This window comes from Chenopodium quinoa, unplaced genomic scaffold (assembly GCF_001683475.1).
Source record: "Chenopodium quinoa cultivar QQ74 unplaced genomic scaffold, ASM168347v1, whole genome shotgun sequence".
Taxonomy (NCBI): Eukaryota; Viridiplantae; Streptophyta; class Magnoliopsida; order Caryophyllales; family Amaranthaceae; genus Chenopodium; species Chenopodium quinoa.
In genome coordinates, this window is record NW_018743593.1 from 3,462,246 (window position 1) to 3,534,334 (window position 72,089).

General features: G+C 34.4%; 3 protein-coding genes and 1 long non-coding RNA gene across 4 annotated transcripts; all 4 read left to right on the plus strand.

Annotated features, from left to right (window-relative positions):
• The first annotated feature begins 12,425 nt into the window (after positions 1 to 12,425).
• LOC110682728 lies at positions 12,426 to 12,782 on the plus strand. Its single transcript, XR_002503455.1, has 3 exons — positions 12,426 to 12,485; positions 12,566 to 12,637; positions 12,766 to 12,782. It is a non-coding gene; the product is annotated as an uncharacterized LOC110682728 (long non-coding RNA).
• Positions 12,783 to 13,287: 505 nt separating this feature from the next.
• On the plus strand, positions 13,288 to 27,355 carry LOC110682735. The gene is made up of 4 exons (XM_021859060.1): positions 13,288 to 13,480; positions 26,282 to 26,550; positions 26,673 to 26,763; positions 27,159 to 27,355. The coding sequence occupies exons 1-4, from the start codon at positions 13,288 to 13,290 to the stop codon at positions 27,269 to 27,271; spliced, it is 666 nt and encodes a 221-aa protein (XP_021714752.1). The 3' UTR covers positions 27,272 to 27,355.
• A 1,405-nt stretch (positions 27,356 to 28,760) lies between these two features.
• Positions 28,761 to 38,073, plus strand: LOC110682809 (aminotransferase ALD1-like). The gene is made up of 10 exons (XM_021859154.1): positions 28,761 to 28,929; positions 29,735 to 29,793; positions 29,900 to 29,979; positions 30,686 to 30,802; positions 34,180 to 34,242; positions 34,365 to 34,469; positions 34,757 to 34,807; positions 36,225 to 36,545; positions 37,182 to 37,388; positions 37,574 to 38,073. The coding sequence occupies exons 1-10, from the start codon at positions 28,844 to 28,846 to the stop codon at positions 37,895 to 37,897; spliced, it is 1,413 nt and encodes a 470-aa protein (XP_021714846.1). The 5' UTR covers positions 28,761 to 28,843; the 3' UTR covers positions 37,898 to 38,073.
• A 14,007-nt stretch (positions 38,074 to 52,080) lies between these two features.
• On the plus strand, positions 52,081 to 56,211 carry LOC110682736 (auxin efflux carrier component 1-like; the record flags this gene model as incomplete). The annotated part of the gene is made up of 6 exons (XM_021859061.1): positions 52,081 to 52,732; positions 54,356 to 54,563; positions 54,732 to 54,817; positions 55,329 to 55,486; positions 55,598 to 55,674; positions 55,799 to 56,211. Coding segments are annotated over 6 exons (1,257 nt in total), but the record flags the coding sequence as incomplete, so codon positions are not given.
• Positions 56,212 to 72,089: the final 15,878 nt, after the last annotated feature.

The following is a 72,089-nucleotide window of genomic DNA, read 5'->3' on the forward strand; positions in this document are numbered from 1 at the left end:
TGCCTCGTACCTCTTTCTAATAACAAAATGCACACGTCAGTAACTTCAAGGAAAATAATAAACAAACAATTAAATTAAATAATTGAAAGAGAGATTTGGGACCAAACCCTCATAAATTAAACCTTTCACGTCTACGGCGAAGGCAACTTCAAATATGGCTAGGTGTATCTAAGTCTAATGAATGCGGAATTTTGTATTTGAGAAAAACTAGTTTAGAAAAGAGAGAGACAAATCAAGAGAATCTTGATGAGAGTTGGTGAAAACTGATGAAAATTGATGAGAATTGATGAAAACTAATGATGAAAACGGAGTTTTTAGGAGACTATTTATAAAGAAAATCAGCCAAAAAGATAAAACATTAAAACAGAGTTCTGACACGGATTAAAATTGATTAGCGCCAACGCCGGCCATTGGCGCCAGACGCCAACACTAGCGCCAGGCGCTAACGCTAGCGCCAGGCGCTAATGTCTGGCGTTAGGCGCTAATCCGTTTTTTGACGCGTTTTCTAAAATCAGATAGAAAATGCCGTACAGGAGGATAAAATCCTATTTTCCTCAAAATTGTTCTCTGATTTTAATTAAAACTCTGAAAAGTCAACAAAAGTCAATTTATCAATGCTAATTCAATTAGGAATGAAAACAATTTTCTAGAAGAATCTAGAAGACTAATATCATTCCTAATTGCATTAGGAATGCTAAATCTATATTAGGCCCTCCTCTAGATCATTGGGCCGCATATAAGGCTCAAACCGGGCCCAGTTTAGTAATTTGGCCATAACTTCCTCAATATTCATCGGAATTGGGCTTATAATATATCGTTGGAATGTTCTTTTCAAGCCCTATCCAACTAAACTATTATTGGACCCATATAATGGACCAACCAAACTGGATTGGATGTTTTTTTAAAACAGGTTTTCAAAAACAGAGAGAAGAGAAAATAAATTAAAACTTTCCGCAACACTAAACTTTCCACACTTTCACTTCATTTGATTATGATTCGACGTGAAAGGACTCATCACTGGTTTTGGTTTTGGGGAGACACAAATGGGTGTCTACAGAAGCCCCCACTTTAACTGAGTTTGGAGAAACGTAAGTTTCGAAAACAAAAGTCAAAGTAGCGTAAGGGACGGAGAATGATTCAGAACGTTCTGCGATCCTAAATCACTCTTGTAATGCCAATACCTGCAAAACTAGTGTTAATTAAACAGATAAAAGAGTTAAGAAACGCGTATCTTGCACCGTCGAGCACACGTCTCTGAAAGTAACCGATTTGCTCCCGTATCCTTGTTTTGATGACCTCCTGCCAAGAGAATGCCATCCCGCTTGAAAACCGCTACGCTTGTAACTGCTTTCAATATTGAAGATTGCTTCGATTGAAACGATCCTCTTCCGCTTTGATAATATTCCACGTCCAAGGGAATACTATCGAAGATTGCTTCGCTTGAAACAATCCTCTTCCGCTTTGATTATATTCCGCGTCTAAGGGAACATGATCGAAGACAAATTCACTTGAAATCACCTTCAGTTGTTTGTGACATCTCTCCACAATCTAGGGAACGTCATCCTGCTGTTTTGATGTTCACCCGTCTCTGAACAAAGAGCTTCTTTTGGATATGTTCACGCGCCTCTGAACAAAGAGCTTTGATTGATATACCCACGTGTCTCTGAGCAAAAGAGCTTGATGATATGTCCACGCGTCTCTGAACAAAGAGCTTTTGATTGATATGCCCACACGTCTCTGGAGCAAAAGAGCTTGAATAATATGTCCACGCGTCTCTGAACAATAGAGCTTGAATAATATGTCCACGCGTCTCTGAACAATAGAGCTTGAATAATATGTCCACGCGTCTCAGAACAATAGACCTTGAATAATATGTCCACGCGTCTCTTAACAAAGAGCTTTGATGATATGTCCATGCGTCTCTGAACAAAAGAGATTCGATAATATGTCCACGCGTCTCTGAACAATAGAGCTTGAATAATATGTCCACGCGTCTCTGGACAATAGAGCTTGAATAATATGTTCACGGGTCTCTGAACAATAGAGCTTGAATAATATGTCCACGTGTCTCTGAACAATAGAGCTTGAATAATATGTTCACGCGTCTCTGAACAATAGAGCTTGAATAATATGTCCACGCGTCTCTGAACAAAAGAGCTTCAATACTTTAACGTTTTTTGCGATAATATTCTGAATAAAAATTTCCGAAGACCAACGCTTGTCAATCTCTAAAGCTCGCTTGAACTTTGCTTCCGGTATGCCAATTCGTCGACGGTTTGCTGCTTGTGAACCATTATTTCCGTGATAATCCAACTCTTAGGCGCTTTAAGCTAAGTGAGACGATCTTTCATCAGGTCGATCACTTATTGTGACTGTAATCAAACCGACTACTTAATCATGTCAAATTGCTTATAGGGGCTAACTGGCGTACCAAGGAACCCAAAATTTGCCGTATGAGGTCGAAATCACCTTTTTGAGAGGCTTCGAGCTCTGTCGCTGCTAAAACATCTCTGGCGCCAAGAATTGACTATGTCGCCAGGCGCTGAACTTTGTTGCCAGATGCCAGATGTTTCCGTCTGGCGCTGTAGTAGGGTCTTCCCACTAGTAGAAAAATTGAAAATGCCACCGCTTAAAGGCCACCGGTTTTTATAAACCGGTGGTTTAAAAAATGGGCGGGCAAAGGGCAACAATTATTGCCACCGGTTCAAAACGAACCCGTGGTAAAAATGCTTAAGGCCACCGGTTTTGAACCGGTGGCAATATTTGAATAAAAAAAAAGCGCCTCTTCTACTACTTCTTCTCTTTCGCCCAGATTCTCTATTTCACTCTAAAATAAAAACCCTCTTTCAATCGAGCAAAACGCCAGGCACGACTCCTCTTCATCTCCCTTGCACCACACACTCCACCAGTGACGCCACAGCAGCCACCGCACCACCATCCACCACCTCCGCACTCCGTCCACCACATCCGCTCACCTCCAAACTCCCTCCAACACCGAGCACAAGCAGCGTAGCACGCAAGTTAAGGAAACCGTGCGTGGTCCTCCACCACCTGTCACCACAGCCACCGCACCACCATCCCACAGCCATTAGGTGAGATTTTGGGTTTTAGCCCTAATTTACGAATTTTGAATCAATTTTTTGGTTTATTTTTCGGAATTTTCTGGCTTTTTTTTCGTTGTTGGTAGGGTTTAAATTTGAGTGATTTTATTGTGTGTTGACTAGGGTAGAGCAGATTCATGATAATAATCTTCAAGGATGAACCTGAAGGAGATTATTGATGGTTTGGTTGCATGGTATTGGTGATAGCTACTCTATCAGAAACTTCTCCATGATGCTTGAAGGGCTGTTTGATTCTTGATAACTCTGACTTCCATTTGGGGCCATATAAATGTTTAATAGGATTTTAAAATATAATACCTTTTTACTTTGTATTTCCCTTCAATTTTATTGCCTGGGGTGGAATTTCTACATTTTGGACTCATAGCAGCCTTGAACTTTATTGCTCTGGTTCACACCTCAGACCATTTTAGGGAGGTGTGGCATCTGAAGCTCCTAATTTTTTGCACGCATCTCAATCAGGTATAATGACTCTAATATGTTTTGAGTAAAAAGAATCAATTCATGACCTCATACACACTTCTGTGTACTTGATCTTAGTCTGTCTGGCAGTTTTTGTTTTTGTTGTTTTTATTTTTTTAAGACATGTTAGGGTTTGGTTGATTTAGCTTGGTAGGGTTAAAGATGTGTTACCGCTAATGCAAAAGAGTAATTAGAGAGCAGTTTTGAAATTTTAAATCATGGTGTAACTAGGAATTCTGCACCTAGTGAGAGCATAATTATTGTTACAAAAGAATTGCTGTTTGGGCATGTGAGACTTTAACCTGAGGAAGGGTTGGGAAATGAGTTTTCAAAAGAAGTCTGAGGAAACCAAAGATGACTTGAATTAAGGGAGTTAAAGATATGATGGAATTGGGTTTGTGAAAGAATGAAGCATTGGATAGAATTGATTGGAGGAAGTGAATCTTTGTGGATGACCAAATGAGATAGTTTTTCATGTAACCAACCCATACAAGGCTTTGTTTTTTTGTTGTTGCTTACTTTTGTATTTCCTTTGAACCTAGATTTTTTATGGTTGATGAGATACTCGGGTTTATCAGAAGCTTTAGTAGGGATTCAGAGTTATATAACCTCAGAATTTGGTTGGCTTAGTACCTTTAAAATACATAAATATAGCAAGCGTTGATGTAATTTTAGGTTGTTTTATAGTTCTTGACAAAATTACTAACTTTTATTTTTTGTTATATTTTTTATTTTTGTAGATTCATATTATGTAGTGAAGCACAAGCTTATAAGCTATTCAAGTGGGAAGTTCGAGACATTACATCCATTATACTTGCTATATTGGTATGAACTATAAACTTTATGGAGCTATATTTCTTTCTATTTATCCATTTGATAAAAGTTTGTTCATGATATTACAAGTTGTGTCTTGTTTAATTATAAATAATTACAATAATATGTTGAATGTTTGCATCATCATATGCCTAGATACCCGTTCAAGGCTTTCTCATTAGGACAAAGTCTTGAATAGTCCCCGGTTGGGACTGTTCTTGAATGTTTACTCTCACTTAGGTGGTGAATGTATGTCTTTTTTTTTATTTTAAGGAACATCTTGGCTCTCCATTTCTTCTCCATGTTCTCTGGGTACATATGTGGGTAAGTAATTATCTACATCTTGTACTTGGAGAACTGGGGGGAAGTGCTGCCGGATTTTCCTTAAAATTGGAAAGTTGACATACATTCACTAGTGAGAGTAGACATTCAAGGATGGGTTAGGTTGGAGTGATAAGGACACTTTGGAAACATGCATTTTTTCACTATATGAATGGTATATTCACGGTGTGTACTTGAAGTTGATTTACACAAGATATGTAGCAATTGTACATTATTGATAATATGTTGCTATATATGTTTAGAGACACTTTATTAAATGGGGAAGGATCGTGGTTGGATGTATGGTAGACGTGATACAATGGATTTTTGGAATGGGGTTCAAGAGTTTTGCGAGACGGCTTTATCTTATCAGCGCAAAATTGGTGAGGAAGGCCTATACTGTCCTTGTGTTTATTGTAATAATGTGAAGGTGGTCAATAGTGTTGAAATCATTAGAGATCATGTACTTTGTCGTGGGTTTAGACTTAAATACCATGTGTGGATTTGGCATGGTGAAAGTGGAGAGTATATTGAGGATCTTGATGGGAATGATGTGCATGATAAAAGCAATGAGATTCATGTGGACGAGGAATGCGAGAATGATGAATATGTTATTGATAGTGGTGAGGATGGAGCTGAGGATCATCCAGTGGATGAGGTCGAGGATAAGGACGTGGATAAGATGTTGCATAATGTCGAAGGTGATGTGTTTGAATTACTATCGGAGGCTTCCAAAAAGCCTTTGTACCCTGGGTGCAAAAAATACTCCAAACTTTCTTTCGTGCTAACACTTTTTAACATTAAGTCGAAGCATGGGTGAACGGGCGTTAGTTTTACTTCTTTGTTGACCGCATTAAGTGAGATGTTGCCTGATGGGAATGAAATTCCTACGTCTTACTATTATGCAAAGAAGCTTATGTGTCCATTTGGTTTAGAGTATAAGAAGATACATGTCTGTCCTAATGATTGTATTTTGTATCGTAATGAGAATGAACAATAGGAGGAGTGTCCACGATGCAAGCAATCGCGCTACAAGCGCATGAGTTGCAATCCTGGTGCGAAGGGACCTCCTGCTAAGGTGTTGTGGTATCTTCCTATTATTCCAAGGTTTAAGCGTCTATTCTCAACACCAAAATACGCTAAAAACTTGAGGTGGCATGCCGAGGGAAGGAAGAAAAACAGAATGCTGAAGCATCCGGCTGACTCCCCGCAATGGAAGAACATTGATTTGAAGTTTCTGGAGTTTGGTAATGAAGTCAGAAATTTAAGACTTGGGTTGTGCACAGACGGGATGAATCCATTTGGCACTCTTAGTACCCAACACAGCACTTGGTCGGTTCTTTTAGTGATCTAAAAGTTGCCTCCTTGGTTATGTATGAAACGGAAGTATATAATGCTTTCATTGCTAATAATGGGGCCTAGGCAACCTGGAAATAACATAGATGTTTACCTTGCGCCACTAATTGACGATTTGAGAAAGATGTGGGACAAAGGGGTTTCTTGTTTTGATACTCATAAGAACGAGGTGTTCACATTGCGTGCAGCCCTTATGTGGACCATGAATGACTTCCCTGCATATGGCAACCTGTGTGGGTACAAGGTTAAAGGGAAAAAAGCATGCCCCATATGTGTTGATGAAACATCAAGCATATACCTTAAGAATTCTCACAAAGATGTGTATATAAGGACTCGATGTTTCCTTAGGCGTGATGTAGACACCCATTTGTGTCTCCCCAAAACCAAACCCAGTGATGAGTGCCTTTCACGTCGAATCATAATCGAATGAAACGAAAGTGTGGAAAGGTCTAGTGTTGCGGAAAGTTTTATTTCTTTTCTCTTCTTCCTGTTTTTGAAAACTTAATTTTAAGAAAACAGTCAATCCAGTTTGGTTGGTCCATGATATAGGTCCAATAGTGGTGTAGTTGGATGGGGCCTGCAAAGACCTTTCCAACGATATATTATAAGCCCAATTCCGATGAATATTGAGGAAATTATGGCCAATTTACTAAACTGGGCCCGGTTTGAGTTTTAAGTACGGCCCAATGATCTAGGGGAGGGCCTAATATGATTTATCATTCCTAATGCAATTAGGAATGGTTTTAGTCTTCTAGAACATTCTAGAAGGTTCTTTTCATTCCTAATTCAATTAGGATTCTTCAGACTTTTAATCAAGATCAAATAGCATTTTCGACTGAAATTATATTATTTTATCTTCCAGTACGGGATATTTATCAGATTTTCGAAAACGCGTGGAAAACCACTTTGGCGTCCAACCCCAGGCCTTGGCGCCTGGAACCAGGATTGGCGCCAGACGCCAGCATTGGCGCCTGGCGCTAGCCACTAGTCCTGGTGCCAATGAGCCAGGGCTGGCGCCAATGTGTTTTTGTGGTCTTCAGACTCTGTTTTGTTAAATTATCTTTTTTGGATGATTTTCTCTATAAAAATCGTATCAAAAACTCCGTTTTCAATCATCATCTACATCTATCATTCACCAATTCTCTTTATTCTTAAGTCTTCATCAACTCTCAATCATTCATCAAATTCTTTGAATTCATTCATCTCTTTTCATCAACTTTCATTAACATTCATTCTTTCTTTTTTTTAAACTTTGCTTTTTCACACAAAATTCCGCATTCGCAAGATCTAGAAACACCTAGCCATATTCGAAGTTGCCTTCGCCCTAGACGTGAAAGGCTTTAATTTCAGAGGGTTTGGTCCCAAATCTCTCTTTCAATTATTTAATTTAATTGTTTGATTATTATTTTCCTTGAAGTTACTAACGCGTGTAATTTGTTATTAGAAAGAGGTACGAGGCATCCAAGTAAGTACTTTAATGGTTTAATTGATATTATGATATAGAAATCATGCTTAGATTGTTATTTTCTATTCCTAGTATCATGTTAGGATGTTTTCCTTAATTTGATGTTTAGGGTGACAACAATAAATTCCTAGTATCATGTTTAGGGTAACTTTAATATTAAGTATGATTAAAAGTACGATGCTTCCTATATTCTTCCTAATTCTAATTCATGTTAGTATCATGTTAGGGCTAAAGATTTGATTTTTATTGCTTAGTGACATGTTAGGGTTTGTTATTAATCTTGTTAGTATCATGCCTAGGATCTTGCTATGCTTTAACATGATTATCATGATTATGATTATTATTATTATTCATGATGTTGATTATTTATTATGTTGCTTGATATGCATATTATTTTATTTGTTATTGCTTGATCACCTTTTATGCATGTTTAAAGGGAATTTGGTACTTGCAATCACGCTTAATAAGATAATTAATAATCTTGTTTAGGGTTAATTGTGATTATAATTCAAGTGATTGCCAATAATAGATTTATTTGTGCATTATATTCAACCAACATAGATTAAACAGGTTTAGGGTTAATCCTAATGATTGCATGTTAGTCAGAAAGCGCACATGAATACGAGCAGAATAAAGTAGAGGCCTATTATTAGGGCAGATTCAATCTCTTTTAGTTTGGATTTGTACCTTCATCCCCGAACCCTTATTTGGTTCATGACCTTATGGAGTTGGCGATCTCTTGGATCGTTAAGGGGTGTAACCTTCATCCTCGTGAACGGTTTACAAGTTCCTTAAAAACTTATTGGCGACTCTTTTGCTCTATCTTCTTCCCTTTTGGACGCCACCGTACTTTAGTGTATGATCACAGTGGGGTTCAAGCTAGTGGGATTTTAAAGGCTTGAAATTATTCCCTACACGCGATCACTCGTACCGCAGGCAAAAAAAGGATTTTGATGCAAGTGGAAGAGGAGACTGCGCCTAGGCCATTGACCGGTGTTGAGGTTTATGCTCGAGTTAAGGGTGTACGAACAATGTTTGGAAAATATGAAAAAGCTCCGGTCTCAACAGCTCTTTTAAAAAAAGAATCAATTTTGTGGAAGCTTCCGTACTGGAAAGAACATGATGTTAGGCACTGTCTTGATGTGATGCATATATAGAAGAATGTGTGTGATGCTCTTGTGGGAACACTTTTTAATATTTCAGGCAAAACAAAGGATGGAAAAGGTGTACGGTTAGATTTGCAAGAGATCGGGATTCGTCCAGAATTGTGGCCTCAAGACAAGGTTACAAAGGGGAAGGACAGAAAGGGAAAGGAACCGGAACAAGAAACTGTAAATGTTTCGAAAAAAGGAAAGGGGAAGAGCAAGGGAAAGGGAAAGGCCGCGGATGCTTCAAAGAGTAGAGATGAGGGTAAAGGCAAGGTTGAGAAGAAGTATTTACCATCGGCTTGCTACACATTGTCAAGGGTAGAAAAGCGGATGTTTTGTGCATGTCTTTACGGCATTAAGGTTCCATCTGGGTACGCATCTAACATGAAAAGATTTGTATCCTTAAGTGGAGAATTGAAGCTGACAAGTATGAAATCCCATGATTGTCACATGTTGATGCAAGTATTTCTACCAATTGCAATACGTGGTATTTTACCGAAGCACGTGAAGGAAGCTATTACAAGCCTATGTTCGTTTTTCAATACAATATGCAGCAAAGTGCTTGATCCTTGTACACTTGATGCTTTGCAAACGGATGTGGTTGTGACTTTGTGCAAATTTTAGATGTATTTCCCACCCTCATTTTTTGACATAATGGTGCATCTCATTCTTCATTTGGTGAGTGAGATTAATTTGTGTGGTCCAGTTTTCTTGAGGTGTTTCTATCCTTTTGAAAGACACATGGGCACATTGCAAGATAAAGTAAGGAATCCGGCTCATCCGGAAGGAAGCATGATTCAAGGGACCGTGAGTGAGGAGATTGGTAATTTTATGGCCGACTATTTAGTCGTTGCTGAACCTATTGGTCTTCCTGCTTCTCGACATGAAAGGAGACTGGATGGTCATGGCACAATTGGGTCAAAACGAATGTCACCGGATCGAGATCAGTTCTTACAAGCACACCTTTATGTGTTGCACCATGTTGCAGATGCTCACCCATATTTAGATGAGCACATAGCTAGTTTGCGTGATGAATTTCCATCGAAAGGTGAAAGGGCACTAATGCAGTTGCATAATAAGAGGTTTGTGAGTTGGTTTAGTGAACGAGTGATGAGTCGCTTGGATGATAGTGTCACCGATACAGTAAGGTGGCTTGCTTATGGTCCTAGGGATGATGTTCGCTCATTTGAGGGATATGACATCAATGGGTACACTTTTTGGACAGAGGGTCGGGATTTGAAATCTTCGTCGACCCAAAACAGTGGAGTAATGCTTGTGGCATAGTCAAGGGAGTTTGCAAGTGCTAAGGATAAATCACCTGTCGATGCAAAATTGTCATACTACGGTCGAATTCAAGAAATATGGGAGCTTGATTATTGTAACTTCACGGTTGCTCTTTTCAAATGTAAGTGGGTTGATAATAATAGGCGTAATGTCAAGTATGATGACTTTACTATTGTAGATCTTGGGCACTTGAATGATAGTGCGGAACCGTTCATCCTAGCTTCTCAAGCTAAGAAAGTGTTCTATGTAACTGACCTAGTCGATTCAAAATGGTCTATTGTGCTAGTTGGGAAAAGAAGAATCCTAGGCATTGGAGATGTTGAAGATGAGGAAGAATACGATGCGTTTGATGATTCAGCACCTTTCACTGTTCCTAGACCTATTGCATCAAATGACATAGACGACCAGACATGTTATATGCAGTCAGACCACAACGAAGGAATATTAGAATGAGGTACTATAACAGTTAATTTGAAATTGTAAGCAATTAAAAGTATTATTAAATTTAATCAGAAGTTAGGTAATTTTATGAATAGTTTGAGGGAAAATGTATGATATTGTTATCTTAGTTGCTAAATTTTCACAAATTCTTGTTAATGAATGAAGTATATCTCAAAATTGACATATTATGATAGAATTTAATTTTTTTTAGTGTTAACGGTACTAGAAAATAACAAGTTACATCAAAATGCATCAAAAATGATAGAATTTAATATTTTATATGCTAACATGTATTATGACCTATATGTCAACATCTTTATCTCTGATGGACCTAATATCGTGTTATGTTTGTAATGACAGGTGTTTATAACTCATGGAGGACGATTACGACCCACTAGTAGAGGATTTAGAGGATGATGATGATGGCTATGAGGATGAGGATGAGGACAAGGACGAGCCATATGAATCAATAAGGAGACTGATTTGGGTGAGCCAGAAGATCAGGAACAAGATGCTTTTGAGCGCAGGCTTGATGAATTTGAAATTTCAGCTGAATGTGCACCTCCTATTGATTCTACAATTGTTGAGATTGTAGGTGAGAACACTTCTCCTCAAACTCAAAGCCAAGGACAGGAGCAATTGAACACAGGTGGTGGATTGGGGGTAAAGGCACCAGCTTAGAGAAAGGGTAGGGGTCCGACAACAAGTTTTAAGAAGCCAATCGGTCCCATGGTGTTGGAGTATGACAAAAGAGGCCGCCCTACTGGCCAATGGATTCGGAAATATGCAAACCAAGTTGGCATATGTTCGCGCAAAATCCCCATTACACTTTGTTGGAAGCAAGTTCCTCCAGGCTTGATTCAAACATTTTGGGATGATACCAGGGCAAATGTTTTGTTCAAATGCACATTTACACAATTACAAATAATTTCACCTAATGGTTGTTTGTAAATGGAAAATAATAATTGCTTGTATTTGTGATTGCATAAGTTGTTTAATATTCCTAATGATCCCCAAAAGAGAAGGGTGTTTGATTCTTTACTAGTGGAGAGATTCAGAGGCTTCAAGACCCACTTGACTAGTGGATGGATCTATAAGAAAAAGAAACACAAGAAGAAAGCTTCCAAGGGAAATGATGGTGAAGGTGGAAATGAGGAAGATTTTGAGGAACAAGACCCACCGTGGAAAAAATGGCCAAGCGTGACGGAGGACGAGTGGAAAGACTTTGTTATTCAAAAAACTCGACCTAAAGCAATTGTAAGAACTACTAAATCTAATGAGAATTGTATAATATATTGACTCTTTTTGCAATAATGATGCTAACATTACTATTTATGTAGGAAATTCGAGAGCAAAACAAGGCAAATGCATTGTAGAAGGAGTACCGCCATCGTACGGGGGCCAAGACATTTGGTGAATGGAGGCAAACTTGGAAGAAGGAGGGTATATACCCCACTTTGACTCAAGGGTCATCCGAAGAACCCTCCAACTCCACAATCACTACGTTGGTTAGTCGTGATGGCGATTTCATTTGTTCTCTACATTCCTTTGATAAGGACACCGGAAAATGGGTCATCAAGGAACCGGAAAAAAAAGTGGCTGATAAACTTGTAAGCTATTTGAAACTTTAGCATAACTTTACCATAAAAAACATTATATGTATTCATGTTAACATTTTTTCTTATGCTACAGCTTGAATACACTACAGAAGTTGTTGAAGGCAAGCTGGTCCCGACTATAGAGAAAGACCCTTTCACCTTGGCTTTGGGAAAGCTCTACCATCCAGACCGGGTAGTAGGTATGGGAGGGACGTTTCTAGGATGGGAGTAGGTGATGGGTTCAGAATACACAAAAATGGGAAGATCTCGAGCAAGTGTTAACTCACCAGAAAAATTGGATGCCAAGGTGGCATCCATCAAGGAACTAGTTCGTAATGAGTTAATAGGTGAATTCAATGCTTCGGCGAAGCAAATGAACTTACCCTTGTCGTTCCCCCCGACTACATCGGTCGACTCAAGTAGTCACCCAAAAGGACAAGGAGAAGATGAGAGACATGGAGAAGAGGAGATACATGAGGTAGTTTTCTATATATTAGTTTTGGCCTACCTAGTGAGTTACGTGAGATCTAATGTGGCATTATTGATTAATTATTGCAGGTTGTTACTCCCACACATGCGGACTCGAGGGAGGTTGATAATCCAACACCCCATGAATTTCCAGATTTAGAGGTGAATTTAGGATTCGAGGGAGCGTGTTTGGTTTTAACATAGTGAATTTCGTTACATGATCAATTGTGTAGGAAAAGACCCTTTTCGATAATTTCAATTTTTACAAGTGAATTTCGTTACTGGTGTAGGTAGAGACCGAGTGTACACTTATAGCCCCGGGGCTATCAAATGGAGGAGAGTTGCAGTTGGTGGCGTATGGTAGTGCACAAGCGACGACTGGTGATACGGTCCATTTCCAATCGCTTAGGCCACAACATTACTCGGTCGGGATCAATTCTTACATTGCTGGGTTCGAAAACATCCCACTACCGGTGCCTATAGTGGATGATGGGATTACTCTTCTTTAGGAAGCAAAGGGTAGCTATGTGCAATGGCCACGTGCTTGGGTGAGGTTGATCAACGAGGTAATATTTATTTTGATGTTGTGCAAAATAACAAATCTGCATGCGTACTTACTAGCTTAACCCCCGGCCAAAAATTTTTGAACTCTAATTATCTTTGTTTGATCAGATTTAGAAAAAAAAGTCAACCATCAAAGAGAAGGAAGGTGGAGAAGCCTAAAAGCGTTGATCAACCTACAAAGAAGATGAGTGAACAAGGGTCGAAGAGTGAACAAGTGTCGAAAAAGAATTCTTCGAAAGGGTTCAGCCATGCAACCTACTCCACTTGTTGGAGACAATGCCCTTCAATCGCTCACTAAGGATTTAACTTTTCTACACAATCGTTTTAGTCATTTTCCTAGTGACGATCCCATTGAAATTGCACTTCCTAAGGCAATGTTCCATTATGATGAGGATGCAAGTGCATGGTTAAACAAACAAGATGTGAAGGAATTTTTAAGAGGTTTAATGCTTAACATTTCTCTCATTCAAATATTCATGAGGTACGGGCACATGCCACTTAAATTAATTATGTTATTCATATTAGTGTTGTTTATCCTTCATATATATGTCAATTAATTTTTCATTGTACATGCACGCAGAGCACTACGGGAGCACTTAAGTGACACTGATTCCCCTAGTAAAGTTGGGTTGTTATGCCCTGAACAGACATCCGAGACTAGAATCTTACACAACTTCCCCGAGGTGATGTATTATGTTAATAATAGTATTAGGGAATCAATGCGTGCGGGAGACAAGTTCATATTCGCCCCATGTTATGAGGAGTACGTTTAACCAAGTGTAATTCAATTCTTTCTACATTTGAATTATATGTTGTACCCTAATTATTGATTTTTTTGTGTATTGTGAATTTATGTAGGTTTCATTGGTTCCTCATGGTGATTTGTCCTGCTAATAACACAATCTTTCACCTTGATTCAGCTCGATCAACAAAGAAGTACCCGTGATGTCTGTACTACAAAAAGTAAATATAGCTACCTAGTGTTGATTATCTTAACCTAACTCATTTAGTAGTCAAACTAATCAAATTTGAATTTACTTTCCTATAGTATTATGAAGAAGATACATGGTCGTGCTCCACGGGGTCCTACATGGAAATCACCTATGGTAATGCCACATCATATTGTGATTATCTTAATAAACATTGCTAAAACAATTGTGGATTTTATGTGACGTTTGATTCATTTGATTTTTTCCTATGCTAGTGCCCACAATAAGATAATGGAGTTGATTGTGGATTATACGTGATGAGATTCATGCTTGACATAGCGACTCATTGTACCAACACCATACATCTTGATGAGGTACGACCTTAAACTTAGAAAAATGCTCTTTTTACGTGATTCCAATGCTTAGCCACATATAACTAAGTATAATTGACATGTTATGAGAAAGAACATGGTCATTAGTTAAAAAATGTAGAAAATGAGCAAGTAGAAGTCATTTAGGCCTTATTTAGGCTATTTAAGATGAAAATGCGACCTTAAACTTAGAAAAATGCTCTTTTTACGTGATTCCAAGGCTTAGCCACCTATAACTAAGTATAATTGACATGTTATGAGAAAGAACATGGTCATTAATTAAAAATTGTAGAAAATGGGCAAGTAGAAGTCATTTAGGCCTTATTTAGGCTATATTTAGGATGAAAATGCGACCTTAAACTTAGAAAAATGCTCTTTTTACGTGATTTCAAGGCTTAGCCACCTATAACTAAGTATAATTGACATTTTGAGAAATAACATGGTCATTAGTTTAAAAATGTAGAAAATGGGCAAGTAGAAGTCATTTAGGCCTTATTAGGCTATTTAGGATGAAAATGCGACCTTAAACTTAGAAAAATGCTCTTTTTCGTGATTCCAAGGCTTTTCCACCTATAAATAAGTATAATTGATATTTTATGAGAAACAACATGGTCATTAGTTAAAAATGTAGAAAATGGGCAAGTAGAAGTCATTTAGGCTTTATTTAGGCTATTTAGGTTGAAAATGCGACCTTAAACTTAGAAAAATGCTCTTTTTCTGTGATTTCAAGGCTTAGTCACCTATAACTAAGTATAATTGAAATTACCTAAGGATGTAGTGCATCATAAACAACAGAGTTTAAATGATCAATGATTGGTATACATTTATTAATTAATCAGTAAGGGCTTATCACAAACAAATTTATTATCCCATCAAAACACTTTACATATATACCCTCCCTTGTAATTTTATGAGTATAAATTAGTTTTTTTTTTTTAGTTTTTTTTTTTTTTTTTTTTTTTTTTTTTTTTTTTTTTTTGTGGAAGGCATACATAAGGTATGTCAAAATTTAGATTATTTACGGTAAGAAATTATTGACGGTAAATAGGTACCACATGTAGGGAATATTTCAAGCATCACACATTTGAGCCCCACTGTGATCATACACTTAAGCATGGTGGCGTCCAAAGGGAAGGAAGCTAGAGTAAAAGAGACACCAACAAGTTTTAGGAACTTGTAAACCGTTCACAGGGTGAAGGTTACACCCCTTCACGATCCATGAGATCGCTAACTCCATAGTGGTCTGGAATCATGACTGGATATTCGGGGATGAAGGTACAAATCCAACCTAAAAGAGATTGAATCTGCCCTAAAAATAGGTCTCCACTTTATTCTTCTCATATTCATGTGCGCTTTCTGACTAACATACAATAAATAGGTTAACCCTAAAGTCCTCAACCTGTTTAATCTATGTTGGTTGAATATTAATGCACAAACAAAACTATTATTGGCGATCATTTGAATTATAATCATATTAGCCTAAACAAGATTATTAATTATCTTATTAAGCGTGATTACAGATACAAATTCCCTTTAAATATGCATAAAAGGCGTGATCAAGCAATAACAATAATATCAAGTAACATAATAACAATCATTATAATAATAATAATCATATTCTCAATAAAGCATGATAATGTTAGGAAGATCCTAGACATGATACTATATTAATAACAAATCCTAGCATGTCACTAAGCATTAAAGATCAAAACTTTTAACCCTAACATGATACTTACATGATAGAACAAATAGGAAGAATCCTAAACATGATACTAGAAACACACATGATATTAGAAATCTTAGTTAATACCCTAAACATGATACTAGGAATCAAAAAGACATCATAACATGATACTAGGAATCAAAATAATCAAAGCATGATATTTATAACAATTAAATTACTTACTTGGATGTCTCGTATCTCTTTCTAATAACAAAATACACGCTTTAGTAACTTCAAGCAAAATAATAAATCAAACAATTAAATTAAATAATTGAAATAGGGATTTAGGACCAAACCCTAAAAAATTATCAACCTTTCACGTCTAGGGCGAAGGTAACTTCGAACTTGGATAGGTGTGTCTAGAACTAATGTATGCGAAATTTTGTAAAAGGGAAAGATTTAGAAAAAGAATAGAGAGAGAATAAGCTTCTAGATTTAGAGAGAGAATAAAGAGATTAGATGATTGTGAATGATTAAAAACGGGGAGATACGACCCCTATTTATAGAAAAAATAGTCCAAAACGATATAAAAGTGTTAGAATTTGAATCGGAATAAAATTGGTTATGTCGCACACTTTGTCGCCGTGCGACAAACCTGTCATTTGGCGCTGGGACAGTTTTTGCGAATTTTGTTTTTATCATATCTTTTGATCCAAAAGTCCAAATAATTCATATAATATGTCGTTGGAAAGATATTGAAGTCTAATTTCCAACCTAATTAAAATAAGATTAAAATATTTTGTATAATAAAAAATATGGCCGAAATAGTGGGACGGTGTCAGTTTTGGATAGAGTTTCGTATTCCTTTCATATCTTTTTCGTTATAGCTTGGAATTAATATTATAATATATCATTGGAAAGATAATCTCAAGATCTATCCAACCATATAAGATTTGGATAAAGATTATCTGGCACGAAAATAACATCTGAACATATTCCATTTCACACAGAACAAGGACTCTCAAAAAGAGAAGTTTTATTCAATTTCGAATTCTTTGATCTTATCTTTTCAAAATAGGATAAATAAGATCTTTTAGAAACTTGTAGAAGCTTCTAATAAATCCTAATTAGTTTAGGAATAGGATTAAACCTTTGGACCCTCCACATGATCATTGGGTCGTAGGTAAAATCCGTTTGGGCCCAATTTAGTATTTTGGTCATAACTTCCTCATTATTTATCGGAATTGGGCTTATAATATATCGTTGAAAAGGTATTTTTAAGCCCCATCCAACTGCACCATTATTGAACCCTTATCATGGACCAAAAAAAACTAGATTGGATGTTTTTCATAAATAGAGTAGGAAAAGAAATATTTAAATAAAAACAATCGCATCACAAGACTTTTCACATTTTCACCTCATTCGATAATCAAGCGACGTGAAAAGTATTCATTACTGGATTTAGTTTTTGGGGAGACACATTTGGGTGTCTACACCACCGTAGTTAATTTGTTATCCAATACCCACGTTCACATTCGGAGAAAGTTCCATAACAAATATTTGGAGTATGCAAGATCGAATACTTCAACAACTCTTACATTCCCAAACTTTATTGGTACCCTTATTCATGTAATTGGTAGCCTTAAGTATTAAAAATAATGTTCCACTTGCAACATTTACATTAACTAGGGTACTTGTAACTAATGTAGGGTTACCGTCACAGAGTATGATATGGATGATCTAAACATTTTAGTTGTACCCTGAAACGTGTTAATGGTACCCTAACACGTATAAGTATTACTCTTATCTTATTTAGTGATACCTTTAATTCTACCAACACAGACTGATATGGATGACGTAAACACATTAGTGGTACCCTGAAACGGGTTACTGGTACAAATAAACTTTTCATTGGTACCCTAACCATTAAGCTAGTGTCCTACATTTAATACAAGTTTAGAGGGTATGGACCAAACGTATTGGACCGATCCCTTAGTCTACCAATCCTACGTTTGTGATTCGGAATGGACATCGTCAGCCTTGTAAGGAGGTGTTTGTGCTCTTCACAATTAGCCAATCGCAGTACCATGATTTCAAATTGTTGTCATATTTCTTTGAAATGAACATCTTATTTGGAATCATACTTTCCCATGCTAGTCTCCCATGCTAGAGGTCTAAGTCTGTCTGTAGTTTTATTTCTTATGTCGAATCTGTTGGGAGCTAGTCTTCTTTTTTACCCGCTGTCAAAAAAAATACTTTCCCATGCTGGCCCTAGGGATGCCTTAACCTCTCGGCCTAAAGTGTATGTGTTTTGGCCCGGACTATTTGTGTTGTTGAATACATCGGCAATCTCATTCACCACAATGAATGCAATGTTGTAAGTACTTGCTATATGTTTCATCTTTCTCGTCGCGAACACGAACAACTAACCGATTTCTCTTCGTAAAACCGATCTTTGGGTGTGTTGTCATGGGCATGTCTGAATAAATAGGCAATAGAATCAAGAACCACTTCCCTCGTGTTTTTGCCTCCTTCATGGGAGCTGAGTACAAGTTGCTCAACTTGGTTCAAAACCAAGACAATTTGATATGGGTTGTCAATTTTTTAACATGAACCAAGCTAAACTGGATTTTCATCAACTAATTGCCCACACAAATTACTACATAGCTCTTTTAAGTGCTCGGCTGGAAACACTAGACATGCTTAAATATAAATTGATGATCCAAATAGCGCATCATCTCGTTTGCTTGATTAAAGACACTAGAGAATGGGATCCACTCAACCAATGAAATTAGGCAAATTGGGAGTAAAATAGACAAGAGATAGCAAAGACTATATGTAAGATCAATCTCATGCAATTAGGAAACAACTCACAACTATACAAATTAAAATAATAAGAATTAAACATCAAAATAACATGAACTTTATAAACCTGGAGTACCTTGTGCATGGTACTCCAAGAGTAAGATAGAAATTGCGGGTTTACTTGGGGTTCAGGGTTTTTTTTTTTTGTTAATTTCTCTTTTTATTTATTATTTTTTAAAACAAATAAGTTATTAATACGTTTACGTGGTGAGCTTCACTAACGGATTCCATCCAAAAATCCGTTAAGTGGTGGTGAAATTCAATTTTTGGGTTTTTTTTTTAAAAAAAAAAATAAAATTTAATGGTGTTATAATAAAAGTTTTAAATTTTTTATTGTTTTAATCAATTTTTTTAACTATTTTGTGGTGTTATAAATCATAAAATTGATAAATTAATTATTTATATTGAAAATAACTATGTGTGTCTCAGGTTCTAAACTAGTTTTAATATTTTACCTTTCTCCTCTCATTTTCCCCACCTAAGTTAATTACTATATATTTTTTTATTACTTATTTTTTCTCTCATTCATTAATTTTCAATAAAGTATTAACTCCACTATTTTTTTTACAACTTTGGAGGGTTTTTCTAGCCTCTATTACTAGATTTATTCCTTTTTTTAAAAAAGTTTTTTCCCTCTCTCTTCACCCTTTTCTCTCCTTTGCTTTCATCTTTTTTGTTCTGGTATTATTAGCAAATCTTTGTAGGGGATTCCACTGGTGTTCTTATTAGTTGTAATAATCCCATAGGAATAGGTCAGACAATAATTGAGTTAAGTCTTAAATAAGTTGGGTTTATCGAGTAGTGGATAAGAACGAGTCATATCAAAATTCAGAGTCGGGTTGGGTATAGATTGGATAATTAGTTGTGTGTTGTTGACGATTACGGTACAACGGGTTATTATTAGTTATATAATCCAAATTAAACAAGTTGTGGGTTGTAAACGATTCAAACATAATAGGTTACGAGCTATAAACGGTTGGTTTTACCGTGTTACGGGTTGTAGACGGTTTGATTACAGGTTGTAGACGGTTTGATTACAATGGGTTACGGGTTGAAAATAGTTTGGTCTCAACGGATTACGATTTAAAACGGTTTGGGCACAACGATTTACAGGTTGGACGTACGACCATTAGAATGGTTCGGGTTTATCGGACTATTGTCAGGTTTAAATGGTTTTTGTTTAAAATGTGTCGAGTTACTATCAAGTTCGGACGTAATCAGTTTGGGTTGCTCTTGGTTTCAGGATGTAACGGTCGGCTTGATAACGTGTCATTAACGATTCGCACAAATTGGGTTGGGTTTAATTTCAGGTTGGAAAGAAATTGGATTGAGTGACTTGTTGGATTTAGTTTGTGGACTTCTTTATCTCATTTCTCCTCCATTTGTTATAACAATATAGTTTCTCAAATATGTGTACTAAAACTTTGAAGGGAAAAAATAAGTGTTTGTGATCAATATTAAAAGAGTACTTGCTCTATTTTTTAATAATCACGTGTTATTTTCCCTTAAGACTTCATTATGGACCAAGAAAATTAGCCAATTGAAGCATAAACAAAAAAGAAAGCTGCACCAATTGAGACCTTGAGACTAATAATAATAGTGACCACATAATAATGGTCAAGATTATGAAATGAAAAATATAGTGACCACATAATGGTCAAGAATATGAAATGGAAATTTTGCAATTGAATAAAGACCAAAAACATGCTAGAATAAGAATATTGATATACGTGTATGAATCAGAGAAATTTGCAACAAAGAAATTCTAATGGAACACCTTTTACAAGTTTTCTAGAGCTCTAGCTAAACTCATTGGTCCCCGTATAGGTTCAATGAACATGCATGCATGTCGTGATACGAAGATCGAATCATACCAACAATAATTATTGATGATGGTCTGTTTTGTAAATTAATGACCAAAATAGAATATGTATTCGGTAAACATTAACTTCATTATTGTGTGAATAGTATTATGTACATTTTCTATAGGATGTCAATATATAGGTCTAGTGGCGGCAAACCGAAACGGTGTTTTTTCTATGTGGCTGATGACACCGTACGGTCGAAGTTACTTATTTGAAATTAGAAATAATTTATTTTGGGGTTATTTAGTCGATCTAGGATTATTTGTTATGGGGTTACTCAGTCGATTAGTGCATTTTTAATAGGGTTATTTTATTTTTTTTTGAAACAAAATAATAGGGTTACTTATTCAAGGGTTACTTATTTAGGGATTACTCGGTCAGGGATTACTTATTCTGAGGTTACTCAGTCGGTTACTGTGTTGAGAGTAACCCCAGATCGACCAAGTAACCCCTGACCAAGTAGCCCATGATTGATTGAATAAGTAACCCCTGACCAAGTAGCCCATGACCGACTGAATAAGTAACCTCTGACCGATTGAGTAACCCCTGAATAAGTAGCCCCAGAATAAATAATTCAAATAATCCCCGAATAAATAACCCCGACCACACAGTGTGACCAGTCATTTATAAATATTTTGTGTAGCCTCAATTTTAAAAATTAATAATATACTTTTTACCCAAAAAAATAAAAAAAAAATAAAAAATAAAAAAAAACTTCTTATGCTCTATAATAATTGACATATGATGACTTTTTTCAACTATCCATGTGTTATTTTTTACTATACCATTTGCATTAATTTAGTATAAGAAAAGCAAATTATTATTTAAAATGTTGATAAATGTATATTAAATGTATGACTTTTTTTGTAATTTTTACTAACATTTACTCCATTCAATTCTTTTTTTTTTCCTTTCCATCATATGAAATTGAGAAGGAAAATTAAGAAAAGAAAATCAATGAGATCGTAGAAACCATTAAAGTAATTAAATTTATACTTTACATAACATATTCTAACTTTGGTCACAAAACACGTACAACGAAAATGAAAAAAAGAAAAAAGGTAATTAATGTGCTATTCAGGAAGAGAGAATAATATTTAAAAATTAAAATCATACATGAAAAAATTCAATCAATGAGAAAAAAATTGTACGAGTAATAAAGTTTGGCACATTGACCATATATATAAAGAAAATTTGAATGAAAATATTTACCTTGCTACCATATATGAAAAGATTAATTTTTTTTGAATAAATATATGAAAATGTTTTAAATGGGAAGAACTTTTTGAACTTTTTTAAATGAAAAACGGAAAGAATATAAAAGATTGAAAGGAAAAATTATTTCAAATTAAGCTCAAAATAATGCATTATAAGAAGTATGCTATCGTGTTAGTTATTATGAAGCGAAGGTAATATATAATTATATTGCAAAACACAATAGTATCCATTAAGATATTGATTACTTGAATAAGATAGTATCTACGTGCGGTTAGGTGTATGTAGTCCATTTTAGAAAATTAACAAGAAATGAAATTCCTTACTACATTATCTGTCTTTACTACATATGTTTGAAACTTTCCTTTTTACGTGAAAATAACTTTCTACAAATAGTAGTCATGAATCTCATATTCTCATGATAAAGATTTTATATGTTACTATCTATAATTAATGGATATTTAAGATAAATAATGTTTTCTATATGAAATAATTGAGTGTGAAAGGTGAATAATACATGTACATTAATTTAGTCTTGTGAATTGAACTTGGAAGCATGATGTAAATAGTCATTTACATTAATTTTAATATTTTGACCGAATTTTAAATTTATTTTTACATTAATCCGTAAATATCAAAAATTATTAAATGAGATGTTATAAGATTCATATTAATATGCACTTCTAAAGGTAAAAGTTTTACAAAAATAAAAATTCAATGATTAATAAAAGTAACTAAAAAAAAAATTGTTTTTGCCCCAAAAAAGGACAAAAAAATATTAAAAAATAAAATTGTTTTGATATGATAATACTCCATCCGATCCGTTTATATCTATTACTCCCTCCATTTTTAAATACTTGCTCCAATTTCCTTTTTCGGACGTTTTTAAATACTTGCTCAATTTCCTTATTTGGAAAGTTTTTACAATATTTAATTCATTTCTACCACCTAGTGGACCCAACAAATATCATATTTTATTCATTTCATATTCTCTCACCTCCGATTTTTCCACTACTTTTGCTTTTTACAATTTTTTATTCTTCCAACAACCCCACTACCTCCGTATTTTATTACTTTCTCCAAATTCTCCTAAAACTCCGCATATGGAGAAATGGAGCAAGTATTTAAAAACAGAGGGAGTAGTGAAATAAGCAAATAATACTCTATATGTTTCACTAAATTCTACTCACTTTAATCACAAATTCTTATATGTGGCTTGTCACACGGTATGACCAGTCAATCAGTCATCATAGGGATTACTTAGTAAATGTAATAGGGGTTACTTGGTCAGTGTTAAAGGGGTTATTCTGTCTGTGGTAAAGGGATTACTCTAGTGTTATATGAGATACCCAGTTAGTATTACAGGGTTACTGGTCAATATTATAGAGGTTACTTTCTTATGTTATAATTGGCCAACTGACCACGCGGTATGGTCAGCCACACACAAGACGTGCAACACTTTTTTTTTATTTTTCTTTTTAAATTTATTCCCTTTTTTTTAATAAGTTTTTACTCACTTTTATTTAATTCCAATTAGGAAAATTTGTCAAAATCAAAAATATTTTAAAACCACCATTTTATAAAATAATAATAATAAAAAAAAACCTTTTTTAAAAATTTTTTGGTTAAAAAAACCACCACTTCATTTTTTTTTTTTTTTTTTTGTAATAAGGAGAAACCTGTTTACCTAATTGAATTGCTATCTAATTTACTTAATTAGTGTATAATTTCCTTTCCTTTCCTTTCTTCCAATTACTCTCTAACTCACCTATTTATTTAATAATTAAATCTATTTAATTAAAAAAACTACCATCTCCCCTATCGAACCTGCTGCCCAAATCCCACCACCTCAACAACCTACTTCCACTGTCGACCGACCCTCCTTTTCCTCCTTATCCCTGCCAGCGACCACTTTAAGTAAGCAATTTTCAATTTTTGGCTTTAATTAATTAGCTCAAACACGCTCAAATCAAGCCCAAATCAATTGTAATTTGCTTCTAATACAAATTACCCTAGCATCACATACATACATAATCAAAGCCAAAGCAAATATCAATTGCAAGCAAGATGCACAAAATTTAAAAATCCCACATTGATTTTTATTTTTAGGGTTTTCGAACAAAATAATCGCAAATTTGCAAACTATAAGATAAAATCAAAGTAAAAATACATTGATTGTGTGGGAAAACTTGATTTGAAGCTTCCAAGAAGATCCTAGCTTAGCAGATTTTGGTAATGTGTTTGAGAGTGTTTGAGGGACGTGGAGGATTATAAGTTTGAAGGGACGTGGAGGATTGCAGCGGGCTAGGGGCAAGGGAAAAAGGGGGTCGGCCAACAGTGAAGGTGGGTCGCCGGGGATGAGGAGTTCTAGGTGGCATGGGAGAGGAGGGTTGCTGCAAGGGAAGGGGAAAGGGTGGGGGTGGCTGGGTGGTTGTGTGGGGTGATGGTTTTTGTTTTTTATTTTTTAAAATTAATTTAATTATTAAATAGTCAAGTGGGTGTTTGAAGGTAATTAGAATAAATCTGATGTTAATTAAGTAAATTATAGGAACTTGGTTGTCTTCAGCAAAAAATAAAAAAACTTTACAATTTTTTTTTTTTGGTTGGGGGGAGGGGGGTTAAAATGATGCATCTAAAAGTTTTTTTTTTTTTTTAACAAATGTTCCTTCCAATTATGTCAACCTCTTATTCATATTTTAACATCATCTGTCCCATTTTTTGTGACATAAATTATTGTTGTTTATTCTCTTATTATTGATCTCTCTCTTTTTTAAAAAAGCAAAAGTATTTACATAAATGGTTCCCTTTTGAGTTTTTGACTTTTGTTGCTATAGTAATTGAGTAGTCTAAAAACAACGGACAAAGTAAGAAATTATATAAACTAGATGAAGCCCATGCGATGCACGGGTCGATCTATTTTTTTCTAAAAAGTATTTTTTATATTTATGTGATTACATTTGTTATTTTATTAGTTGTACGTAATATATCATTTTCTCCGTATTTGTTTTAAAATATTAGATAAAATTCCTAATCTCAAAAGATTATATTTCGTATTTAATTAATGTAACCATTAAAATCTCATTGGTCAATTATGCTTATGTGGCACTTGAATTATTTATTGGATATAACTATAATTTATAATCTTACGTGGCACGTTAACTAATTTTAGGTGGCATAATCCTATTGTAGCGTTTTTAAAATATTAATCATATGTGGCGCTCTAATAATTTTTTATTAATAAAAATCCTACATGGCGCTCTAAAATCTCGGGAAAAAACTCCCCTTTATATATATATTAGATTAAACTTAATATTTTAACATTTCTAAGTGTCTGTCGAATTGTAACAAGTAAGAGTTTGATTTTTTTTTTCCCTTTCAAATTAAAAAAATTATTTTGTGAAAAAATAAAAAATAGACGTGGATGTACTTGTGGAGTTATGGAGGGTTTGCAATGTGTGTGGGATAGGTATACTGGATAACGATAGTAGATTGAGACTAGACGCCTGGAAGATTGGAAGGGGATGCACAAAGAATCAATTAGTGGGACCAAAGCAAATTTAGCAACATGAGAGTGAGACTAATAAAATATATATATATATATATATATACGGGGAAGTTCCGCTAAAAATAGAGTTTATGGTGAAAACTAAAAACAAGCAATCTTAGCCATTCATTATTAGCACAAAAGATCAGACGGTTCTAAAGCCCTAAGATCATTCCAACCTTACATATAATCAATTCAACCGTTTAAAAGGTCACTACATGCTTAAAATAAGGTAACTTCATCTAAATTGACGATAATTACATAGAGTCACTATATATAAAAATAACGTAACTATATACAAAAATAGGGTAGCTATATCAATTTTTACAATATTTACATTAAGGTCACTATATACAAAAATAGGGTAACTATTTTAATTTTGACCATATTTACATAGAGGTCACTATATACAAAAATAGGATAACTATAACAATTTTTACAGCATTTACATAAAGGTCACTATATACAAAAATAAAGTAACTATATCGACTGAGTTTTTGACACCATTTACATAAAGGTCACTATATACAAAAATAAAGATCACTATATATAAAAATAAGGTGACTGAAACAAAATTTAAAGCATTTCCATAATTCTAAGGTCATTATATCGAAAATAAGGTAACTATATATGAACTTCGGGTAATTATATCAATTTGACACCATTTACCCAGAGGTCAATAAATATAAAAATAAGTATTAAAAAAGTCCATGTAGGATTCGAACCTACATCCCGTGATTACACGGTGCTCGACCAATTGAGCTAATAGGATTTCAACATGCCAAAACAGCCAATAAAAGCATACCAACATCACAGACCAACATCATACAGACTTCATACAGACTGAAGCAAAACAAGCTTGACAAGATCAACGTTTTAAGGACAGAAGCAGAGGCAAATGAAAGCATACCAGGAAATCATGATACGAGCAAGCCACCTGTATATGAGGAATCCCGACAAAATGTAGATATTGAACAGGCAGGCACCAAAAATCATACAATCAGAGATAAATCTTCACAAAGGCTGAAGAAGGTTACTACACTAACTCCAGCTGACAAGGTAAGATCAGGAATGATAGAGCTCGCAATAACGCAAACTAGCATACTCGAGTTCTAGAAATAAATTTCTAAAGACACACTTCTACCATTTAACTAACATGTCCTTTACCCTGCATGTTTCAGGATGATAATAAAGTATCAACAGTTATTGAAGATCAAAGGGAAAAATTGATACCTGGTGAAGTACAAATCATGCATCAAATAACAGAAAAAGGTAAGCAATTACATGCCTAAAATTTTCAAGATCAATTCTTAAAAAAAGACTCCAATTCCCCAATAAAAGAATATACCATCAGAGACTAGAGGATATGTATCCTCTACGAGTTTCTGATCCAAACAAATCTATTCATGTCCTGTCCATATTCTTTTTTTCCATTTGATTCTTACACATATATATTACCATGTTCAAACACCATTTAAACCACAATTGCAAGAACAACCATCAATGCTCTTGGTTAAAGAAAGAAACAAACAAGCTTATCAAACATCCTATAGTTCATCAAATATTATCTTCCTAATATCTGATCAAGAAAAACAGATTTTCAAAACTAATTTATATGTTTTAACGAAAAAGAAATAGATACTAATCCTTCACATTTTGCACTGCAGATGTCCAAGAGGAATGCGATAATAACTCCTGTAATCAACAACAGAAGCACCAGGAGCCTATAAAGATGGTAAAACAAGAGCCACTCACAGAAGATGAGTTGTTCTTGAAGTAGAAACTCATAAAGAGCTTATCAAATTCTTGAATATTCCTCAATGATTCCAGCAAAATGCAAATATCATAGCAAATCAACGCAAAAATCACAAACAAAAACCAAATCCAAACCCTAATTAACAGATCTACCAAACAAAAAAAAGGAAAAAATTAATTAAACCTGAGCAGCCTTGTAGGCTGTGAGAATACTCTCAGCGGCTTCTTTCCTCTCAGCACCAGTCTTAAACTCAGCCGCAAATACCTATGATAATCTCCCATCATCTTCAAATAAAAGACCTTAGAATCACCACTACTAGCAGGAGGAATAAGCTTAGTGTCCAGAAGCTTCAAAATACCGTCACAAATATCAGAAAGCTAATTCTCAATGCGAGTGAAAAATCGTGAAAGCTGTAGATCTTCTTCTACTTAGATCTCCGTCTCATCTATTGGGGCTTCCTCTTCAATCTCCTCATACGCTTCTTCTTCCACTACAAAAATCAATCAAATCAACAAGTTGAACTTCAAATTAGTTAACAATGGTGGAAAAACTCAACTGAACCGAACAAATCAATGAAATTAAGGAAGAAACTAAAGTTAATTGATTAGTAAAACAGGAAATCAAACTAAATTGAACAAAATCGAACAGAAAATCGCAAAATCAAACAAAATTGAACAAAATTGATGAAAATTTCAGAAACCTTAAAACCTCAAATCATGCAAAAAATAGCGAAATTAACACAAAGAACTCACCTGATAATAGATCGTAGAGCTGAAAAATTGCTGAAATCAAAGTAATTGAAGCTGAATTTGAAAAAAGTAGCGTGAAAATTGGGGAAAAAAATGTCGAGAAATTAGGAGAGAGAAAGTAGGAGAGAGGAGGGAGAGGAGGAAGAAAATAACGGAGGAGAGAGAAATTGTTTTCGTGGGAGGAGAGAGAAAATTAGTATATAAACGTTAGATGTCATCAGCTAGATTATAATCTACGGCTAGGATGAATCGTTTTCAGTTTTCACCCTAACATTTGTTTTCACATGATCCATACTCTATATATATATATATATATATATATATATATATATATATATATATATATATATATATATATATATATATTAAGTGTAACACTTTAATTTTTTGCATAATTTATTTATTTTATAATGATTTGACTTAAATTTTTAAGATTTAAAAACCGAATACTTATATATGTTTAAATTATAATATAGTACAGTTACAAATATTAATAATTAAGGTTGCGTATGTATTGACAAATCAAATATGTCCAGTCAAAGTGTTGCGCTATAAAAAAAACTGTATAATAACATTAATGAAATTTCACATGGAAATGCATGTAAACTTACAAGGAAAGTGGACTGAAACTTTGGCACGCTACTACGCTAGTAAGAAAGATGGAATTTTTTTTGTTTAATTTTATGCATATTAGGTATATACTTTGAATTGAATAGTATAAATATGTTTAGAAACTTCATTCTTCAAAGCATAGCATTATTGTATATTTGTATAACCGACCCTTCACAATAGTACGGAGTACCTTATACTAAGCATTTTATAAAACAAATCTTTTGATTTTTGAATCATGTTTTATCAAATCTCCCTCTCATCGCAAACCAAATCTTGCATGCCTTATCAAGAGTTGATGCATTGTAGAGTCACCAACCCAAGGTAGTTCATTTATGTCATGTTTTTGTCATTCACAATAATATATACTACTTAGATTTAATTTGTGTAATATGATTGATTTTAGCAGAGATTGTAGAATCTAAGAAAAACATGTAGTTGTGCTGATGAAAAATAGTGTATATATTAGATCAAGGTGTTGTAGCTCAAAATTGTTAAATTAATAAATACTTGTTTGGCTGACCTTTAACACTACGTGTTTATGGATGGATTAGTTGTTTCTAATTGAAAAAAAAAAAAAAAAAGTGAGAATTTAGAGAGCTTATCTTCATCAAGAGCAAGAATTTCACAAAAGACATGATAAATTAATTACTCATATCAATACTAGGGCTTGGCTAATAATATGGTCTTAGTGAGCCAAGGCCCAAGTGTCATGTTAATTTTACATTATATTAGAAGAACACTTAAAAAAGAGATACCAACGAGTTTTAGTTTTAACTTTTATGTGACTATCTTTGATTGTACAACTGATTGCATATTTGTTTGGTACATATAATGTAATTAAGATATCTAACTACTTATTTTCTTAATAAGAAATTAAGTAAAAATAACTTCTATTGTATTGTGTACATCCTCCGATTTGAGGTCGTGGAGTAATGATATTCTTACAATAAATTTTACAAGGCTTATTTGTACGTGTCGTGACACAACAAATATGTCAAGGCACGACAATTTGAGAGATTTTCTTTTTTTTTTCTGCTCTAGTCGGATAATTAACATTTTTCTTAAGTTGTAAAAAATTAATTTCATGGCATATGATCTTCTATTAATCCCATGTTCGAATGTGCAGCTTTCTATTAAAATCAAAAAGCGCCAAGCATGGCAAGGGTGGCTACAAGAAAAGTCACGGTAATTTATCTATCTTGTCATTTTTGTTAGAATTGATAATTTTATTTATTACTTAATCAATTTATAGATAATAATAATATGTTCGTACGAATTCATTCAAATGCAGCAACAATCACAAACTTGTGGACTAAAGTACCCCGCAATACCAATATGGAGAATTTACGTGACAATTATTTGTTTCCAGAGGTACGTACTGCTTTATTATCACTCTTATAGAAAAATACTTTGTACTTTGGGTGTTCTAATGAACAATTACATGTATACATAATTTCTTTTCTATTTTTTTTTTATTTTTTTTATGCCAACCTTAGATCTATGTGGTTAGGGATCAAATAGTAAAGTTTAAATTGAACACTTAATGTTTGAGCAAGCTAGGAGCAAGATTAGCGCAGTTTTATCTAAAGACTTTCTTCTTATATATACTACGTCAGCTTTCCTATAACATATACAAGTAATGAAGTAATAATTTCAAGCCTTCTTCAAACTCAAAATTATCACTTCACCCCCCAAATTAATTTAAATTTTTTTAATTATTTTATTTTAAATTGTTTTTTTTTTTTTTTTTATATGCCAATAATTATATTTCAATCACAAATTGAGTCTTAACTCGATCAAGACTCCATTTAAACCTTTACCAAGACTTTTCTACTTTAATGCTACAGTACAAACCTTTTTTAAGTCCAAAAAGTTAGTATAACAGATACTAAGTCGTTTCATGTCGGCAAATAATCTAAATTTTAAGATACTGGGATAATATGCTCTAAAACTTTAAAAAATAATTAAACTCATTTATCTTCCTCATGTTTGGTTTAGCAAATAATCGAGTTTTGACCATGAAAGCATTGGCTTATTGACAATACATCCCTTATCTGGTTGTTGATACATAAAATAGATATGCATGCGAGAGATGGAGCATATAAAGAAGTATCCCCATGCAAAATTGATTAGACTCGGAGTAGGCGACACAACTCAACCTATTCCGTACACTATTTCTTCAGTAATGTCTCAGGTAATTATATTCCAAGTATATAGCGTTTCAGTTATTGTACTACTCCCTCTGTTTCTTTATTAATGTCCACCGAAATAGTAATTAATTACCACAAAATTTTCTAATTATGTTAATAGTTTTTATGTTATGATTGCTAATATGGTTCATATTATTACATTAAACATATGCTATACGAGTATAGGTTTGTGTTTTTTACAATAAGGGTCTGTTCTCTTACGTTGAAATTCAGTCCAGTTCAGTTCAGTTCAGTTCAGCTGAGTTCAGTTCAGTTCAGTTCAGCTCAATTCAGTTCAGTTCAGTTAAGTTCAGTTCAGTTCAGTTCAGCTCCTAATTTTCTTCTCTTATAAAATATTCATTTCAGTTCAGTTCAGTTCAGTTCAGCTGAGTTCAGTTCAGTTCAGTTCAGTTCAGCTAAGTTCAGTTCAGTTCAGTTCAGTTCAGCTGAGTTCAGTCAATGAGAACATGACCTAAACGTACACAATTTTCATAGAGTAACTTTAGCGTGAAACTGGACTTACAGTGAGTCCAATATATCTAAAATTAATAATCTACACAAATTTTTGTATGTGGCTAGCCACAATTTTTTTTTTTTTTTAAAAAATACCACAACTCTTCTCTCTCCTCTTTTCTTATCTTCTTCTCCAAGCCAAACCACACATCACCAACAACCATATCTCTACTCCACCCATTTTCTCTCTCCTCTTTTCTTAGGTTCATCTACAACCCAAACCACACATCACCAACAACCATATCTCTACTCCACCCATTTTCTCACCCCTCTTTGCCAAATTGTTGCAATTAAAGCCCAAAATTGTAGAAATTGGGTGTCAAATTGCTGTGAAAAATTGTGATTAATTACCCTTAAGATCATCAACAACAATTGAAGTAGTGAAATCGATGAGAACCAAAGAAATGTGAGCTCGTTTTCTTCGTGGAATCTTAGATCGAATATTCTACGTCAAAAATTATTGTAGGGTGTTACTAGTTTGGTCAGGGGTACTTGTAGGGTCACTACAAAAATAAAAGTTTTTTAGCAATTAAGTTTGGTAACAGGCAGAGAAGGTAAAGGCTTTCCCGTCCCTTAGTCTCACTATCTTCAACTAAGCCACTTCGTCCCTAGGTCAAGGTCGGAAGGTGTCACAGCGGATTTTTAAAATGTTGCTAAATAGCAACGAATCTAAATTTTTTCATTGCCTAATTAAAAGCGACATTTTATGCTTAATTTTTTAATAAACAATCGCTACATATTTTTGATTTGTTACTTTTTAAAATAAATTGTCTTACTAGTTGTTAGTAGACGGCATCATATTTTTCTCTTGTTGCCAAATAGTAACAAACTATGACCACAAATATTTTATTTGTATTGATTTAGAAACAAACAAATACAATGAATTTTTGAATTGTTTCCATTAGAAACAAGTCTTCTAAATTATTGTTGCTAATTGATAACGCATTATTTTGTTTGTTGCCATTGGAAACGAGTTGTGTTACATATTGTTGTTAATTTATATGTAAGCCACTTTTTGCTGTAATGTATAAAATTATTTGTTGCTAAAATGACATCAAATAGAGACGAATTTCAATTTCGTCTCTAATTTAGAGACGGATTTTTGATTTTGTCCCTAATTTGGGGACAAATTTTTCAATTTCGTCTCTAATATTTTGTTCACTTATTATAAATTATATGCATAGAAGTAAACAAATAGTACTTAGTAGAGTTGGTAAGAGATTCACCATCTGACTTTGAGGTCGCAAGTTCGACTCCTACCAAATGCGATTCTTGAGACTGGGGATTCAAAGAGCCTTACATGCAAAGTCGAGCCGAGTTGACCTAACCTGAGTGAGATTTCAGATTGGTAAAGACCGAGATCGGGTTGAACTGAATTGCTAATAGGGATTGGGTTTTTGTCTCGTAGTGTTGATAGCAACCAATATTAATGATTTGTAGCTATTTTTATGAACCAACTTTAATAATTTGTTGCTATTTTTATGAACCAACTTTAATAATTTGTTGCTATTTTTAGGAACCAACATTAATAATTTGTTGCTATTTTAGGAACTAACATTGATAATTTATTGCTAATTTTAGCAACAACCAATAGTAATCTGTTGCCAAAGTTGGCAACGAATGCACCAAAAACCGAAAATATCATGGAAACTATATTTAAATTGATGCAATATTGCAACAAAATTGCTTTGCAACTGGTTTCCAAAATCCCATGGCAACAAGCCTTTTAGCAACAACAAATTTTTGCTTCCAACTCGTTGTCAAATAGAGTTGGCAACGGATTTTTGGTGAATAGCAACAAATTTTAGTTGATGCTATATTGATTTTTTTTTGTAGTGGGTGTTAATGGTTTGGTCAGGGGTTACTAGCAAGGTGTTATTGGTTTAGTGAGGGTGTTAGTGGTTTGGTCAGGGGTTACTTGTAGGGTGTTAGTGATTTTGGTCAGGGGTTACATGTAGGGTGTTATTGGTTTTGGTCAAGGGTTATTTGTAGGGTGTTACTGGTTTGGTTATGGGTTACTTGTAAGGTGTTACCAGTTTTGCTCAAGGGTTACTTGTAGGGTGATACTGGTTTGGTATGGTGCTTACAAGCAACCCTTGAATAAGTAATTCATACAAGTAACCCTTGAATAAGTAATTCATATAAGTAAACTTTGAAGTAACTCATATAAGTAACCCATGAATAAGTAACTTATACAAGTATCCCATGAATAAGTAACTTATACAAGTAACCCTTGAATAAGTAACTCATACGAGTAACTCTTGAATTAATCTATACAAGTAACCCCTGAAAAAAAAAATACAGGAAACCCTTGAAAAAAGAAATACAAGTAACTCTTGAAAAAAAAATACAAGTAACTCCTGAAAAAAAATACAAGTAACTCATGAAAAAAAATACAAGTAACTCCTGAAAAAAAAATACAAGTAACTCCTGGAAAAAAAAATACAAGTAACTCCTGGAAAAAAAAATACAAGTAACCTTTGAAAAAAAAAATACAAGTAACTCCTGAAAAAAAATAATACAAGTAACCCCTGAAAAATACAAGTAACGTAACTCCGTTATGCACGTAAATAGTAACCCCGTTATGCGCGCGTCAAAATCCGTTATTTTTGCTGACTTGGCTGCAGGCCACACGGTGTGGCCTGCTGCACCAAAAAAGCTCTGAATAATCTAATACCTAACATTAATAATTTAATATTTTATATTAATAATCTACATGAGAAATCTAATGTCTGACATTAATATATAATCTAATAATCTAATATCGGATATTAGATTATTTATGTCAGATATATTGAACTCACTATGAGTCTGATTATCCAATTTTTTTCCATTTTCATAACACATAAAATTAATTTTCTTATTTCAGTATGCACAAGATTTAGCAACTACTGAAGGTTATAGTGGCTACGGAGCAGAACAAGGCAATACGGTACTTATTTTTTTCAATTAGTGTTTAGATTATGATACATGTAAATCATATAATAAATTTTCTTTTCAATTTTTATTTATTTATTTATTTTAATATCAATTATGATTGGACATATATGACAGGAATTGAAGAAGGCAATTGCTGAGACGTTTTATAAAAATACGGGTATTACTAGTGATGAAATTTTCATATCGGATGGAGCACAATGTGACATTTCTAGGCTACAGGTATTCAATATACTACTTTGTACAATACTTCATAACGTGTGGTATCCGGTTTGGTCGGCTAAGATCATGAAGATTTTCTTAAGATTAAATTCCGTCTACATCATTATATAACTTATATTTGTAGTTCTTAATTTGTAGTTCTTAATTACAAAAATAAGGAAAAAAAAAACGAAGAAGCTTATTAATCCATGTTTTTCTTAACTTATTGAACAAATTGTTTCTTGATTGGTCTTTCTTGATTGATACATATCATTGACTCTGCCTTTTTGTTGTTGATGGTGATATAGATGCTGTTGGGATCCAATATAAGTGTAGCCGTACAAGACCCTACATTTCCGGTAACTGTTTTCTAACATGATTTTTTGTTTAAAATAACGATCCAATTATTATTAGTTTGTGCAGTGCCGTCTCAGATATTTTTAGGTCCGGAGCAAAAACTTACATAGGGGGCCAGACCCTAAACTAGAAATTTTATACATAATTCAGTAAAAAAATATTTTACCTCTTATTATTGGATAATTAAATAAAAAATTTTGACGGGCATCACAAAATTTAAAACTAGAGAGAAGAGAGCAATAATATACTCCTTTTATTTCATAATAATCACAAGACTAACACACATGTTAATACACAAATTTGACTATATATATTTATTAATCCAAAATTATTTTACATGACTACATATGTTTTTTTATATATTGGTAAAAAATATTGTCAAAGTAATATAAGCATATGAATATTGAATAGCGTAAAAGTGAAGCAATATATTACAATTATCACTTAACGGACTTACGGACGTAGTAAAAGATTATTAGCATGGTTATGGAAATAATTAGCTATAATAAATAATATAAACCAAATATTTCTCATATATATATATCTAGTATTTAAAAATTCAGTTTATTTTGTAAAAAAAAATATCTAAAATGTCGGGGCCCATGAATAGGGGGGGCCTTAAGCCTTCGCTCAAGGTGCTCCCCCTAATAAACGGCCCTGAGCTTGTGCATAGCTTTATTTTATTTTTTTTGGGTTCAGAGAGTCACAAGGGCGGGGTGAAAATCAATTGCAGGGGTGTTGAAACCGGAAGAGAAGCTATAACCGTATCCACAATGTTTGTGTATAGCCTTAAAAAAGATAAAGTTATTAAGAGCAAATATAAGAAGGGTCATGTATTATCTTATTACTTGTCTTGCTAGCAACATGCAAACAAATAGCGTTTATTAAGGATTTAGCTTGCATAAGCAGAATTAAAATGGATTGTTTAGGGTTTGTTTAGCATTACTGTGTTTTTCTGTTTTTTGATTTTTTGTTTTCTAAAAGTATATGATATGTGTCCCATAATAATGAATCAAAAATTATATAAACTTATTAAAACTGAAAACTGAAAACCAAAACTGATGTCAAACAAGCCCTTAGCTTTTTACAGCTCATTATTTGTGAAAATAATGAGTCCGGTAAAAAACTAAAAATATAACTACGTCTACCCATCCCCCATCCCCTCCCCAAATTACGTTTACCTCCTAATAGACAATTAAAAATAAATGTAGTACGACGTGTTGAATTAGATTCCACTATCAACAACCTCCACTAGAGTCTAGAGGTGAGTACGTAAATCAAGGGGGTTTTATATTTTTTTTTTTTAAAAAAAAAAAAAAAAAAATCGTCTTACACAAAATACATAATTACTCGTATTAATATTAATTACGGAATACATGATTATTACGGACTATATCACTAACCTATTTTGTGGACCAGGCCTATGTGGATTCAAGTGTAATAATGGGCCAAGCAGGCAATTATCAAGAAAGAACTGGGAAGTACAATAGCATAGTGTACATGAGTTGTGGACCTGATAACAATTTCTTTCCAGATTTAAACAATACCCCAAGAACAAATGTCATTTTCTTTTGCTCTCCTAATAATCCAACAGGCTATGCTGCCTCTAGAAAGGAATTAGAACAGCTTGTTGATTTTGCTAAGAATAATGGCTCAATCATCATTTATGATTCTGCTTATGCTACTTATATCATGGATGATAGCCCTCGATCGATCTTCGAAATACCCGGTGCTAATGAGGTTTGTTTGTATTACTCTCTTCATTAAAATTTTTTTTGTTCATTTTAAAGGTGACAAGTAGACCGTTCGGTTTAAGTCAATATATCTGTATATAATAGTCTATTAGTCCATGTATGTAAAATGATTGATTGAAAGTCCATTTTAAGGAAATGTGGTCAATAGGTTGGGTAAAATCTAGTTAAATCAAGAAAAATATTGATTTTTCAAACTAATTTTTAGATATGGTCAATTTTTTTTATTTACGTAATAAATGAACGTGGTCCAATTTGGACTTTGGAATACAATTTATTATTTATGTGAAAGGAAAATGTATCAATTTATAGTAATGATAATTGTAGGAACTATCTATTTGACAATTGGGTCGATTTTGATTTAGGCCAAAATCAGATTATCTAGTGTTGACTGTTGAGTACAATTTTGTATAAGACCGAGTCAATATATTATTGCTACTTGCTTTCGCACATAATCAATTTAAATTGAGATTAGACTATATTTGATATACAACTAATTATTAAATTATTCAAAATATCTTTGTTAAACAAACCATTTATATTAGAGTTGTTTACAAATAACTTTATAAATTGATGTCATGTTTATTTTGAATTGACTAATTTTAGAAAGATGATGTTAATGCAGGTTGCAATAGAAGTATCTTCTTTCTCAAAGTTTGCTGGATTTACAGGAGTTAGATTAGGATGGACAGTAGTTCCTAAAAATCTATGCTATTCAAATGGCTTCCCTGTTATCCATGATTATAATCGTATCGTATGCACTTGTTTTAATGGTGCCTCTAACGTTGCTCAAGCTGGTGGACTAGCTTGCCTTTCTCCTCATGGTTACAAGGTTTCATCACGTCCTTTTTTTTTTAATTTAATTAATAAATTATACGAGTTTTCAACCATCAATTTAGACTTTTAGTTGATCGAGTTGGCATCTTACATGATATAACATAACATCCAGCGTGACAAGATGATCACATATTATTTTAAATTAAACTTGCGTACTAACACCTTTTATTTCTAATGCAGGCCTTACGCTCTACAATCAATTATTACATGAACAATGCGGAAATGATGGTAGAATTATTTACATCATTCGGATTAAAAGTGTATGGTGGTAGAAATGCACCATATCTATGGGTACATTTTCCAGGCTCGAAATCATGGGACATATTCAATGAGATACTTGAGAAAACACATATATTAACAGTTCCAGGCAGAGGATTCGGTTACAAAGGTGAAGAGTTCATTCGAATTAGCGCCTTTGCTCCGAAAGAAGCTATATATGAAGCATCTATGAGACTGAAGAACCATTTTCATGACACTAGTGATCGATATGTCCTCCAATGTTAATGTATATAAGTCTTTATGACCCGGATAAAACTTTAACTAATTTGGATATTACAATAGCTTTCCAATAATCACATAGCATTTATAATGTAATAAAATGTGAAAAGATGCTTTTAGCATAAATTAATAATAAATAACAATAATAATAAGAACACTATCCATCTCATTTGCAAATGAGATTCCTTATATTATAATACTATTGTGTGAGATTTATTTATTTATTATTATTATTATTTTGACAAAGAGTACTAATAAAGAAATGCAAAAAAACAAAGACACCAAACTACACTACACAAAAACACTAAAGAGACATTTGGGAGCAAACTTTATTCGAGCCAAGTTGGAGTTCTTGAAGTTCAGACTAGGCCCGCGATCACGCTTTGCACCCACACGATCCACCTGCAACCTGCAATTGAGCTAGGTTGATCCACCAAAGAACCTTTTGTCCTTAATCGAGATTTATTCTCCATAATTTGATGTATTGATAATAATACCTCATATATAAGAATAACGGTGTGTTTGGATTGAAGGAAATAGAGGGGAAAGAAGGAAAGAGAAATGGAGAGATGAGACATCTTTCATTTGGATAACAAATGAGGGAGGAAGGGAATGAAAGGGAGAGAAATGGAGGGATTAAATTGTAGGAAATTGATCCATCTAACAATGGAGAGATTTGAAAGGAAAACTCACAATTCTTTCCTCCCCTCCTATTCTCCTCCCTCCCCTTCGTTTCCTTCCCCTTTCTTTATCCAAACACAATGTAAGTCTAATTTATAGGAGGCTTGACCGATTTATCACCTTGTTAAACATGAGTTGTATATTAAATGACAAATTTGTAAATAAAAAAAAAATAAAAATAAAAACTATTCATGGTAAAATCGTTAATATCATTAACAGTTTTACCATGGACAATGTTCTTTTTTTTTTTTTTGCACTGTTTATCGTATAATCTCTAATGGTGTTAGCAGTTCTAGGTACCATGAATATTGCAAAAAAAAAAAAAATGTTCATGGTAAAACACTTTTTTTTTTTTTTTTTTTTTTTTTTTTATTCGATGGAGGAACAAGCCAAGGCAACAAAGAAAAAGGAAAACAAAGAAAACTACAAAATAAAACAAGAAGATAAATCTACCTAAGGAAGGATCAGGCGTGGAATAGCCACACCCCTAGAATCCTCCTCTAAAATACGGCCAAGCTCTATCGGAACATTATAAATATACTCTAGGGGAGAGTCATGAAAAACTCCGCGGTTGGCTAACCAATCCGCCGCTCTGTTTCCTTCTCTAAATACGTGAGCAACCTTCACTGACCATCTCGAATCATTAAGTAGCTGTTGACAGTATGTAATGTCATGGATTTTCTCTCCTCTTGGGACGTCTTTCTTGCTTAAGGCTTGAATACAAGCAATATTATCCATCTGCACTTCAAGCTTCATTCTCAATCTGTAGGTTGCGGGCTAATTCCAGCCCTCTTGTCAAGGCCATTATTTCAGCTCGGAAGGTGGTGCTATAACCAAAGTTCGAATGGAACGCTGCAACAAATGTGCCATTGTAATCACGGATAATAGCTCCCCCTCCTGATGGGCCTGGGCATCCTTTCACCGCTCCATCACAAATAAGAGTATACCAGCCATAGTCTAGTGCTTGCCAAGCCACGAAAATCTGGTTCTTCCTAATAGCAGCTCCTTGAGCTTCACTTAGAACCCCTCTTAATGCTCTCCTTGCTTCCTCGTATCGAACCTGTAAAAAGGCTACGAAATCAATGGGTAATTACTCTCTTCTATTGAAGGTGAAACAATTCCTCCACCTCCAAATCCACCAAAGAGCTATACCAAAGTATGTTACCCAACTTTCTTCGTCATTATGATCCAGGTTTTTCATATATTGTACAATCCATTCCTTAATATTGCCTTGAAAGAATTGATTGCTTATCGAGGGAGTGAGGGTTTTCCTCCAAACAACTTTTGCGGCTGGACAATCTCGAAGGATGTGTAGAGTACTTTCCTCTTGTGCACCACAAATATAGCATTTCAGATCATCAGTGAGTTTTCTTTTGAATCTATTTAAATTTCCAAGTAGCCTATCATGGCATGCTAGCCATAAGAATGCTCGGATACGTTGTTGTACTAGAGCTTTCCACACAATATCCCAACATTCATCATCGATAACATCAGTTTGGTGGCGCATGATACTCATAACTGAACGAATGGTGAATTTCACTTTATCCCCATCTTTCCAATATACCAAATCACCCAAACTAGAGTCTTTTCTTACCTCATGATTCTAGATTTTTTTAAGTGTAATATCATCAAGGTATGGGCAAAAAATATTCCACCCCCATCCAATTTCTTCTTTCATATTTCATGAACTGATACTTTCGCTATTTCTTCTGGGATTGGTTGTGTGGCCAGCTCTTTCAAAGGTTGGTCAGTGCACCATCTATGCCCCAGAACAACGTACTTGTACCATTCCCTATTGCTGTGCGAACACCTTCCTCGATGAATTTGGCATTTTCCGTTATTCCACTCCAAATGTTGGACATTCCCCTGTTGATTAGGGTGAACCATGGATGAATTAATCCTTTGTGGCTGGATTTCTTCATCCGCATCATCCATATTTGTATCTTCCATTACATAATTCTGAATGATGTTATTGCCAGCGATTTCATGAGCAATTTTTCTTTTGGGTTTTTTATTTGATCTAAGTAATTGATCTCGTTCCTCAGTTGATTGTGGATCACCAGAACTTCCCTCTCTCACGAGAATAGGCTTCAACGAGAGCATTTTTTTCTTTTTAACTTTCTCCTTTACTTCTAATTACATGGTAAAACACTGTAATTGTCATAAAAATCTCACATCATGCTTTAATATAACTAAGTGAGAGATCTCAGAGTACATGCTAGATAGAGGAGAGAGAAAGTCAAAGTGAGGTGGAAAGGAAATGGGGGTAAAGAAAAAATGGCAAAATCGTAAAATAGACCTTAGACTCAGGGTAGAACCGTCCGAGCAGTGACGGATCCACGTAATAACAAGGGGTAGCACATGCTACCCCCAAGAATTTTGGTATGAATTTTTTAATACCGACGATTCTTATTAATTGATACTCAGTGTTGTAGTGGAAAGAGAGAGTGTGCTTAAGTTTTGGTATAGCGGCAAGGTAATCAAGGCTTCGGTCCCCACTTCCCCCTTTTTTCTTTTTTTTTTTTTTTTTTTTTTTTTGCATAAAAAAAACTCTTTGTTCCAAATCAATATCCTCCTAAACTTTATTTCTTATATTATGTACATGTATAAGCAAAACATTAATAAGATTAAAGGTAATTTAAAATTCTCCATTACTTTTATTAATAAAGATTTTATTTCATATTCACAAATTATCTATGATGTATGAAGTATTTTATGAACTATAATGATAAATGATATACGAATTGTTTGTTAAAAAAAAAAGTACGAGTAAAATCACTAGCATTAATTTTCAAAAAAAAATTAATTTAATACTTCATACCATTATGCAGTTCTTTCTTATCGTAATTATTTTTTATAAGTACAATATATCTTAGTAAAACTAAAAGAAACTACCAAAAGATTTGAAAGTTTCTCTCTCTAGAATTGAGAGCATCTCTCACTAAAAAAGTGAGTTTTTTTTCATCCTAGGTTGCTAGGGTTCTTCCCATTTTATCATTTTACAGATTCAATCTTTCTCCCAGATTCTACTCCTTCCTTTGTTCAGTTTTGATATAGGGTCTGGTTAGCTCCTACTTAGTGGGAAAGATTTCATTTTCTTACTTGTGTCTTTGGATTTCTGATTGTCTTTTTATTGCTCCAAGGCTTCATTTTCTTGATTGTGTAAAACCTTGTTTTTCCACAAAAGGCCTAAACCTTTCATATCCCTTTCTCTTATTCCAACAGCTGCTTTTGCGCCACCTTTGGTTTTCTCACCAAATATTTTGTTGAGCTTTTATTCTACCAATTTCTACTGGTGCAGGGATCTTGTAGATGAGGCGACTAGTTATTTCATAGTATTTAATTTGCTCAGTTTTGTTCCCCATGCTTGTGGTGGTTTAACTCCTAAGAACTCTTGTTCTTCTATAAATGCTACAGCAGCTCTGAACGTTACTCATCCAAACTCATTACATTCTTCTGCCTTATCTTCCTCTTCTTTCTCTTCTCTTTCTGTCTTATTCTCCTCTTCTTCTCTCTTCTTTGCTCTTCTGTACTTAATTCTTCTTGTCCCAGTTATGAATAACAACCAGAATAATTATTCTCCAAATGCTAATGATGAGCAACAACGTATGGACTTAAGAGGGGGCCCTCTTATACCAAGTCCACCAGATTTCGATCTGGAAAATAGTAACATCAATTATAATTCGAGTGTCATTGGAATATTCATAGGTCCCCACCCTCCATCACGAGAGTTCGTGCAACATATAGTCCAATCCCGTTGGATTATGAGGGCAGAGATAATAAGGGTCCATAGATCGGGCCCTTACTTTCTCTTTGAGTGTGAAGATAGCAGGGATCTAGGGAGCTTGATTCAAGTAGGCTCGGCTATTATTGATGGAAGGATCATTAATCTAATAAGGTATCAAAGAGACTTTGTACCTCACCAAATGAGCTTCACTTTCACTCGGATGTGGGTGAGGGTTTATTGTTTGCCTCTTGCATATCTTACGGCAAGCTGGGCTAGGCAAATCCTTCTCCATGTTGGATACATTGAGGAACTATATCATGAAGGGGATGATCTTTCGGCACAGTCAGAGCTCAGGGCTCGAATGCTAGTCGATCTATCCCTGCCATTAATTCCGGGCTGCTTCATTCCTTTGGAAGGGAATCGTGTTATTTGGGTTTATTTGAGATATGAGGGAGTTTTCAGGTTTTGCAAGTCATGTGGTCGAATAGGGCATTCAACTCTTTGCTGCCCCCTTCACGCAATTGTGGCACGGAGGAGGGTGCGACGGCGGTTAGACGAGGTACAAGCTGATGGTGTAAGAGTGTTGTATGGGCCGGCGGAATACCTATACTACACTAATCACATTAGGGGCTTACCGGACTAGTACCGGTTTAGAAACACAAGTGTAGATCTGTTGCATGTCGAGGCACCAAGTGACTCTCCTCTTAATAGGAGAGTACCGAGAGAAACCTTCGAGCATGAAGATGGTTTCCCTTGGGAAGGGGCGTTCTCGTCTTTGGATAGTGATGATAGCAATCTTTATCATACAGTAGAGGAAGAACTCTCGAATGACGAGCTGGAAGTGGCTGAAATGGAAGTCGATCCGGTGACGCCAGATCTGATGCCTTCACTAGGTAAACTTTTAGGGTTGAGTGAAGATCCGTATGCTAAGTTTGTGTCAAGGGGGCTGCCAAACCCTAGTGTGGGTGCCTCTCCTTTTGTGCGATGAGTTCAACAGTTATTGGAGGTGGTGATCCAATAGCAAGACGCGTTTTGGATTTTGACAGGAGCACGCAATTGGGTAAGGGTGTGAACCCCCCCACTTGCAGCTGATGTCCCTCCACCATCTCGACATTTCTTTGATGGCTCGAGATTCGAAGTGGGAGAGTTGTCCATAGCCCATCAACAACCACAGCAAAGGGGTGGAGGGCCGGGAACTTTGTTTCACGCGTTAGGGATCTCCGATTAGGCCTCTAACCCACCTGAGTTCGAAAGGAACGGGTCGGTTATGCTAGGAATGGGTAATGAAAACAACCAAGCTGTTGTATTCCTGCAATATGGGACGGAAAGTTCGCCAATAATGGCTACTATATGGGAATATGATGAGCAACTTGATGATGATGAATATGCTTGTATCATGGAGGCAAGTACTATTTTATCACTTGGTATCCGCAATGCTAGGAGGAGGGAAATACAAGTTATCCACCGAAATGTAAGGGGTACTTCTTCACCTTTTTTGAGGCTATCTCTGGCCGACTTGGGAGGATTGTCGAATCTACCTCTCACGGAGTTTGATCTCCCTAAAACTCCGGTATCGCCTAACACTCCTTTATCACATCTTAGTTCTTTTAATTTCACAGAATTATTTAAATATGATGACAGTGCTAACACAAAGAAGAGGATTAGGGAGGCGGTTGGTCATATGCCACTCTCATGGGATGGAGATTCGGTTCGCTATAGTGAGACGGACTTTGAATGGCTGGAACGCAAGAGGCTTAAAAGGCTTCATAGATGGTCCGAGAAGGGTCGGTTTAGCATTTGGATCAAGGATAGAAATAGTGTGAACAAGTTTTCTTCTACGGCAATTTCAGATCCGGATATGGCTCGTGAGTTTGGGGTGGAAATTGATGAGGATATCAAGAAGTGGGTTGGCAACAAGAGGCACCAAGGGTTCTCTTCCTCGTCATCTGAATCATTTAAGAAATGACTTCGGCTTTTAGGGAGATAAGGGATGATATGGACATCGATCTACAATTGTCCATTCTTGATTCTATGAGGGTTTCATCAAAGGGTAAGGAGGATGTACCAGATTAGCCCCCAAAAGAGCTATGAAGGTTGTGGCGTGGAATTGTAGGGGTCTAAATGATCCACACTCTCTTACAATTCCCTACCTAGTATAGTGTGGCTCTACCGATCTAAGTTACCTTTGTTTATGTTTGTTTCGGAAACTAAAATGGCTTTTGTTGATTCAACTTCAGTTTTAGGAGTTTTGGATCCTACATCCACTTTTGGTTGGGATTCGGATGGGAGTAGTGGGGGGCTTTTAGTTTTAAGTTAGTCTAATGATGTAGTAGATTGCTTGTACTCTTCAAAATTTTTTATCCTTTGTAAGGTCTTTGAATCTAATGGAAGCTTTAAGTATGTCCTTTTTCTTTATAGCGAGCCTCAAGTAGAGAATAGGAAGTTCATTTGGGAACAACTTCAATGGTTCTTGAATGAGTTCAAAAATGTGTTAGTAATAGGGGATTTCAACCAAGTGGAGAGTGGAAGTGACAAGCTAGGGGGCTCGGCTTTAATTAGAGGACTTGATGCTTTTCTTGATTGGAGGTTTAGCAGTAAAGCTTCGGAAGTGTCGTTCGTCGGGGCCCGGTTTACTTGGAGTAACAAAAGGGAGGGTAATGACCTAATTCTAGAAAGGCTTGATCGGGCTTACATCACGGAAGACTGGTTCCACCATTCCCCGGATGGGAAGATAATTCATGAACCAATCATTTGCTCGGATCATGCAGCTATTACTTGTTACTCTATAGCCAAAGAGCCTATCTCAAATAGGCCTTATCAGCTTGAAAATTGGTGTCTCAATTTTCCAGAGGTTAAGTCAATTGTGGGAATGGAATGGAAAGAAAATGTTCAAGGTTCTTCCATGTTTCAGCTTTCAAGGAAGCTTAAGAGTTTAAGGACCAAACTGCAGTTCTGGTGCTTGGGAAGTAAAAAGACTTGGGGGATCAATTGGAGGAAAGTAACTAAGGGTCTACAGGATACAGCTTCAAGTATTAGGTCAATCCAGGATGGGGACGCCTATATTCAACAGGTTAACCTTGTTGTGCCAGAAAGCCAGCTTTGCTTTAGTTTTTGGAAACAAAGAATGAAGGAAAACTGGGTTAAGTATGGAGAATTACCTACCCCTACAATGTACAGGAAAGTTAAGCAACGTCAAGCCCACAATGAAATTTTAACTTTAAGAAATGCGAGAGATGTTTGGGTGGAGGGGCAGAAGGAGGTAGAGGATGTAATTTTGGCCTCAGTTCAGGAAGTTTTCAATTCAGTATATTCTGAGAGTCACGGGGAGGATATTGATCTTCTTCTTCAACAGCTTGAAATTCCCCAAATTTCGAATGAGGAACGGATGAGACTAGACAGGCCTTTCTCTGCTGCAGAGGTTAAAAAGGCAATGTTTAGCATTCACTGTTCAAAATCTCCAGGTCCGGATGGGTTCACTGCTGATTTCTTTCAGGTCTACTGGGAAGATGTAGGGGAGCTAGTGGTGGAAAGTGTGCAACAATTCTTAAGGACAGGGAATATGCTCAAAGAGTGGAACCAGACTCTTTTAGTTCTAATCCCGAAGGTTAGGGTTCCTGAACGTGCAGGTCAGTTCAGACCCATCAGCTTATGCAACACAGTTTATAAATGCATTTCCAAGTGTATGGTCAACAGGTTAAAGAACATTCTCCCAGGCCTCATCTCTGACAACCAGTATGCTTTCATACCTGGTAGGTACATGGAGGATAACATTCTTCTGAGCCATGAGCTTATGCATTTGATTAATTCAAAAAAAGGGTCGAATTTCACTACGATCAAGATTGATATGTCGAAGGCCTATGATAGAGTGGATTGGTTATTTCTTCTAAAGATCTTACAAGCTTATGGGTTCTCCAGCCATTGGATAAGGATGATTTCACAATGCATCTCAACTGTGAGCTTCAAAGCAGTCATTAACAAGAGAACTTCGGAACACTTTGTTCCTAAGTGTGGCATAAGACAAGGTGATCCTCTTTCTCCATACCTCTTCATATTCTGTATGGATATACTTTCAAGAATGTTATTGTTGGCTGAGGATATCAACCAACTCAAAGGTTTGAAGGTGTCAAGAAGGTCTCCTTCTATCTCCCACCTCTTCTTTGCAGATGATGCTATGTTGTTCTTTAAGGCGGACGAGGAGTCATGTTTATGTATTGATGACATTCTCCTTCGATTTGGTAAAGCTTCGGGGCAACAATTGAACCTTCAAAAATCCTTTATTAAGTTCTCTCCGGGTTTTGACAACAACAAAAGGTTAGTATTGAAGAGTATCCTCTCTATGCCAGAGACAAATAATATGGGAACCCATTTAGGGTCTCTGATTGATATACAGGGGAAGAAGAGTTTGGCCTTTCAATTCTTGGTGGATAGAGTGTCTGATAAAGTGGTATCTTGGGCTTCCCTCAACCTGTCACAAGCGGCAAAACTGGTTCTTATCAACACGGTTCTAGTAAGTATCTCAGCACATGTTATGAAATGTCTTAAACTTCCACAAGGTATTGCCAACAAGATTGATTCCCTCATCACAAGGTTTTGGTGGTCCAACAAAGGTTGTAAAGGTATGCACTGGGTTAGTAGAGATATCATACAAACCCCCAAAAGCATGGGAGGCTTGGGGATTAGAGGTACTTCTGTCCTCAATGATGCACTCCTCTTCAAACAATCATCAAGGATGCACCTCAACCCTCAACTTTTGCTTTCTAGGGTCCATGGAGGGTTATAGGCATGTAGGGTGTGCAATATGGCTAGGCCTTATGCAAGAATGGGGAATCCTTCCTTAGGAAGATCAAGTCTTCAAAGAGTTTCCCGTCTATTCAAGGATGGTTTCTCTTGGAAAATTGGTAATGGGAAAGAAGTTAAGGCCATCAGTATGCCTTGGGTGGAAGGTCATATTCCAATGGTAAATGCTAATCAGACTTTGGGAGCGGCTCTAGGTTGGAAAGTAGAGTATTTCATTGATAGGAACAAAGGATCGTGGGACGCAGGAAAGGTAAGAAGGTGTTTTGAGTGGAATAGTGCAAAGGCTATCTTGGCTATGGAACTCCCGCAGAGGGGGGAGGATGACTTCATCTGTTGGAAATTTCACCCTTCAGGAAGATACTCGGTGAAAACAGGATACTACTATCTTTTGAAGGATGCGGGGTTAAATCCCGACTCGTTTTCTTCGAATGACCAAGAGTACGTAAAACTGATTTGGAGAATAGACATCCAACCGAAATGTAAACTCTTCCTTTGGAGACTCTTTCATGATAGTATTGCTATCAAAGTCAACCTAGCAAGAAGATGTTTACAGGTTGATGAAATTTGTGACTTCTGTGGCTCGGATCCGGAAGACAGCCAACACCTCTTCCGTTATTGTTCTCTGGCAAAGGAAGTCTGGGGAAACTCCCCACTTTCTATTAGCCATGATTCAACTGGTTCCAGCTCTTTGAGGAAATGGATCCAGAGCTATATCCTGCTCTTTCATAGCGAGGATGGTAAGTTTAGTAATCGTAATGCTTTGTTCATAGCAACCCTTTAGGGTCTATGGAAGTCTAGAAATGCGAGGTGCTTCAAGAATGCCAACGGGAATGCTAGTTTGGTTGCGGAATTCATTAACCAAGCAATGCAAGACCACGAGGTCTTCACCCATAAGTGCAATCAATACAACCTTAACAGGGAGTTAAAGAGCAATGATCCAGTCATTCCCCCAGGTTTTAATCATGTGCAGTTGGGGAGAGACAAGAACGACTTTGACAACTTCATTATGGAAGCTGATGGATCATGGGATAAAAAGACTTCGAGGGCCTGGGTGGGATGGGCAGTGGTTGGGAATGGGTCGATAAGCATGTTGGAAGAATGGGGAAATTGTGGTTCGGCATCATCAGTGGTTCAATGTGAAGCTGGGCATGTCTCGAAGCTTTGAAATGGGCTAAAACTCAGGGAAAACAGGGTATCCTCCTGCTTTCTGATTCTACTTCCCTGTTGAACAATCTGCAAGATAACCTTGGTAAGGATGTTTCGATTTGTTGGATAATTAAGGATATTAGGGAAGTAGGGGGCCTCTTTTCTTAAGTGTGCGATTCTAAAGGTCCCTAGAGAACAGGTAAAACGGGCTAACGACATGGCTAGAAGATGTCGTCTTACTTTGTCGAATGTTTCTTAGTTTTTGCTCCTTTGCTATTGTAAAAAAAAAAAAAAAAAAAAATCTTAGTAAAATCACAATTTCAATTAATAAGTAGCACAACAATGTACTAACACATTGCATTGCATCAATAAAACCACTCGATTTATTATTTTGCTAATCGATTTTGTGGGAATTTTTTAAATATGAATCCCTAAAATAAAGTCCGGTTTTAATTTAAATTTTCTTAAACAACTACGCGCTACCCCTACTTGGAAATCCTGGATCCGCCACTGCGTCCAAGCACTGTCCTACTGTTTATAAGGAACAGTTCCGCTGATCTTCTCACTTTTAGGGCATGCTTGGGTTGAAGGAAATGTATTACTAGAGTAATAAAAATCAAATTAAGCAAAATGAAAGTGAATATAGGAAAGAAGGAGATAGTGATGATGTGATTGTAAGGAAAATTGTATAGTAATGGTGTGGTATGAGGTGAAGAAAGAGAAACTAATACCCTCATTTTGGGGTAATAGTTACACTAGGGGGATGGTGGGTAACTATTACCCTCATTATGAGGATAATATTTCTTCCATCTTTCTCATTTCCTCATGTCACAACTATCTTATTTTAATTGTAAACACTTTGTCTTCTATAACAAAATTTTTAAGTACTTATGTTTTTTCAAATTTGACTTTTATTACTCCCTTAATATATTACCCCCAATCTAACATGCCTTAATAAATAAAAAGATAAAACTAGTGTGTACTATTCTGACCTTGACTATCCAAATATCCAATTGAAACGGAGGGAATAACCGGATAAGTGTTAGACCCTTCTTGTAATTTTCGTTGGCTACAAGGTAACTAGCCCAAATTGTACATGGTCCTGAAATAAATGGGCTCAATATTAAGTCACACGGTCCAAACTGTATCCAATCTAGCACTAATTAAAAGTTGAATTTTCAATTAACCAAATAATTAGGTGATGTTTGATGTCAAAGAAGAAAAACTGAATGAAGTCAGTCTATTACCAACGAAAGATATAATACAATTAAACATCTGCACTTTACAATATTTTAAGCTTTCCTAGTCCCCTTAATTAGCACTTTAGGCGTAACTAGTAGCCCAGATATAATTAAGTAGATCTTAGCGGTTAACAATAGTAATAGCATGCTATGAATATTGTCGGAGCAAGTAGCAAATTTCCTATTATGTTTAAACCATGGAGGTAAGCTTTCTCTCTTTTTCAGAACGCAATAGTTAGCATGTTTTATGATGCAAAATTCCTAACTTGTAAGGTGTTCTTATATAATGGTCAAGTAATTTGTTTTTAACTTCATTGTTGTTTTGACAATCATATATTACACGTATTGAAAATTCTAATGTAATTTTATGACTTTTAACTATCGTAATTTTTAAAAGTGTACTCTCTTCATTTTTAAATACTTGCTTTATTTCTTTATGCGCGGAATTTTAGTAAAAATTACATTAAGTAATAAAATATAAAAATAATGGGGTTACTGGAAGGTAAATTGGAGGAAATAGAATCTAAAAGTAATAAAATTGGGTCCTACTAACTGAGAGAAATGAATTAAATATTATAAAAACTCTTCAAATAAGGAATTGGAGCAAGGCTTTAAAAACGGTTGCAAAAGGAAAATGGAGCAAGTATTTAAAATAAAGGGAGTACATACGTATTAAAAATTCTATTGTAATTGTATTTAGATTTAAAATCTTTTTAATATATTTTTTTATTTTCAGAATTTCAAAAAAATAAAAAAAAAAATTATCTTAAAAAATTATTTTTAATCAAAAACTAATTAAAAAATAAAATAAGTAATCTCAACCATCCATTTATATATTCAATAAAATATAGTCTTATGACTTTTGACTACATTAGAATCATCATTACTCATATACTATCAAGGTCTTAAACTCAAATATTAGGTATTATTACCTTATAAAAGAGTATTATTATGCATTTTTACACCCATAAGGTATTCATACCTTATAAAAGAGTATTATTATGCATTTTTACATCAACAATAACGAATGGAGTAATATAATAGATGAAGCACATAATATGACAATCTCTTGTACAGTATAATGGGTGAACATGCAAAGCATGACACAACTTGAGAGTTGAGACTAGGAAGCTAAAAAGGCAGCATGCAGCAATATTAATGCAATTTGGCTGCAAATTGGAATTTTTTTTAACTGTCAAACAAAGCAAGTAAGTGGGGAAAATTCGACAAAATTGAGTGGGAGGTTGGTGCACACTCAAGTCTCATTCTAGTGTCTAATAATTACTTGTAAAGATAATACAAGTACACTTTTGAGGTTCTAATATGCTTATGATCAATTTACAATTACTAATTAGCAAAAAAGAGAAACTATATTTACCAATAACCATGGGCTGCAATTTGTCTATCAGTCTTTTTGATGGGCTGTATTGAGTTTGGGTGGGTGGTTGGGTAATGTGTTTGACTTTAAGTTAACCCAATGCTCCTTTTCTTAAAATGGTATGCTACTTCCCTTTAACCCCATTTACTTCCTCCGTTCTTTTTTAATTCACCATCCAATTGTAAAATTTTGAAATGAGATTAATGTGACTATTCATAATAAAATTTTCACTAAATTTCAAATCTCCTTCACCTCTTATTTCAAAGTTGAATATTACCACTAGGTATGGTGGGGCCTATAATGTATTACATCTATACTTCAAGTCCAACAAACCCTCACGTGAGGGTGTGACATAGAGTATATAAACCAATTCCGATTTTAACCATATTAGCTGAGCTATGCTAAATTGTTGTGGCTCAAAATCTGAATCATTTTCATTTAATTGGGTCAATTGAGTCCGTTTTTGATACCTTTACCTTTAATTGAAAGTACCAATGTGACATGGGTTATTGTCAATTATTCAAAGCCGTTCAACTAAGGGATCGTTCACTCCACATTAAAGCTAAAAATAAAAAAATAATAACAGTGCATCCAATATGAATTTAGATTAGTATCAAAGATCTTGGGAAAAGTATACGCCACTAATATGTGTGTTCACTATGACTCTAATAACACGATGTTGGTATTATATTGTATATAGATGGTATCAACGAAATACCAAAGTAAGTATGTATTCAGTAGTACCAATAAATGTAAAAATGTTTTATTGGTATTATTATGATTTGTTATGGTATATATATGTACTATCTAAACACAATATAACATCAACTCCGAATTATTAGAGTCCTAGTGACTCTATACATTAGTGTCCTAGACAACCTCAAGTTTTTGACCTATAAGTCCACTCTTGAGCTAGCAATGTACCTTTGACTTGCATCCTACAGTCAACGCATTTGCTACTTTTGTACATTCCATCATTTCGTAGATCCTTCCTCAACTCCACCTGGTATTTGAAAAAAAAAAACACAAGACAATAGCATGCAGCTGTTTTCAGGCAATAATTTTTCCTATATAAATCTAACATTATTTATGTTTTAATTTTGTTATTCACTAAAACCCCTTATTAAACCTTTTCTTGCCTTCTTTACCCATTTTATTTATACAACTAATTAATTTTTTCATCTTACATTATTTTTCTCACACAAAAAAAATGAGATGATACAATGTACTATCAAATATAGTACCTCTTTATGTAGTAATGATTTCAGCTTATGTATCAGTAAAATGGTGGAAAATATTTTCACCAAATGAAATCTCAGGAATCAACAGATTTGTTGCATTATTTGCAGTCCCACTTCTATCCATCAAATTTATCTCAAATAACAACCCTTACGCAATGAACTTCCGCTTCATCGCGGCAGACACATTGCAAAAACTTATAGTCATTGTGATATTGTTTATATGGTGTAAGCTGAGTTCAAGAGGGTCTCTTGAATGGTGTATCACCCTCTTTTCACTTTCGTGTCTTCCCAACACGGTTGTCGTGGGCATTCCTTTGTTAGGAGGAATGTATGGCCAAGACCTTTCGCAGTCTTTGATGGTGCAACTTTCTGTTATACAGTTTAATGTATGGTTTCCTATTATGTTGCTCTTGTTTGAATATAGAAGAGCAACAATAGTCATCGTTTCTGATGAGCAAGGGACTGAAATGAGTACTGATCGTAGCTCATCTTCGCTTGAATGTTCTAAGAAAATTAGTGATGCGAGTTTGGAGTTTGATGAGGAAAGAGAGTTAGATATTTGTGTTCTTTCTTCTAGGTCATCAACCAAGATTAGTGATCATGATGATGAAGAGAATTCTTGCCCTAAAGGTTTGCTTTCAACTTTTTGATGAAGTTTTTTATTTGTTGAAAAATTTGTCAGAAATGACCTTTTATATTCAGTTATTTGTGAGAAATGGCCTTTAAAGCGGTTTTGATTATGAGAAGTGACCATATAATAGGAATATGCAGCGGCAGAGCCAGAACTTATGACCTCAAAAAATAGTTATAAACACTATAACCACTAAACCACCTTTAATTCTTTATAATTGTAGCACATCTTTTATAACTATATATTTATAAAAAGAAAAACGGTTATTTCACCAAATGCCACTGAGTATTTAAAAAATTCACCAAATGCTATAAAGGTTTTCAAAATTCACCTAATGCCATCGAGCTTTTGAAAAATTCACCAAATGCCATTAATGACTAACGGCCGTTAACTCCGTTATTCATTAAGATTAAATCTTGAGACCTGTCATAATATGATTGGTTCATTTCAATTATTTATTTTCATTAATAAAAAAAAAAAATATTTTTTTCTTCATTTTTGTGGCAAAAATTGATTGGGTATAGTTTTGGGGGTCATTTTGAATCTTTATGGAGACAAATTAAACTCGAAATTGACAAAAAAAAAATGTAAATGCTCCGTTTTTTGTGTAGAAAAATATTTCGATTCGCGTGTCATTATTTTTTAACTATCAATTGATAGGGTAAGGTTTTGGGGGGTCATATTGACCCTTTTTTTGATACAAATTAAGCTCAGAATTGACAAAAAAAAAAACATAAATGCTCCGATTTGTGTGTTGAAAAATATTTCGATTAGTGTATCGTTATTTTTTAACCATCAAAATTTATCGGGTAAGGTTTTGGGGGTTATTTTGATTCTTTATGGGAACAAATTAAGCTCGGAATTGACTAAAAACATATATGCCCCATTTTGACTGTCGATATCATAATTTTTTTTTGGAAAAAAGGCGAAATGGGGTATTTATGTTTTTTTTTTTCCAATTTTGAGTTTAATTTGTACCCATAAAGTGTCAAAATGACCCCCAAAACCTTACCCGAACAATATTCGTCACGAAAATCGAAAAAGTATTATTTTTATTTATTAAAATAAATAATTATTGTGTATTAATTTTTAAAAGTAATGACATTTGGTGAAATAATTTTCCAAAGTAATGACATATGTTGAAATAAGAATTGCATTAACGAAAAACTAACGTTCATATGCTTTTAGTGGCATGAGGTGTCATTATATTGTTTGTCAGTGACATTTGGTGAATTATGAAAAATTTAATGGCATTTGGTGAATCTTTTAAGTAATCAATGACATTTGGTGAAATAGCCATAAAAAAAATAAAAATAAAAAAAAATAAAAAATTATACAACGTACTATTTCCCCAAAAAAAAGAGTACAACTGTTTCCCCTTGTCCCCACCTGGCTCCACCAGTGGGATATTGGGAGTTAATCGCCGGAATTCGGCGTTGGTCATCACGTGATGTTACAAAAAGGCCCTTCTCTCCAAAAAAAAATAAAAATAAATAATAAATAAAAATTAAATAAATGTATATGTCCCAATTTTTTCCGTGTTAAGAAATAATTTTAAAGTCATATTTACTCTGACGATCTGATATGAGACTTACTTAATGTATACTCCTTGACATTGACAGAACTACCGAGCTCGACATCGAAGGTCGAAGTCCATGTAGAAGATATCGTTGAATGTAAACCCAAGTTGACAAACACACTTCCTGTCCCTGCAGCCGGAAATGTAATGACAACCAGGCAGATTTTGATCATGGTCTCTAAGAAACTCATGAGGAACCCTAACTTCTACTCTAGTCTTTTTGCCTTAACTTGGTCCTTGATCTCGTTTAGGTAATTGACATTCAACACATAATACTCTTTAGTAATCTCTCTAACCTTTATTTTTGTGCATAATTATAAGATATTATATACTAACATCTTATTAGTATATATATTATGTGTAATGATCTCTTTAAAATCTTATTTGATTATTAATTCAGTTTTTACTAAATATTGAAGGTGGCATGTTGAAATCCCTGCAATGGTGGCCAATTCAATTAAAATTTTCTCTGATACAGGACTTGGGATGGCAATGTTTAGTCTTGGTAAGAATTTTTATTTTATTTAGCTTTGAGTTATATTGTATTTTGTATATGCATAAATCTCATTGTCATTGAGTACAAGTCTTAGCTTATTAGCAATAGCTGCAATAGCTCGGTATGATAGAAATGAGCTTTTTAGCCCCATTAATGAAAGTATGTATGCATGTTTATAGTAGATAACTAGAGAGCTTTGCAAGCTAATTAAGTATAGTATCATGTTTATATTGTGAATAAATGTAACATATAAGACAAAAGTGTCATTCTCATGCCAAAACTACTCCCTCCAATTATTTAGCAGTTTAATTGTCCAATGAGATCTTATTGGTCTATTGTCAAAGACCAAGGGCATGTATGTATGATAGGTCAAATCTAAGGTTCAAATCCCCTTTCAATTGTAATTTGTAATGTCCTTGTGGCTCATTCGCACCGAAATAAAGTTTAGTTGTGGAATCTAATGTAAACATGTCCTTATTGGGTTATTGCTAATTAGCTTGATTGTTGTCAAAATTGATAGGCTTATTCATGGCTTCACAACCTAAGATAATTTCTGGTGGGAGTGCATTAGCTGCCTTAGCTGCAGCCATGAGGTTCATTGTGGGCCCCGCTATCACGGCGGCTACTTCGTCTGTTATTGGATTAAGAGGAACTCTCTTACAAATTATCATTATGCAGGTATAAAATAAAATTCATGAAAAACAATATTATCATCATATTAACCAAAACCAAACAAATAAATCACAAATGTACTAACCAATGTGCTGTAAATCTTACTTTTTATTTTAGGCAGCTCTACCACAGGCTATTGTCTCTTTTGTCTTTGCTCAAGAATACAATGTTCATCCTTGTGTACTTAGCACAGCGTATGCTCCTACTAAACTCAAAATCTTGCTCAAAATAATACATATTGCTAGCTTATTTGATGTACGTACAGCGTACTACTTGGTCATTTGTCATTATTAAACATGCTTTTAATTTTGGATGCAGGGTTAGCTTTGGAATGTTAATATCGTTACCAATTACACTGGTTTATTACATCTTATTGGGGGTTTGTATCAAGTGAAGGGAATAGTTGCAGCGCACGAATAAAAAAACAAGCTATTAGACTATTAGAACACTAAGATTATGTACAACGATTGAATTGAGTACACGTTAACCTTTTAACCATCCCTAATAATATGGCATAGCCTATTTCAATGTAACAATATTTCAAGAGATGTAAATATTATTAGTTACTCCCTTCAATTCGCTCCCATCAGAGTCTCCAACAACAGCTTTGGTTTCAGAGAATGTTGTTTTGTTGGAGATGGTTATGCTGACTGAAAGAGAGGTATGATTCTCGCAGTATCTGCTAAGAGTAAGTTAGAATGTACTTATGTTCAATGTCACCTAAGTTCTTTACTAGCTGATTCTATCAATAATATTTTAGCTTAAAATGTACTTATGTTCAATGTTCTTCTTAGCAGTTGTATTATACTATTATGTCCTCTGGCCTCGGGTGTCCTACAGCTTCAACGCGACAATACCAATGCTTAAATGCAGATGTGTGTTCAATATAAACCAGGATCCGAACTAGAGGTCTAACATGACAAATCGGAAACATGCTGATACATTAGTAGCTTGACACAATAAACTCTGTTTTAATAGGTGCATCAACAAATCTGTTTATTCATTAACATATCTGAATAACACTATAACCCAATGTTTGCTTACTGACACAATAAAATCTGTTTTCTCTGCAAAGCATCATAATGTTACCAAATCCTGCATCACAAGTAACCTGAAACCATTACTATGGTTTTTTTTTTATTCACTGATTATGGTTCAAGAATATAGTTTCCGAAAATGAAAAAGAATAGAAGTAATCTCAAGGCATAAATCCCATAAATAGGGCAGTTTCTACTTCAGACTCCTTGACAGGTTATATCTTTATTGTCTGATACCTTTTGGATGACAGGATGAGCTTGTACTGTGAAAGTTGGTTATAAAACGATTGTAGCTACTAAAAGTTCAGATAAATTTTCAAGTCTGCTTGTAAATTATATTTTCATGTCAAAGTAAAAGATCTTGTTTTGCAAACTATCAGGTTTGTAAGAGGGAGCGAGGAGCATGCTAATATATATGATTCACCTAAGCCGAAAATAAAACAGAAATGAAGTATGTCAGCCAACAAACCATGATACAAGGAACCTAATGTATGTCATGATCAAGCTTTGAAATTACCGGTAACTGGTGGGTGTTGGCGATGGAAATCTCCAACAAGACTGTTATTCAGCAATAGGTTTACTCACAGACATTCTTTACGAATGGACCCCAAACATAGTCTACATCAAACATCCAAAGACAACAAATTTTTAAATCCGACAAATAAAGTATGACTAGCAGCAGTTGTAACAGGTATCTGCTATATATAATACAGACTAAGCCATTGAAGAAAGGAGAGAGACAGAAAGAAAGGGCCACCAAGGGTTTCCAGACTGAATCTCTACCAAGGGAGACCAACAACATAGTCAAAAGCACTGGGATCCAAAGAAGAAGCTGTCATCAAAGCCACGACGACTGAAATCAGATGCACAAGTCTTGCGATTTGAGGGAACTGAAACGCTCTTTCAAATCTCTGGAAAAACAGAACCAAAACAGCTTAGAAACATGTTCCTGGGATCAAAAATAGCTTGAGACATGGGGTAAAAAGAATTAATTGCAGGAACAAAGGGAGAACTACAAACCCGCATCGAGGCACATGACATTCAAAATCATTACAAAATTGAGAATGAAGTCGTAACAGACACCACACCTTCCTGCAATGAACACAGCCCCCTTCTGCACGAGTACTACACTGACTCGCATGGCGTAACATACCCTTCATCTTCAAGCAATTGGGATACTCACACTGACGATCTGGTGCATAACATTTTGTTGCATGCACCAGCAAATCAAGCATTACATTAAACTGCAACTTAGAAAAAAATTATCAAATTAGTACAACACTGAAAATGGTGACTAGAAACTATACTATGATTCGGGATAAGAGAAAATCATGTAAAGAACTCAAAAACCTATGTAGGATCCAAAGTCCGAAGATTGATGAATAAAGGATACTATGTAGCATGCTCACAGAAAGAACAGAGAAATCTATAAAACAATACTTAAAAAAGTAACTTTTTTTTTCTTCAATACAACTTCCTGTAAGAAAAATTATATTCATCTTAAATTCCACAAGTGTGTGTGAAATGCTAATACCTGCATAACACGGCGTCTAGCTTCCTGATTATGAGCATCACAATGAGCCATAGAAGGCTGATTAGTCAACTTGTGAGGATGATTGATGCTTTCAACACTTTGGAAACAAGCATTGCATACATCATAATCAGGACATGTTACACAACGCCAAACTTGATCAATAGCAATATCTAGATGACATATGTTGCATGTTGTCACAGCAGCTGGGGCAGAATCTTCACTCTCAGTAATCACATCTTTGTCGCTGGTGTCATTTGGCACGTAATTGACCTCGACCTAGACCATTAAGACATACTAAATACTTAGCAAGAGGACATAAATAAAATTCGTAAATTTATTGTAGTTAGTCCTTCTGAAAGACCTCAACCACACGGCATAAGCTCAATAACTTACTGGATAAAGTGCATGCTTGTCTTTCTGGTTGGAAGGATGTCTTTCTTCCTTGTCTTGTTTTTGTTCGACTTCATAGCACCTGTAATCAAATCACATATTGCCGAATTCAAAGAGCAATCATGATTAATCATGTAAAGTTCTATATACCAACTGACCTACATTATCAAGCATAGAGATTAAGATAGCACAACCAAAATGAAACACTTGAACATGTCATAGGTTCAATCCTTGCATAAAAAAGTCATAATATGAGGAACTAGCGCGTTTGTGCATATTTAATTGCTCAGAATTTTTGACATATTTAGAGTCTATAAAACTATAAGAACTAATTTTTAGTACAAATTTTGCAATAAAGCTCCACTTCAAGACATCTACAAAACTCAATTTCAATAATAGCAAATAATATCCAACCAAAATAACAGAAAATGTTACACAAAGTACCAAAATCTAAAAATTGCACAAACAGGATCTTACTTGCCACAGAGCTGAAAAGTCGTGCACTGCTTGCAAACCCAACCGTGTCCACAAAGCATAAGCAAACCACAGTGAGTACATAAAAGAATATCTTTCGTCATTGGGTAAATCGTTTTGCCACGCTGCAAAGCTATTTTTATGCATAACAATTAGATCAAGAAAACCACAATATAAGGAGTACATAGCAAACTAGCAATATAAGCTAATTGATTCATATCAAAATCATACATTACAAGCTCTATTACACCAGACTTTATTAAACAAAAAGCTAAAATACCAAAAACTACAACAATATGAACTGGACCTTACAAACAAAAAGGAAGACAAAATCAAATAACACATTTGCTCATTTGAATAAGCCCTCTTTTATTCCATTATGATAGAATTGAATTGGACACACGCGAAAGTTTGATAAAACCGAATATTATATATATTTCATAAATTTCATCATAAATTGTACAAATTTGGGAGAGACCGTGTCTCTCACTCTCTTGATAGAACACTCAGTTCCTATCACCCATTGGTGGAGTTCTCTTCATTCTCTCACCTTCTAATCCATGCACATGCAACCTATTTATAACTATTGTTTTCTATTTTTTTTTATTATTATTTTTTTTAACACTTGTCTAATATTAGAGATATTTCTACATCACTCATCTTATATATTTTATAAGACATTTCTAGATACTACAACATCACTTGAGTTTTCTACTCCACTCAATCTTTTTCTAAACTACTTACACTTATTAAATCTAATACTACTTTTTAATCTTGAAAAATCATGTAATCAAATTAGCCTCTCTTGACTTGCTTCATTTTCTAAATATATTGTTGATCTTTTATTTGTGATATTACCAACTTGCTCTGCTAATTGTAACTTTCTCAATTTTTCTCATAGAAAAGAGAAAAAGGAGGAGAGAGATAGATAAATGGGACCACTTTTAATATGCCACTAAAAGCTTATATAATACCATTGTCTATTAGTGATACTATTTCTACATATAATTAGCACCACTGAATGCAAATATAGAACTACCTAAATTCATTTCATAATAAGAAGTATATGTTGCTGCGTCGCAAATTCTCTCAAAAGATTAAAATTATATTTTGAGTTGTTACATTATTTTTCAAGTTATTACATTGTTCTTCATGGTATCAGAGCTATAGGACTTAGAAATTTATATGAAAAATGCATAACTGTACAAATCAAACTCTAAAGGGAAAATATTTGGTTAAAAATTAAAATTGATATATGAATATGCTTAAAGATGGAACTTTATCTATTGATGATACCCAAAATCCACTATACGTACTTTCATCCTTTAGATGGTCCACTATTTCTAAACCACGATGAGAAGTTGATTGCTAGCATGACATGCAATTGAACATAAAGAAGATCTATGGAAATAACTCTAGGGTTGGAGCGTAAACTTGATTTTGTTCACTGAACTGATTTAGAGAGATGAGGAGAATCCGGTAAACTAGGATCGATCTATCAAGGAATTAGTGTTGTTTGTGATAGTGTTAAGGACATCTGAAATTAAATTACACACATTGACTAATAAATTAAGGAATAAAAGTTGAATAAAGGATCTGTATGAACTGAAGTAGAAGGATATCATTGAAAGTGAGTATTACGTGCACAATTTTGAGAGTCTCGGTTAAAATTGACAACTTAATCCACCTTCCACCTATCATTTCTATAACGCCATTTATATAGATTAGTGCCTTTGTTGAAGCTTTAAACCAACAGAGCAAAGATTGTTTCAGTTTCTAAATGGCGTTATTTAATCCTATATATGGAACCATGAGAACTGAACTGCTTATAAGAACTAGACTGCCCTTAGTTTAGGTTACTTGTGGTGCTATCCATGAGGAAGAAGCTCAATGTTGAACCGCAAAGGTGGAGAAGAAAGGTGAACTGCTTGTTCGGGGGGGACACACTAGAAAAAGGTATTGAAAAGTGATATTAATTATCCTAAACGACACATCAAAGAGAAGGAAATTTTAGGAGTAGTGGAAGCTGTTAATCTTCTAGCATCGGATGGAACAAGGCCATGTATTTTAATTCTAAATACTTTTGCCTCTACAATCTATGACTTCGGCGCATTGCCACATCTAGGTCTCGTTTGGTTTGATGTAAAACATTTTCAATAAATAATTGGTTTTCATATAAAACTTTTTTTAAGGAAAACCACGTACACTTGAAAATTATTTTTCATTTGTTTGGTTCCTTACAAGTGAAGTGATAGAGAATTAAGATAAATAAATAGAAAAGTAGAAATGTGAGGATGGATGAGAGAAAAGTAAAAAAGAATGTCACAAGGGGAGAGTAAATTGTGATTTCCCTTATTTTGTATAGATTTTTTTTTTCCCTAGCTTTAAGGATATAATTTTCCACCATTAGGAAAAAAATTTCCACACCCCTTCCCAAAAAAAACAAGAAAAATAAGAATAAATAAGAAAATCAATTTCCATTAAAATTTCTTACATCAAACCATATGGGACCCTGGTTGCAACAAAGCACAATCTTCCCAGCCTAGTCATTGCTTACCTTAAAATTTCGATTAGTACAATAACTAAACCCTTCTACCTCCCATTACCAAAGATAAAGTAGAATTTAGAATGTTTTAATTGAAAAAATTAATGCCAACTTTCAGCCACGCACCATTCAAATATAATCCCAACTTTTGATTATTCTTGTATAATCAATATGTACAAGTATCTTCTTAAAGTAATAGAAAACTTTTGTTTTTGTTATACACAATAGTCCCAAAATAAAAGGATCTACCAAAGCAGTTCACAAAAATAACTCTTCGGGTTATTTTAGAAAATACCTACCTAAGTTGGATTATTTCAAAATAATCAAAAGTAGCGTTAATTTTTTTAAAATAATACTAAAAGGTGGGATTATTCATTTAAAATTTTTCTTGTTAGAATGAGATTTAAGTCATACTTGTGCTTTCAACTTAAACCATTTTTAGCCTCTGCCCCTTAGTTTTGATATTTGCATTTAATTCTATGTATACTTCCTCCGTTTTTTTTTTTTTTTTTTAATAGTTCTAACACTTTTTTTAAAATGGAAATGTCAAAATAGTTGCAACACACTATAATTGGAAAGTATTTTATGTAAAAAGTTATACTATTATCCTTATTATAATCTCACGGCCCACTAAATTATACTCTTAAGTATCTCTCTCCTCCATTTTAATTGTTTTTAATCACATGAGATCAACTTTTCTTAAATACAACAAAAATGGGTGTGTTGCAAGTATTAAAAAACGAGGGAAGTATAGACTTCCTTCGTTCATGAAAGTTTGACTCACTTACTATTCATGTGGTCAAAATAAAATAATTTTGACCATATTTTATGATTTATACAATCAAAATAAATTAACAAGTTTGATCTTATTAGATTCCCTTTATGATAAAATTTTCAAATATCAACTTTTTAAAAATTTTACATACATATAGGATATAGCCGAAGTTATTAGTGGTCAAAGATGTTTATTGGAGATCGTGCAAATGCAAAGTGAGTCGAACTTTTAGAAATAGAGGGAGTAGTTGTTTTATAAGTTATAGCAATAATAACTTTAATCTGTAATACTTCTTATTATATGTATTGTTGCATTTGAATATTGGGTGACCATTTATTGTTTGTTTTTGGTGTATTTTATATTATTAAATTGTCAGGCTTTTTTATTTATTTATTTATTTATTTATTTATTTTGAATGGTACTAATGATTGGAATTTTATTTTTGTTAGCCTTGTGGTACCGATGATTAAAATGTTGAGTATTGACACATGAATTTAATATGCTGATGAGGATTAGTAACTTACAAACTTTAGGTATTGTAATGAATAAATGCATTTTTAGGGACTCATCACCTTTTATACTTTTCATTATTTTGGAAATCATCTTTAATTTCAATTTTAATTATTAGGGGATTGTCAATCACCGGAATTAAAAATCTGACCACTTAAGTATAAAACTCCCTAAATACAATTGTCACCACGACTCATCACCTTTTATACTTTTCATTATTTTGGAAATCATTTTTAATTTCAATTTTAATCATTAGGGGATTGTCAATCACCGGAATTAAAAGTCTGACCACTTAAGTATAAAACTCCCTAAATACAATTGTCACCACGTATAAGAACTAGCTTCCAACATCCACCGTAATGAACAACGATGCAATTAAGGTTTTGGTTTCATATCAAGAACTATCAATTATTTACCAAAGATAAAGAAACTATATAGTGATATATAAAAACTTATACATAATCAATTTTATTGACATTTGGAACAACTAATGAAATAATTGAGCTCCATTCAGAGTATTATATTATTAAAAAAAAATCTTAATTAAAAAAATGTCTAATTCAACAATCAATCAATTAACCGTGAATACTAGCCCAACAATTTTTATTGTAAAAATTGCGTAATTAGTTCCTAAGCTTATAAATCTAATATCTCCATACTTTGTGTGTGTATTTTTAATGTTCTTTGTCTAATAATACCATGTTCAAGAAAACTACATAATCCTAGCCCAAAAAATTAAGAGGTAAGTATATTAAGTATTCTTCAATCATTTATCACACATGAATCGCTTTGTTTTTTCCAAGCCAAGCGGGAATAATTTCATCAAATCAAGTCAAGATCAACCAAAGTCTGAATGCTTTGGGGAAACTCATTCATACAAATTCGCAATGAATCGATATCCCATCTAGCAATTAAATGCGGCGTATTACTCACTCTTCTAAAATGGTTATAATTAAAGAGATCAAACAAAATACTCAAACGATAAATGTCATCAAGCACAAGGAACATCGGACTCACACATGATCGATTATGTATTGGACAATTTTTAAAAAATTTAAAAAATCTAAACAAAACCCTAAAGTCTAATCAATTGCATACACAACAAGAGATAACAAAAAGAATCAATTAATTCCGACGATTAATTTCACTTAGATGTCATACCTTACTACTGTAAAGGTTGATAGATTTTCTTTGAAGAATTCTGAAGAAGCTTTTTGTCTACAAATGGTGACGTGGTCGGTTAAGAAAGAAATGGATGCTTGATTTATGTTTAATTTAATTGGGTTATTGTAATTAATTGTGCTTTAATTTATATTATTTGAAAGAGTATTTACGATAGTTTTATTTGTAAAAATAAATGTCAAAAACTACCTAATAAAACACAGATTTTGTGAGAAACTATACCTATTAATAAAATATTGTAAGAAACTACTTAATTAGGTGTAAAGTTGTAAAATACTACCTCTGGTTGGATCTTCGATCATCGTTGACCTATTTTACTAGCGTTGACTCATCTCAAAATAAAAAACATAAGATAATTTCCTTCACTAGTTAATACCTTCCTATCGACGGTCCCTAAGGATGAAAATGAAAGTTCAGTCCCTAAAAGTTAAAAAGTATGAAAGATGAGTCCCCAAAAATAATATTTATTTACTATCAACAATTATATTTAAATTATTGTAGTTACCATATTAACAGTAAAAATGGATTTAATGTAAATAACTAACTTATATAATATAAGTTTATTTTTAAATAACTACTTAATAAATAACGTCTATTGTTAATTAGTATAAGAATCATATTGATTGATTGTTTAATCAATTAACTTTATTTTAGGTTTAGTTAATTTTAAGAAAAACTTTGAAAATAACATTACAAATTTTGCAAAAATTTGATTATAACGCCACATTTTCTCAAAGTTTTATTGTAACACCACATAAAAATTAAAATTTTGATATCACTACTAGATAACGGTTCTGTGTCGAAAAATGTTTGTTGGTCCCACAGTTTAGTAGTTTACTTTACCCTCCATTTTTTACTTCTTGAATTCGATTCTCCCTCTCTCTTATTCATTACCCAACTATTCATCTATTGATCTGAATTCTCTGTGATAAGATTCAACCACAAAAAATTAAGATGGAGAATCAAACCCCTAGGATAAGTTGTGGTTAAGAAATTGAATTAAAAGGATAGATGTCAGTGTTGAGCAAAACAAGTCAGAAGAAGTTCGTCATCCTTCTTCTTCTTCAAAAAAAAAACCTTGATTTTTTCCAGGTTACTGACAACAATGGAAGAAGATTCCAAAGAGGTAACATTTTATTTGACCTTTTTAAACTAGTGTAGCATGACTTTTCAATATCAATTTTGCAATTTTGGTGTTCATATTACGATTAATTTGGGGAAAAAATGTCGCAGACTATAAAATACACAAAGTGGGTGTGAATTACTGTGATTTAGGGTTAATTATTGTTAATTAGGTTAACTTAGATGAATTGACGTACTAAGTGATTAATTGTTATTAATTTTTGTGTAATTGGTTGATTGTTTAATTGAAAGTATCAGTTTGTTGTACTGTTAACTATAGTGTGGTGGGGAGTTGTTTTTTTACTTAGGAATTAGTGCTTGTGACTGTGCAATTGGGATATAAAATTTCTAAAATTGTTTTGACTAGTGTTAACTATAATGTCTATGTGTTGAATGGCAGTTTAAGTGCTTGTGACTTGTGTTGCATTTGTTTATTGTCTGGAAATGGCGAGGAAAAATGATTTAATAGGTATAGTTTTGCGAGTGGGGGTGCTTTTGTGCCCAAGAAAGTAAACAAAAAAAAGGTCCCTACTTTATTGGTGTGGTGGGTTGTGTATTCGAGAAAGAGTATGAAAGTATCTAAGCATAATGTTCATTATATTAGAAAGTTGTTGTACATGGATTTGTTAGCTATAATGTCCATGCGCCTATCCATTTCAGCATTTGGTATAAGCAAAAAGGAAAGACCTCTAACACTAGAAAAAGGGAAATAGTGAATGAAAATGAAGTTAGGTGCCTTTAAAATACAGTAAATGGGGAAGAGTATGTTGAAGCCTACGTTACTACCAATGAAACGTTGAGGCTCATTATGTATGAGGCCCAACACACTCCACATAGGACTACTTCAACAAAGGGTAAGACAACAATTAACGTGTTCAACTTAGGAAAAGCCCTAGACTACATAAACCGAACAACAAGATAGTCAAAGGGAAGATTCCTCACCAAAACCTAGATCCAGTTTGCTTACCAAAAACAACAAGGGAAAGGGGAAAGTACAAAGGGTAGGGCTGTATGAAGCTTCTGGCAATGGGAAGGACAAGGGCAAGGAAACAGCGAAAGTATTTGCAAAGGAGTTTGTATTTGATAATGACAGTGATGATGATAGATCTAGGAGTGAATAGGTTATTAAAGTGATGATCATACGGATGTTGACATAAATTGGGAACCTACTGAAGTGGAGTATGATGATGGTGATGAGCAGTGGTTCATACAAGATTCAGCTGAGATTCTTGATTAGGTTAATGGAAAACTTAGTACGAGTTTAAAGAAAGAAGGTGAACTTGGGGTGGTGAAGGAGCATAGTTCAAGAAAGAGTGAGAACTTGGATGTATTTGAGGTTCAGATTCAAAGGAAGTTGATGGATATTCTAATGAGCTAACAAGCCTACATGGTTATGTAGAAGACAACAACCCTTGGTTTAATGAGAAGGTTGATATTACTAAGCCTATTGTACTTGTTCCAAAGCTGCAGCTCAAGAACGTGTTGGTGCTGAGGAAAGCTTTAAGAGTGAATGCAATTGAAAATAGGTATGAGTACTATTTCTTACACAATGATAACACTAGGATACTATTCAGTGTAGGAATATATGTGCTTGTGAGTTATGCAAAAAGACAAGAAAAATGCTTCTATTTATATGTGTAGGTAGAGTGAAGTGTAATTTTAAGGTGTTTGCTAGGAATTCGCTTAGACAAGATACTTGGTAAATTAGAAGTTTGAGGCTAAAGCATAAATGTATGAGATCAAAGGAGAATAAAAAGGTTACTGCAGCGTTTATTGGAGATAACTACATTGAGGATTTAAGGAGCAATCCTGGCTGAAAGGTTCAACAGGACAAAGTGCTTAATCACTTGGAAATTTAGGTTACTTATTTTAAAGCATGGATGGTAAGGTGTAGAGCAAAACTAATCATTTATGGCTCAGCTAGTGAACAATATGCCAGGGTCTGGGATTATGGCAAGGTCATTATGAAGCATAATCCTAGATCTAGTTGTAATGTAGTTGTTGATGTTATTGATAATCTAGAGCCACCATTGTTTTTTAGGATGTTTATGTTCCTTAGGCCTTTTAAGGATGGATTGGGAAGGGGTTGTAGGCCTATAATTGGGGTGGAAGGGTACCACCTCAAAAATGCATACCTTGGGCAAATACTAGCTAGCTGAAGTGTCTAAGGATGGGAACAATGTCATATACCCTTTAGCGTGGACAACAATGAAAATAGAGAATAGAGAAACATGGAAATAGTTGTTAGATTCATTAATAAGAAAGATAGGAATGAAGTGAGGATGGAGCTGGTTACACTTTCATGTGAGATAGACAGAAGGTATGTTTTACTTATGTCCTTGTGCTTGTTAATTTAATGTTTAAATGGATAAATGTATGTATTTACTTTGTCTGTTTATTGTACAGGGATCGGTTGAAGCTCTTGATGCAGTTGTCCCTACATCTAAGACAAGATTTTGTGTCAAACACATCTAGGCCAATTTCAAGATAAAGTTCACTGGTTTTGTCAAAAAGGAGTTGTTTTGGAGTTCTGCTAGAGAAACTACACATGTAAGTATCCCAACATTGTCTTTTTTATGTAGTGTATTATAAAAAATGTTTGTTAGTTAGTTCATTGTTAGTGTTTTATGATTAGTTGAGCATGAAGTTGCAATGGAGTCAATTAAGGCTTTGAATGAAGAAAGCTATGAGTATTTGGATGTCATTCCCACCCGACATTGGAGTAGGCATGCCTTTACACCCAAATGCAGGTCAAACATGTTATTGAACAACATGTGTGAGACCTTTAATGCAGTAATTAAGGATTCTAAAGATCAACCAATCTTCATCCAAATGGAATGAATGAGGACGGAGGTACATGATGAAAAGAAATAATGAAAAATGGGAAGATACTAAGATCATCACAAGCAACCTAACCCCCTATGTGAGGAAGATTTTTCAGATGATGGAGTTTATATCAAGGAATTTCATTGTGCAACCTTCAAGGGGGGATACTTATAAAGTGAGTCTGAAGGATGACCATTTGTGCAACTTTCAAGGGGGGATACTTATAAAGTGAGTCTAAAGTATGACCAAGTGATAGTGGACTTGGGTGAGGGAACTTGTACCTTTAGTTATCACTGGCTACCCATGTATTCATGCTAATGCCTGGATAATGGACGAGAGAATTGACATTGAGCAATTTGTGCACCCATACTACAGCATTAACATTTACATGCTAGCTTATGAACCCCCAATTTAGCCATTGCAAGGTCCCAAACATTGGGAGATAGTGAATATGAGGGAAACCACTTCCACTAAACTTTCAAGGTACAACCAAGAAGACCAAAACAAGAAAAGGAAGTTGAAGCTGGGTGCGAGATCAAAAAAAGGGAACCATTAGCACTTGAACAAATACAGGAAGAATCAATGCAGTAATTGTGGTGGGTATGGGTACTAGGGGTGTATAAAAAAACACCCGGACTATTGTAAAATTTAGGTCTATTGCTGGTCCATGCAAATCGGTCCAATCCAGTTCAGGTTCAATTTTGGGTCTACACCGGTTCACCCCTATCTAGGCCCCTTAGGGGTGTACACAAAATACTCGGATCGGAAACTGGACCTGAACCGGACCGACAGATTCAAGTCCACTGCCGGTCCACGTAAGCTGGTCTAATCCAATTCTAGTCCGGTCTGGATTTGGACCATTATACACCCTTAATGGGCACTATGTAAAGAGTTGCAAGCTACCTTCTGTGGTTGAAGCATCTGAGCAAAGAACAGTAGGTATACCTCTAGTAACTCACCTTGGGTGGTGGACCAAAAGAAGAAGAAAAAGGAAAGAGTTGTAAGGAACGTAAAGCTTATAAAATACTTATGTTGTCTTATTTGTTATCCGTGGAATGGACATTTATGTGTTATTTTTTGTTCCTAATAGAATGCCATAGGAGCAAGACCAAACAGTATTGGCAACAAACCCTTTTTCCCAAGAAAGGCCAAGGTTTGAACTATAAAACAACAGGACAAGTTCACAAAACCAACCATTGTCCTAGTAAAAATCCCAGGCTGCAAACCAAACAGACTCCCTTCAATCAACCTAGTACAAGTAAAAAAGCATCAGTGATCACAACTGGAGTGAAACTAGGAGGGTAAAACTTTAAATTTTAACAATCATAATCTTAATCAGTGATGTAATGCATAAATAGATTTATGTATGATTACAGACAACAATTTAGCTAATTAAGTGTCACTGATCGTAATGAATGAACAAAGTTATGATGGTAATTTTTGAACAATGGAGTTGGTGTCACTGTTTCGTATGGTACTTTTGTTATCCAAACTATAATGCAAGTTGTGGCCTTATTTTCTAGATGCTTATATTGCAATACTGGCAAATGTAATTGTGTATTTGCTTTTCTTATTCAATTAATATAGTCAAATTTTTGCAAAAAGTTGGCAAACCATGAACAACAAGTGCGGATCAGAATCTATCCACTTAAGTTACATTCACATAAAAAGTAGTGCATCCATGTTCATTACAACTTAGACAAAAAAAATTAGTAATCTAATGATAATACACCTTAGACACCACCTAATTATTCATGACAAACACTCCCATCACTATAACAAAGAAACTAATAACAAGAACAATCCAAAGTAAAAAGTGTTGAACCGTGCCTGCCCTGCCTTTAACATCTTTGATCATCCTCTTTCTGTCAGAGTTGAAAGCCTTGAATTTCATCTTTAAATTGTCAACCTCATTAAGCAAGCACCTCATTTAATTGGCCGCTAAGGTCTTCAACTTCCCTTTGTAGTCACTTACTTCACCCTTTAATAACTTCTTACCCAACAATAGATTGTTAATAACCTCTGTTTTCTATGTTGTCCAATTAGCTTGATTAACCTATTCAAATGCTTTACACCCCCTGCTTTAATTCACAGGATCATAAAACTTGCACGTTTTGAATTAAAATTAGGCTAATTTGGGGGTGTAGACACCTAATTGTATCTCCAAAAAAAAAAAACAGACCCACTGATGAGTATATTTCATGTCTTTGATTATCGAGTAAGGGGAATAGTTGAATAGTCTTATGAATTTTCCCTTTCCTAACCTTTCCTAAATGTGTTTAAATCAATAATTCATTTCGTGTCCTTGAAATCATTCTTTTCGTGTCCTATTTATGAAAAACATCCAATCCAGTTTACTTTGGTCCATAATTTGGGTCTAATAATTGTGTAGTTAGATGGGGTTTGAAAAGAGATTTCCAACGATATATTATACGCCCAAATTCAAACTATAATGAAAAAATGATGGCCAAAATACTAATCGAGCCTCATATGCGGACCAAATGTTCATTTGGAGGGTCCATTAATCTTAATTATATTTCTAAAGCCGTTAGAATTTATCATAAGCTTCTAAAATTATCTAGAAGGTTGTTTTGAGTCCTAAATCCATTAGGATTTATTATTAGCTTTTAGAAGGTTATAATTTATCCTGTTTTTGAAAAGATAAAGACTAAGAATTTTATATTGGATAAAACATGTGTTTTTAATAGATTTATTTCTGATTAAATAAGGATAAGTACGGATATTCGACTAACCTAATATAAACATCAAGACGCAATGAATCCATCACCACACGATGAAAAATGTTTTACTTCGAGTATAATTCTGACTCTTTTCTGATATTTTTCGTTCGATTTTCTCTATAAATAGGGGACGATTTCCTCTATTTCATTCACCAAGAATCATCGTCTATTTCCTTCTTTAAGCTAAAGCTTATACTTTTTCTCTCTATTGATTTTCTAAGCCTAGCCTAAACACATATAGCTCTTTGATTCTTCTTGGATTTGATCACCATTCTTCATTCACGAGATTTGAATACACCTAGCCAAGCTTGAAGTTGCCTTAGACCCCGACATGAAGGTTGATAATTTTGAGGGTTCGATCCCAAATCTATATTTCAATTGTCATTTTTTGATTTAATCTTTATTGAAGTTTACTAACGTGTATATTCTTTTGATAGAAATTAAAGTGGTACGAGGCTTCAAAGTGAGTAATTAAATTGTTCTATTCCTTTAGAAATCATGCTTAGATTATTATTTTGATTCCTAGTATCATGTTTGGATGCTTTTATGCTTTCTAGTATCATTTTTAGGCTAAAGCTTTGATTTTAATTATGTAGTGACATGCTAGGATTTGTTATTAATCTGTTTAGTATCATGCCTAGGATCTTGCTAATATTATTTTGAGGGTATTATTATTATGATGATTGTTGTAATAATTTTACGTTACTTGATTAATCATGATATTATTGTATTACTTGATCACACCTCTTCTTGCAGGTTTAAAGGGAATTTGTACTTGAAATCACGCCTAATAAGATAATTAATAATCTGATTTAGGCTAACATGATTGTAACTCAAGTGATCGCCAATGATAGATTTACTTGTGCATTAATGATCAACCAACGTAGATTAAATATACTTAGGATTAATTTATTGTATGTATGTTAATCGAAAAGCGCACATGAATATGATAAGAATAAAGTAGAGGTATATTTATGGCGGGTTCAATCTCTTTTAGATTGGATTCCTACCATCATCCCCGAATATCCAGTCATGGTTCAAGACCACTATGGAGTTAGAGATCTTTGTTATCGTGAATGGGGTGTAAACTTCACACCTGTAGACGATTTAAAAGTTCCTAAAACTTGTTGGCGACTATTTTATCTCTAGTTCATTTCCCTTTGGGCACCACCATGCTTAAGTACATGATCACAGTGAGGATCAAAGTTGATGTTTGAAATATTCCCTACAAGGGGTAACATAAACAATTATACCATGAATTAGACATCAATTATATGATGAATCGAATAAATTGTGGAATTAATCACAAATAACCTTTCACATCTTCTTCGATTAGTGAATTAATTAAAATCAAAGTTCTATGTTCGTACTTACCAATCTCCACCAACAAATCTTAAATGGTTATTGAGTCGTTGAATTAGGTTACTTTTGGAGTTTCCTTTCTGCAATTTCCCCCAATTTGATGAGTTTAGT

Bases quoted from the DNA above. Each gene is read 5' to 3' on its own strand.
- LOC110682735 (XM_021859060.1), top strand. From the start codon at position 13,288: ATGCAACCTACTCCACTTGTTGGAGACAATGCCCTTCAATCGCTCACT. The intron at 26,551-26,672 runs GTAAGATCAGGA...TGCATGTTTCAG, and splicing joins CACTAACTCCAGCTGACAAG to GATGATAATAAAGTATCAAC. The intron at 26,764-27,158 runs GTAAGCAATTAC...TTTGCACTGCAG, and splicing joins GCATCAAATAACAGAAAAAG to ATGTCCAAGAGGAATGCGAT.
- LOC110682809 (XM_021859154.1), top strand. From the start codon at position 28,844: ATGTTTTATCAAATCTCCCTCTCATCGCAAACCAAATCTTGCATGCCT. The intron at 30,803-34,179 runs GTAATTATATTC...TTCTTATTTCAG, and splicing joins TTTCTTCAGTAATGTCTCAG to TATGCACAAGATTTAGCAAC. The intron at 36,546-37,181 runs GTTTGTTTGTAT...ATGTTAATGCAG, and splicing joins AAATACCCGGTGCTAATGAG to GTTGCAATAGAAGTATCTTC.